This window comes from Patiria miniata, unplaced genomic scaffold, assembly GCF_015706575.1.
Source record: "Patiria miniata isolate m_02_andy unplaced genomic scaffold, ASM1570657v1 HiC_scaffold_1, whole genome shotgun sequence".
Classification (NCBI taxonomy): domain Eukaryota; kingdom Metazoa; phylum Echinodermata; class Asteroidea; order Valvatida; family Asterinidae; genus Patiria; species Patiria miniata.
In genome coordinates this window covers 14,455,967-14,528,055 of record NW_024037047.1, presented here as the reverse complement: position 1 = coordinate 14,528,055, position 72,089 = coordinate 14,455,967, and the positions used below count along the sequence as shown (strand labels likewise).

At 39.3% G+C, this 72,089-nt stretch overlaps 2 protein-coding genes across 2 annotated transcripts; one reads left to right on the top strand and one right to left on the bottom strand.

Moving 5' to 3' along the window:
- The first annotated feature begins 23,127 nt into the window (after window positions 1-23,127).
- On the top strand, window positions 23,128-36,208 carry LOC119730603 (lactadherin-like). Its single transcript, XM_038203594.1, has 5 exons — window positions 23,128-23,158; window positions 26,311-26,469; window positions 34,940-35,078; window positions 35,274-35,439; window positions 36,062-36,208. Exons 1-5 carry the CDS (start codon window positions 23,128-23,130, stop codon window positions 36,206-36,208), a joined length of 642 nt encoding a protein of 213 aa, XP_038059522.1.
- An 11,528-nt stretch (window positions 36,209-47,736) lies between these two features.
- Window positions 47,737-48,913, bottom strand: LOC119722637 (adenosine receptor A2b-like). The gene has a single exon (XM_038192899.1). It carries the CDS (start codon window positions 48,580-48,582, stop codon window positions 47,737-47,739), a length of 846 nt encoding a protein of 281 aa, XP_038048827.1. The 5' UTR covers window positions 48,583-48,913.
- Window positions 48,914-72,089: the final 23,176 nt, after the last annotated feature.

Below are 72,089 nucleotides of genomic sequence, written 5' to 3'. Positions count from 1 at the left end.
CGAAAACGACTGACCGGAAAATTGTTCATGGCGTCATGTTACTGCCTACGTGACTGCACAAAATCCAAAAAAAAATCACACGGCGACCGGACATGATTAACAATAACATTCAAAGCAAAAGTGGGAGTTTTTTTTATAGCGTTTCCCTCAAGTTCTAAAAAGAGTAGGCCTGATATTCTGTATCAACTTTCGTACCAATTGAAGGTAAAAACCCACTATTTAAACCCCATTTTTGGTAAAAAGAAACGTCGTCTGCTAAACTTGTTTACCTTTCCGCCATCTTGAAACATAAGTGAACTGACCGGAAACTTCGGTTCAACTTTGGTGGAAACAATGACGTCATTTCATTGTAACCGAAGCGCCAAAACGGCCGCGAACCAGAAACATGTTTACGGTCACAGCGCCAAAACGTGCCCCAGGTACCACTACCACAGACGCCAGCAGGACCTGAGAAACCTTTTAAAAAGAGAAATTGCTACCAATGTACAACATGTACGATACATTTTACTGAATACTCTCCAGTGTAAATTTGGAATTCATGGTATTGCTCTTACATTGTTTAGTTCGTAATTGTCTGGTAGATCACAACGATTACACCTCTATGTTCCGACACCCCTATATTCCGACTGCACATATTCCTATTCCTAACCCTAACCCTAACCCTAACCCTAACCAGGAGTAACACAATCTAGGTTGTCGGAACATAGGGGTGTCGGAACATAGAGCAGTCACCGATCACAACGAGTTTCTGTAAATGGCAAACTTTCACAGCAATTTAGTCTGGATTACGGTGTTCCACAGGGCTTCCTGCCTTTGGCCCTTGTTTATTTTGTACACTAGTCCAGGGCTCCTGCCTTTGGCCCTTCTTGTTATTTTTTTACACTGGCCCATTGTTTGGCATTGTTAAAACCTACCTTCAACAGGTGCATTGTTATGCAGATGATACTCAGCTGTACATTTCTTTAAGTCCTGACAATGCTCAAAATCATAGGAACGCTATGTTCAGGATTTACGGGTTTGCGTTTGACTGGATATTAACCAGTGGTCTAATGCTGAATGATAGTAAGACTGAATTTATGATTATTGGAATCCACCAACAGTTGTCTAAAAAGAACAATGATCACATCCATGTTGGTGATTGTAGAGTAACACCTGTGCCCATTACTCGTAACTTAGGTTCATGGTTTGACGTACATTATGACTTGACTACTCATGTTTCTAAGGTTTGTGGTAGTGCATTTTATTATTTACATAACATCAGACGCATTAGAAAATACCTGATCACTTAGTATAACGAAACATTGATTCATGCATTCATTTCCAGTCGATTGGATTACTGTAACAGTCTTCTATATGGCTTACCTGACAGTCAGACAAATCAAGTCGTATCAATTCTGTCATGTTACACCATTGCTGTTCGACCTGCACTGGCTTCCGTTGAGGTTCAGGATCAGTTTTAAAATTGTTGACCTACAAATGTTTTAACGGTTTAGCCCCAGTTTATCTCACCCAACTTATCACAAAGAAGCTCCGTTCTCGTTACAGTCTTTGCAAATCTTATGATGACACACTTTTGGACTACCCTCTTCACCGTACCAAAGTTACTCTTGGAGGTCGTGCCTTTGGCACTGCTGCCCCTAAACTCTGGTATGCCCTTCCTATGCAAATTAGAAGAGCCAGCAGTGTGGCCTCTTTTAAGGCACTGTTAAAAACACACCTGTTTGGATTGGCCTTTTATTGATTCTTCAAAGCGATGATGGGTGGGGTGAGGGTTTTGGGTGTTAGTTTTCTTGTGTGTAGCTTTTTATCCGTGTATAGTGAAGTTGGTGTATGTCTTTCTGATTTGATATTTTAATGATTAACCTTTCATTGGTCTTTGTAATGTCTTAATTTTTAATTCCCTTTTCGTGATTGTCCATGTAGTGATTTTGGTATTGTTCAGTGTATTTTTAGAATTTCTTATGGAAAGCGCATTTGATTATATTTTATTATAGAATTTGCGCTATATAAATTAATAAATTATTATTTTTTATTATTATTATACATGTTGTGTGTGTCAAATGAAATGCATACTGCACCAATACGTAAGTAACTTACACGTTTGTCGAAGGCGACCGCACAACAGCTGCATTTTTCGGGACAAATTTGTGACCCAGAAATTCAATCTCGTGTGGTTCTCGCAAAAATAACCCAAAACGCGCTGTTTTTTAAAGAATGCTTGTGTGGATGTTCATATTCTACTTTTAAAACATTTCGTTTTAAACGAGTTTTGTAGCCCAATTGGGCGTATTCCAGGACGTAATATCATTTTTTTTATTACGGTACTATAACAATGGATTTTGCCCTTGGATGTTAATATTGTTCGCATTTTTGAGTAGCGCCGCGGTATAAATATATATATATGAAAAACGCTGTGTTCACAATTCGTGAACATGCCGTGTGTCTTACCAGATGGGCTTCGAAACTCAGTGTTTAGCCCCGTTCGGTCGCAGCTTTAGCCCCCTCGCCTTGTTTAATCTGCTGCCCCAAACTCCCAGTGTAAAACCTATTTGTAAATGACAGCACGGCATATAAATAACATGTGGCCGTTAAAGAGGTTGTGGAATGCTCGAAGACATTTCCGTCATTTTTCGGGTATATGTAGCCTAAGGTGTGATGAAATAAAAACGACTATTGTTTCTGTCATGAAATGAATACAAAAGGTACTTTTGAGAGCTGTTTTCAGGTCCTTTTTAACTTGAACGTGCAGTTTGTGTAAATGTCGTCGTTGGGGGCAGCAAACAAAACATAGTAAATCGTGACGTAATAAACAGGACTCGTTTATACTACGCTGCAAAGGCGTTATTACGAATAAACAAACTCGAATTGATCTAAAGCTGCATTTAATGTACACGCTTAGCCTCAAACTGCATCTGCTGCAGGTCCAAAGCGTTGGGAGTATTATTTCTTCAATTAATCTCTTAGGCCCCGACTCCAAATTTGAAAACAAAGTTCTGACAACAAGAATACCACAAGTCCTTTTTGTGCAGGTTTAACTTGCTTCTGATTAACGAAACTATGTTCCTTATTGAACGACTACCTTGACCGAATGCATACGGTGTGGAACTGCGTGTAATTGCTTGTCCCATCAGACATCAAGGATGTAGCCCCCAGTTGGCCCTTGTTGCCCCAAGGATGTTACCGCCAATACGGCTAAAATAAAGCTTTAAAAATGCAAGCCATTATTTTAACTAACCCTGTAAACATTAAAAATGCAACTGAAAAACGCGATAAGTACTAAGCGACCTTCATTTAATAACCACATAAGCCCTACAGGCAATGAAGCGTGGACGAGATGTGAAAGCTTTTAACACACGACCAGCCATGCGTACAATGTTATGAGCATAAACTTCTTAAGAGCCGTCAGTTTGTATGCCAATAATTTGGTTTTATCTTTGTAAGCATCTAATTCTACTTGTCAAACCTCTGTCTTTATACTGTATTTTCATTGGCCCAGGACGATTACCTGACCGGGCGATAAATATGCATGGCACACTCCCGTTGTATATCACATTGTGATATCACATGCATGTAGACTAGTCCCCGCCCCACAGTCCAAACCATAATGTGCGGACCGCGTTTAAACCAGACTATACTTGTACTCACTGGTACCCCGCAGTACTTTCACGTTCCACAATATAATGTATAGCAGTGAGGGAGCAGTGCATTTGCAGACGATATATACTTTAATTTGGCGGCCAGCGACATGTCAGCTGAGGCACAGATTATCCGCCCCAAAAAAGGTTTTTGAGCCACTCCAAACAACAAATAAAAGATTTGGCTTTTGAACAAGACTCATCGAACACCATACGTTGTATATCATAGTATTTATTGTTATTAAATAGCTGTCAAGTTGTCATTAAAAAAAAATGGCCATCGCGGTTTGATATAAATTTCTTTCTTTTAAGAGTCTGCATCGTTGTCACTACAAACCAGGTTTTTATCCATTGTCCCTACTACTATAAAATATGCCAGGGGATAAGATTTTTTTTTATTAAACTAGTAAAACCTTTACCCCAAATTTCCCGAACTTAAGCTTGTTTTAATGCCCCTACATCTATATATGTTGAAAGAAAATTTTTCAAAGATTCCTTCAGTTTGCCACCCTTAATTTCCCTTAGAAAAACAAGTAAAACACATCATATAGACAGAGGTATGACAAAACAGATGTTGACTGATGTGATGTGGGATATGACGTTTTGAACCACCTCGGGGACGCATAGCACCCTCGGCTTCGCCTCGGGCGCTATGCGTCCCTCGGGTGTTCAAAACGTCATATCCCACATCACATCAGTCAACAACTGTTAATTAGTAAACCTCCCTATAGCAAAGTGACATTTTTTGTTATCGGTCGCTTATAGTGCATGACTTTCATGGCGCTACTAAGCATATTATCCTGCTGACAGAGCTTCCGTTGATTCACAAATACCGTAAGTAGCGAATGAGCCAATATTTCTTATCGTCTCACCAACAATCCGTTTCGTAAGGCCAAACAAAAGTCTCCAGTCTGATATGGAGCTTGCCCCAAACGTGGGGCGGGGACACAGCTTTTTTTTCATACTAATGTCGTCTGATCCCCCTGTCTCAAAAATATCCTTCAGAGTGGAGCATGTAGCGACCTCAGTAAGGCCAAAAAGCTGAGAATTCTGCACCCAATTGCCTTCTCGGAAAATTGGATAGTCAAGACAAAATCAGAGAAAACGGAAACGTCACACCATACAGCGACATCAACATCGTGCATGTGCTGTCAGGCTGGCCGTTAGTCTGCTCCCTTACGTATTGCGCAAAGTAAAACGCGTTTCAGATACACGACCATTGCTTCCTTAGTCTATCTTCCAGACGCACAATTACAGAATTGCAAGACCATCTGCAAATGGTGCCAAACTAAATAGTTGAGAACCAAAGGCCGCATAAAGCTTTTACTGATCGTAAATCCATCTAACAAAATGTCTTTTTAACGGTGCATTTACGGTCCTAATCACAGGAATACTTACAGCGACAATTAATAGACGCCAGAAAGGGCATTTAGGAAGTGCAACATATATGAAGGGGTACTTAGTTTGCACTATGCTATACTGCGATTCCATCAATAAATGAAATGTGTTCAAGGAAGAACGGAAATAAATCGTCCGTCCTGGTACAAATGAGGTACCCACACAGCAGTATCCAAGTCAACAATGCCGTTCCAAAGTTATGTTTTGGAGATCATATTTCCTTCTCTTTTTCTTCAAAATAACATACGATGATGGTTTGAACAGTTACGACTTAGTGACGTGATGACAACATGACATCACTTCACATTTCTTCTGTACCTTGTGTAGGTACATGATATGTGATGACGACAGGCTGATATTACTTGAATTTGTATCTGTGGCGCATATCCTGGTATTGGTACACATCAAGTTGCAACTAAATTGGATGTATGGTTCTTGGATCTCAATCCCCTTTAGTGTGACATCACATGACATGTGACTACGCCATGATGACCTCACTTACATTTTCATCTGTACCACATCCCTGTTTATGTGCATACCAAGTTTCAACCAGATCGGACTGCTACTTTTGAAGTCATAGAAATTCGAGAAAAAAATGCACCTCTAATGTGACGTCACGTTGTCTACGGTTTTGCTAAGTCTAAAGTCAATCAGACATATGAAAGTGTCAAAGCGTATGGTTGGACAAAAAAAAGTGTTCGAAACCTATCGTGAAAGCAATTCACCTTTAATGTCACGTAATTTGGCACCTGATGACCATTGAGGACCATCGGTGGGTAGTGGTCAATGTATGTGCAAAGTCTGAAGTTGAAGTGCCAAAGTGTACTGGTGGAAGAAAAACGTCTACGAACCCTATGCAGAAAAAAACTAGAAATGTGTTTGTGGACAAACACCAGCTATTCGGCTGCTTGTAATGACTCTTTGACGTGATAATTACATGAGACGTCACTTCAAATTTCGTCCATAACACATCCCGATTTACGTACATATCCATTTGCAAACAAATCACACCTGCAATTTGTTAGATAAAGGCATTAGAAAAATGCGCATTTAATATAACATCACATGACGTGTGATGAAGACATAATGACATCAATTAAATATTCACCTTTAACAGATGCATGTGTAGTTGTATATATAGTTACAACCAAGTCGGACCAGTAGTTATGGAGATGCGGGCCATAGGAATATTCCCGTTTAATGTGACTTGTAACATGTAACATGTAACATTTAATGATGTCCAAGTTTCATTATGATATCACCTCAAGTACCACATTCCTATCTATGTGCATACCAAGTTTCAACCCAATCGGATTGGTACTTTCGGAGAAATATCGATTCGAAAAATGCAAATTTAATATGGGGTCACGTGACACACGATGACGTCATCTTGATGAAAAATCATCAGGGATAATCTTCAGGTGGTGGTCTAAGTATCTGCTAAGTCTATAATAAATCAGACATTAAAAGTGCCATGGTGTATGGTCTGCAAAAAAATCATGCAAAACCTATGGAGAAAGAAATGCATATAATGTGACGTAACTTGATACCGTGTGGCGAAAATATTCTAGATCTTCAGGAAGTAGTCCGAGTGTATGACAAGTCTACAATCGGTCGAACTGAGGATAGTGCCAACATGCATGGACAGGAAACACATCGGAGAGGAGTATGTAAACGACACAAAAAGGGGTGGGGCGAAAAACAAAGAAATTGAGGAAAACAAGATCTGTTTCGGCTGAGTTGAGCCGAGTTGCCGAAACAGCTAAACATTCTTAACAAAAACAAGAGCTGTTTGAGTTTTGCCCAACCCCAAATAGATAATAATGAAGTGCAAATAGTGGCCATAGTCTTGATAAGACTATTCCATGTGGTTATATGCACTGGTCGATGCAGTTTTACCACAACAAGTTTACAGACAGAAGACAGGCTTAAACCATTGTCATTCAGATAAGCATGACATCTTTCATAAACGGTCGCTCACTATGAAAAACAAAACAATTTCAAAAATGAAAAGGAGAGCAAATTATTGTTGATGCAAATTTCACTGAAGTCAAAAACGTACCAACAATTAACAATAACGTCATTATTCTTGGGATAAAATGTCGTCACAAGTGGCCTCTATAAATAAACTCCTCTAAATTTTTTTAGAGTTTGGGTGTAGCTGTGGCTGATTGTGTTTCTGCATTCAATATGGGTACTTGAACAATAGAGGACAATAAGGTCCCCAATTTCCGAGAAGTCCCCAAATTTGATTCGTGTACAAAACATATGGAAGGTTTTCCCGAACAATTTAGAGTGCAAACAATATAGGGACAACTGGGGGTCCCCGATTGCAAGCAAATACACACCTGCATTTTTTTTGGTGTAAATTGAGGTCACAAGCGTGCAACATCATCAGTGAATCGAGGACAGGAACCAATCCGAGGACGACCTCGATTAGAAAACGTGTACTAAACCAATGAGAGCTGTTGCGAAAAAGTTAATACAAACAAAAGAAAAGGGTAGAGGAACTAAAGAAAACCCTTGATTTACACAATAAACTGTGTCTGTGCGGAAGTGAACATGTACAGGGTTCCTTATGGGGTAGAAAACACAATGGAACAGTCGGTTATATCCTCACTACAGCAACAATCTTTAGAAATCATTCTTCCCCATAAGGGAAACTCTATCCAAGGCCTTTCCCATAGGTATTGGTGCGCAAGGCTGTTTCGTTATTCACTACCGTAAAGATACGTGTATAAAAGGAATCAATAGATTATATATGTCTATATATTTATATAGTTCAATACGTATCCACAGGGGTATAACTAAATGGATATATGGAATTTACTTCGAAACTAGGAATTTCCCAGGTGTGTTGATCCGTCGCAAATTCTAGTTCAAATAGGAACATTTTGACACTCACATTTTAGTACAAGAGAACTTTCTTTTTTTGGCCTAAGACAATGAGAACATCCTAAGCAAATGTTTTTATTTTTTACCGATTCACTACAAATGCAGTAAACTGTTTCATCTGCGTAAAGTATGGACGATTTAAATAAAGTGAATCAAACTTACCGGTGTTCTATACACATTAAATAGCTGTAAAGTCACATTTTTTTTAAATTTCAGTTACTTTGTTTTGAATCTGTTCAGTATGACGTGTAATTTATTTAAAGCACTCATAAATTTCACGTTCAAATAACTAGCAAGACATGCTTAAATTTGATTCCGTATGTATCAATGCATTTTTTATATACAACAGAGAAAAGCTATCTCAATCTATTTTTTTACATCACAGAATGAAGTTGATGGAAATTAACTTAAATAATTGCAGTTGCACTAACTCTAGATTTTTTTTGTTTGTCTTGGTTAATTTGGGTGGGGGATTCACAAGCCTGTCTGTGTAATCAACTTTTTAATTATCTCTGTACATACCCATATTTAGTGCTTAGCATCACATTTAAGATTAATACTATCTTAGTGCACTTTATAATTAATTGTTAATTGTTGTTTGTAATTTCTACGACTTGAACCATTTCGTTGTATACTTAAAGCATAAACTAGGGAAATAAAGATAAGGCAAGAAAGAGAACAGGAGTAAATAAAATAATTAGAAAATTAAGGCAGATATTCTTTTTCGGCCAGCATTTGTTTAATTACAACCGTTCTTAGACGTTTCCACCAACCAGTAGCTTTGGTTTTTTTTCAGCCTACTTTGTCTGCTTTTGAATAATTAATGTATTTTTAATTCAATAGAAAGGTTCCAACGAATAATAATCGTATTACATAATTATTGGCGAAACCCAAGCAATTCCAATCGCAGAGCCACACCATTGTTGGTACTTCCAGTAGGCTGAATACGCAGTACCGTCGCCACCACATTCTCATCGAACAGGTTAGTGACCGGGGTGCTGCCATCAGTGTTACCGGTGAAATACTGAAACGACAATCGAATACAGTCATCAGTATAAAACTGAACTTCGATACAGATATCTCATCGTCTGTTACCAATAATGGAGGGAAAAGGAGGGAATTTATTTGGCATTTATTTGTTTTACCTTTGAATGAAGTGCGCACATTTTTATTGATATTTTCTATTTAATGAGACTGAAACAAGTCGGATGACAAATCAACATAAGGCCTGACAAATTAGGTGAAATTTCATAACACTTTTCATATTCTTTCTAGATGTAACAGAAATTAAATCTTAACTTACTTTGACATGTTCAAATCCATCTATCACGGTTGTAAAGTCAGATGAGAGCTGCTTCTTGTACTCCACCTTGTACTGCAACACATACATAATGCCGTAGCCTTGCGTGGTGACCGAAGACACCACTGTACTGTTAACAAGGTCTACCTCGATCCAATGATTGTCACCGCCTCTGTACAGAGTTAAAGGCATGAGAAACAATGAAGTGATAATACTTCATCTAAAGAAATACGCTTATTGAAACATGAGTTTTAAATAAAATTAATTACACTGTGCAAATCGGTAGCCTTTGCACCTAGCGTAGCCCACGTTTTTGTCCGTTAGCATATTCAAAAAGATGGGAGTAATACATTACATTTATAAAAAAAGGGTGACAATAACAATAAAACAGGAAAATGTCCCGAAAGATTAATTGAATCACACGGGGGAAAACTTACTGGGATACGAACTGCAAACATACATTCCTGCGGAGACAGTGACTTATGTTGTTCCTGCATGAACCACACGGAAACAAATTGACCGTTGGGGCCGGGCATATTGCTCTTTTTTCACGATAGTAACGTGAAGTGCATCGAGATGCGAATGTGGAGGCTGAGTTGTGTTATTTCTCTGTGTTACCTACACTAAAGGCTTCCACGCAGCAAGATTGTTGAGACGTCCCTCGCTGGCAGAGTAGCAGGACAAGAAAGTGGACGCCATGATGCGTACATCTAAAATTGTCCCTTCCTCTTTACCGAGTGGCTATGGACTCGTCGACGCAGCTGTTGCCAGAAACCGGGGGGAATCACCAACTGTTACAAATAAAAAAAAAGTAAATGACCTTTCAAAAATATCCGTTTTTTGGGAAGGGGAATCAAAAGAAATATTTAGCCTATGAACTATTTTATGAAATAAGACAGTGTTGACAATTTCATTATATTTGTACATGTATTGTTATTTGTTGCGCATCTGGGGGTTGTGTTAAACATATATATTCTCATTTTCGTCTGAAAAAAAAAAAACCCAGTGAAATGAACCATATCGTCAAAATGCAAACGGCATCTCCGCTTCGCCCCATCCCCGCTTCGCCCCATCCCCGCTTCGCCCCATCCCCACTTCGCCCCATCCCTACTTCGCCCCATGTAGTATGAAAAAGGTGAAGGCTGAGGGTGCAGACCAAATAAACTGCCAAAGAGCCCAGATGATAAATGCTCCCAATTCTAGAAACTTAGGAAAAATACAAACTCTCTGATGAGGTGCTCGAGACACAGATGAGAGAAATGATGGCTCTATCCCATTCAGAGACGCCTCTCCTATTGGCTTGTGAATAATATCATCAGCCGCTGGATTCAAAAAAAGGAACTCGCTGCCTTGAGGAAAATGTTCCGTCAAATTTTGTCTGATATGTGACACTTACAACTTCATTTAGATGAGATTGGTTCCTCCAAGAGTGAAATTAGGATGTCAAAGGTATTGTCGTTCTCAGATAAGTGGGAGACGGGTTGGTATAGCCGGGTTGGGAACAAAGTTGGATCTTTTACTTCAAGCTTTTTTTCTCGGTAGGGGAGAGCCTAGCTTGAGAGGTTGGTTATGAATTGTTCATTTGGTGATGGGCTAATTCTTTCCGTTGGTTAGCAATTAGTGAATCTGTTGAAATTGTTTTTTTTTAAGCCAATAAAATAGATGAATTTTTTTTTTTACATGTAACGGCTGGGGCGAAGTGGGGATGGGGCGAAGTGGAAATGGAGCGAAGTGGGAATGGGGCGAGGTGGGGATGGGGCGTTGTGGGAATGGGGCGAAGTGGGGATGGGGCGAAGAGGTTAGGGGCGACGTGACATGGGGCGACGTGGAAATGGGGCGAAGTGTCCGACATTCACTGCATGTACATACTTGGACATATCTTAACCCCATAGGACATATCTTAACCCCATAAGGACCGGTGGTGTAATGTGCCCCTGATGAAACTTATTTTAATAGCTCTGGAACGCTTTAGCTGATCGGCATGAAAATGGGAATTTACCCCGCAGTTATCAAGATCAAAACCTTTTGTAGACTGTCCATGGTAACCGTAGCAAACTATTTAAAAACACTAGTAATAATACAATTTGTTATTGTTTTTGTAAACAAACATGGCAGTATACATTTTGTGAGTCAAAACTGTTGTCTTTGCTTTAACCCATTCAGTATCCACTTTCGACAAATGTTCATAGTCAGTTGCAACACTACAACTTTTTTGAGCTCATTTGTTTGTTTGTTTTTTTTTTTTTTACATTACAGCATAAAAATAAATGCGAATTAATTTAAATTAACCATAATTAGGTAATTGCTTTGGTTGAAAATTTCAAATCATGAAAATAATGTTTTTTTTTCACCCAAATAGATACAGCGCTGCTCAGCTCCTTCCTGAAATGTATTAAGTCTGATGGAAAAATAACCAACACAAAACTCAGATATACTGTTTTACCAAAATTTATAAAATGTCATTAAGCGCTCTCTTGCGGCCACCCGAATTGTAGGACGTCATATTGTTAATGATTATGTACCCAACATTCCTGCCCAAGTTTCCGAAAATCAGCTTTCTCATATGGAAATTAACATATAAGGGACAATTCCGATTAAATGTGTCATTCCCTTTCCCGACCGATCCTTGGAAGACCAAAAACCCGCTCCTGATGACGATAATGAAAAAGAGGGAAAGCGACTCATTTGACATGACAGTTTGGGTCATTTAACATGCATTGCTTCATTACACTCTGAATACAATCGAGTTAAAGATTGCCTAGAAAACAGTCAAACCTCCACCTTGCTGATCCTTCGTGTATAGTCGGGTCGGTATTTCAAGTGCGCATATGCACAACAAGATTTGAGGATTTGCGTTCCGGGGTGACCACTTCACGACATGCGTGCAATATCATAACGGATACCAGCTGAATTGTATAAATCGTCTTGCTGTGACTTAACCTTTGGCGGAGCCATTCCTTTAACCCTAAATGGGCCCTAAAGGAGCTCTTCCTTAACATACCCAAGAAATGTCATGACTATAGGTCAAAGGGTTTTGGAATCATGGCTAATTAACTATTCACATGTACGAATGGCAATTCTGCTCTGTGTACACGACGTATATGCGAAAAATCAGCTTTCACGGCGCGTAGCGCCTGAAAAGTTTTCGCTACGCGGCAACCCGTGATCCGATTTTTATGTTTTTTTGGTATCAAAAGATGCGCAAAGCTCGCAGCTAAAAAGTCATAACAGCTCAGGTCGCGAAAAAAAATATTTAGAGGCTATCGCTGAAAATGTTGAAGGGGGGGGGGGGATCCCCCGGCCCCTTTAGGGTTCATCAACATAAATCTGACCTTGGCTGAGATTGGTTTCCTACCACCATGTAATTTGAGCCACCCTGCCCTCAAACACCAACTTACAACAGTTCATTCATTCGTGGTATCCTTCAGGCACAAAATAGCCATTAAAACCACCTAATTGCCCTGCGTAGATCAGGACTCTTTCATTTTGGCAGCAATCCACAATGAACAGGGTCAATTGTATACAAGCCTATGCAAATGTGCAGAAGCCAAGTAGGTTTTCCGCCAATTTTAAGCCAGCCACTAGGACCTGGAAAGTGACACCCCCTATTGTTGTCAGACCATTGTCCAAACCTGGATGTAGTGATAGATGACCTCGGGCATGCATAGTATGTGGCGGGGACAATATAAAACAGAGAAATGTGAGTTGTCTTTATTCCCTTGTGGATCCAAAAAAGGTTCAGCAGAAAATGTTAATTTATTATTAATTCAAATTATATGACCCAACATTTGTTCCAACGAAATATTTCATTGTCTGTTGGATTTTATTGCATGAACATCTTCAGAATGCATATTCGGTTAGGACGCCCCTCACCCTGTAAATATGTGAGCATTTCGTTCATTTAAAGTAAAAATCGACTTATCGTTTTATGCACATGTGCAAATACAGATTACAGATTTTGGCTTATGTGGTATCTTAAGGGGAGCGGGCACTAGAAAGAGTCAACTAAACGTGGCGGCCATTTTGCACGAGACACTCTCCAGTGTCGTTTATTCAACATCAAGAGAGGGCGCTCTTTATCATTAGCAGTAATACGTTAACACATAACTCCTCCCCCCTTAGTTTTGGACCCCATGAACTTTTAAGTAAAACAAAAATGCAATGAATTACTTTCCTCAGCAAATTATTTCACCTTTCAAAAATGAGATACATGTGAGTGTCCCTAATTTATCATTGGTCCTATAAAAGCTGAAATATTAACATGTGTCCCCTTTATCCTTCCAAAATGTGTTCAAAATCCTAATTTTGCTAAATTCTTGTTTTTTTTTAGAGAATAACCAATGACCTTGGTTAAATTTATAACTTCATGTACATGTATTGACTGTTTAAACACATGTATTTCTGACAAAATTGTGAATAAATTTTAATACAATCACATGTAACCATGAACACTGTTTCTTTTCCTTTTTTGTTTTGCGTACAGTTATGTAGTTTACAATTACAAATCAAATCTATCGGGTGCTTTTCTGTGTCTTTGTGGATAACGCCTCTGAGAATTTTCCGTGCAGTTTGTCCCTGGCCCATTAGTTTCCCGAACTGGACTACTTTGCGAATCCCCAGATAGATTTTGAGGAGTGATATGACATTTATCAGGAGTTTTCACATCGGTCTGATCACATGTGTCGCTCTTTTTCTCTTGTTCTGGTGACTGTGGTAAGTTTACTACTAATTCTGGACTATTTGTGTAACTTGGGACCCCTACCGGTACAACAGACTCTGACTGATTTTCTTCTTGGGAGGGAAAAATGTGGTCAATATGCACATACCTGTTTTTACCATTTTTATACACGTGAACAATGTATGTGCGTGGTTCACAAACTTTGACTACTTTTGCAGGCAACCACTTGAACAGACTGTTTTCATGACTTTTGGCCCTCACTTTTTGATCTACCTGGAGTGTTCGCTCCTTTACTCTGCCTTGGTCATGGTATACCCGTTGTTTTTCTTGTTTACTCTCTACTTTTTGTGTCAAGTTGGGTTTCAAGAGAGAAAATCTTGTTCTAGGTTGCCTCTTGAGGAATAACTCTGCTGGAGTTCTACCTGTAGTAGTCTGTGGTGTGTTTCTATACATTATGAGAAAATTGGCTAGTTTGTGATGCACTGATAGATGCTGCTTTTTCGGCTTTGGATCCAACATTTGTTTGATCAGTGCTCGTTTGACAATTTGAACAGTCCGCACTGCTGCTCCATTTGAAGCAGGGTGGTATGGTGCCACTCGGGTATGTTTGATACCGTTTCTGTCCATACACTTGTTGAATTCAGCTGAAGTGAATTGTGGCCCATTGTCTGAGACAATTTCTTCTGGTAGTCCATACGAGGAGACAACCTCCTCAAAACATCCAAAGTTTTTGCCGTAGTTATCGTTTTCATGGGGTACACTTCGACCCACTTTGAGTGACTATCAATCAAAATCAACAATTGCTGACCTTTTAGGTCGGCGAAATCAATATGTACCCGTTGCCAAATTCGGGTAGGCCACACCCATGACTTGAGTGGAGTGGTAGGAGGAGCATTTCGGACTGACAGGCACGTGGTGCAGGCGTTTACAAGGTTTTTGATGTCCTTATCTAACCCTGGCCACCACAAGTAGCTACGTGCTAGGCTTTTCATACTACACATGCCCATGTGTTGGTTGTGGAGATCACTTAACAATATGTCGCTATGCTTACTTGGAATAACTACCCTTATCCCCCACAATATACAGCCCTTTTCAATTGACAATTCAGCTCTACGCCTGAAGTATGGTTTCATCTGTTCATCTGGAACAAAACCTGGCCAACCATTTGCTACAAAGTCATACACTTTGGCTAACTCTGGGTCAGTTCTAGTGGCTCTAATGATATCATCTGATGTAATCGGCAACTCATCTATGTATAAGAAATATTTGACCTTCTGTACATTAGAATGGTCAACCTGTCTTGGTAATCTGGATAATGCGTCTGCATTTCCATGGTCTACAGAACGCCTATACTCAATATCATAAGTGTATGCAGACAATATGATAGCCCATCTTTGCATTCGCGCTGCGGCCAATGTCGGAATGGATGCCTGCGGATTGAAAATGGCTGTGAGTGGCTTGTGGTCTGTGACCAGAATGAATTTCCGTCCAATCAAGTATTTGTGGAACTTCTTGACTTCAAATATCAACGCCAATGCTTCTCGCTCTATTTGCGCATAGTTTCTCTCACTTGGTGACAGAGTACGCGAGGCGAATGCAATGGGTCTTTCTTCCCCATCTGGCATTACATGCGAAATCACAGCACCTACTCCATATGGAGAGGCGTCGTATGCAAGACGTAATTCTCTACTTACGTCATAGTGTACCAACAAAGTACTTTCCATGAGCTGGATTTTACTTTGCTGGAAAGCTGTCTCACAGGCAACAGTCCATTTCCACTTCACATCTTTTCGCAAGAGCTCATTCAAGGGGTGAAACAGTGTTGAAACATTTGGAATGAATTTTCCATAGTACTTCAGTAGTCCCAAATAGGACCGGAGCTCAGTGATGTTTGTGGGGCTGGGTGCCTGCTTGATCGCTTCCAACTTCTCCACAGTTGGGTGGATACCCTCAGCATCAACTATATGCCCTAGGTACTCTACTGACGGTGTATGTCATTCACACTTTTGGCTTTTTACCCGCACATTATACCTCTCCAAACGCTTCAGGACCTCATCGAGTATTTCACTATGCTTTTGTTCAGAGGGTGCAGAGATGAGGATATCATCTAGATAACAGACAACTCTCTCAATCCCCTGCAAAATCTGATCCATTACACCCTGAAATATCCCGGGTGCTGATGATACCCCAAACGGTAACCTATTGAAATGAAACAGCCCAAGGTGAGTATTTATGGCCAGGAACTTGTTGGACTCTGCATCCAACTCGAGCTGTAGGTATGCTTGTGCAAGGTCGATTTTTGTGAAAATCTTTCCCCCTTCTAGTGTCGCAAATAGGTCCTCTGCGTTTGGCAAGGAATATTGTGTGTCATCTAACAACTTATTGATTGACACCTTATAATCACAACAAAATCGCAAACTACCATCAGGCTTAGGTACTGGTACAATAGGCGAGGCCCATTCACTGCGTTCTACCTTACTGATGATGCCTTCATCTTGCATCCTTTTCAACTCTTTTTCTAGTTTTTCTTTCAGAGCATACGGTACGGGACGCGCCTTGCAAAACACAGGTTTAGCATTATCAATCATATGTATGTGCGCCTTGAACTCAGTGATTGGGCCCCCCTTCTCACTAAATACCGTTTGATACTGTTCTTTCAGTCCTGCCATGTCCTTGGCTGGTTGACTGACATGTGGAGAGTCCTTGGCTGCTTCGCTTGTGTCTTGTACTCTGAATATCTGAGGCCAGTTCACTTTGATTTTTTCCAACCAGTTCCGACCGAATAAGGCTGGCTTCTCTCCCGCCACTACGTACAGTGGCAGTGTCTGTGTCTGACGCTCGTACGTTACTGGCAGAGTGGGGTTTTCCCGCACTTCTATGGACTCTCCTCCATAGGTTTATAGTTTCACGGACGACGGTTTTAATGTCCAGCTTGAAAACTGCTGCTGGTAGGTCTTATCCGATATGATGGATACAGCTGCCCCGGTATCCAGCTCCATCTCTACTGAAGATCCCGCTAGGTCAACAGTCACAGCGATGCCATTTTCTGGTGAGCTCACCGAACTTATCGTGTAAACCAGAAAGTCGCCTGATTCATCACTGTCCGCGTCTGCGGCCACGTGTTTCACCGACTTCGAAGAATTGCCATCCTTGGGTGTCTGATTCTGGTACCGTTTCTTTCTGCCTGCCTTGGAGATGTGCCCAACTTTATTACGACAATAGCATGTTGCTCTTTGAAGGGACATTCCCTTGGCGAATGTTGACCCGTGCATCGGTAGCAGTTCCCATTACCTGGTTGGTTCTGTGCCGATTTAGGCCCACCACTTATTGCAGTGGGTGCTGGTTTCCTCTTTGGAGTGAAGACTTGCTTAGCAGTCATCTTTTTCACCTCCAGAATGGCTCTTGGTTGTATATGTAGCTCCTGAGCTTGCTTATTTGCCATCTCAAATGCTACCGCCAGCTGCAGTGCCTTGTCAAAAAACAGCTCTTTCTCGGTTAACAGCTTCTTCTGACATGTGGTGTTGATCAGCCCATACACTAGTCGATCTCTTAGGGCATCTTTCAGGAAGTTTCCAAACTTGCAGGTGGTTGCCAGACGCTTCAGTTCGACCACATATTCATTCACAGATTCCCCTGGTTTCTGGTCTCTTTTGTGGAATTTGAAGCGCTCTGCGATTGTCAAAGGTTGTGGTGAGTAGTGATTCTTTAGCAAAGTTTTCAGTTCTTCCAGTGATTTATCACTCACTTTTTTCTGGTGATACCATTGACTTCAACAGCGAGTACGATTTCGGCCCTATTACCGTAAGAAAAACACTCACTGCTTTTGCATCCTTGATGTCGTTGGCAATGAAGAACTGGTCCAACCTTTCCAAATAGCACGTGAAGGTTTCCTTTCCTTCGTCAAACTCATCCACTTTTCCGATGATCGCCGCCATCGTATAACGATCGTAATCTATAACTTTATCTCATCTATTTAAGACTTTGGTACCTCAATATCCCATCCTCGTCGCCAATTTAGTGGTATCTTTAGGGGAGCGGGCACTAGAAAGAGTCAACTAAACGTGGCGGCCATTTTGCACGAGACACTCTCCGGTGTCGTTTATTCAACATCAAGAGAGGGCGCTATTTAACATTAACAGTAATACGTTAACACATTACAGCTTATTAGAAATGTCATCTTCCTAAGAAACGTAAAACTTATCGCATTAAAGGCCTGATCTATCACCTTTTTTTCCCCTGCTTACAGTCGTGTATGTCTTTCTTAATAATTTGAAGATAGAAGACAATCAAGCCAATTCAATTCCATTTATTTTTATGATACGACGAGATGTCCCCATGCCTTTTAATGAACAAAGATGGTAGATCGTAAGATGACTTACCAACTGAGGTAGATTTCCTCCTTCCGGGGCAACGCTTCCGTATCTCTCTCATGACTGGTTTTACCCAGTCATCCGGATAATCAGGATCAGGTTCCGGTAGGGGGCCGAAGTAACACACCCTCACCTGGCTCTCCACTCCAATGACGATCACTTTGGTTTAATAAAAAAAAAAATAATGATCACTAAAAAATTATCGTGATGATTGCTTTGTTAAATATTGAAACTGAACTTTGCAGTGATTCACGCTGTCACACGTCATCCTGCACATGCGGTGGGAGGTGCTGAAGTGGATTATCCAGACTTTTCCGATGGGAAACGGTCAGAGTTTGGAAGAAATATTTCTTAAGGGTTCATGACGCACTGACGAATCAAGACTTTCAGTAAAACAATGAACTGTATTCGAATTAACTTTGGGAAAGTTTGATTTTGTTTTTCGAAAACACAATAAAGCGTTGGTAAGTCGCATTTGGAGGAGGAATGGTGGGCCACATCTACCAACGCCCCTTCTAGATCCGCATTTGGTGTTGTAGCATTTACCACTAAAAGTGACGTCCCCTTAAATAAACACTTCCGTGTAAAATAACTATCACATGTGTTCGTCAACTACCCATGCTTACAATTAAATACGAACATGTAAATGATTATAGCGTGCACGTTTGTTCAGCGGCCTGCCAGATTCAGATATATATTTGTTTACTGTACCGAATGGTTGTTATTGATTGAAAGATATTTTCTGTGGTGACTTGTCAATTTGTGTTTAGTCCGGTCTATAGCCAGTTTACCGTACAAATTAAAGAGATGCAGAAAGATTTGGAATTTAAGCCTACCTGCCAATGCTGACAGCATCAAAACCAAAGTTGCTGCTCCGTCCATTTTGCCGCATGACGTGACCGATGAGCAAGAAACTCTCTGGCCGGTTGTTTCTTTAGAGACTCGCATACCACGCCGATCCGCATTAAGCAGCTACGCACCTGTATCAGCCTGATGTCAACAAGTTCAAGATCAAAACTCTCTGATTGAAGAAAGATCAAGAAAACGTTAGGTTGATTCCATATCGCCGTGTTTACAAACAACATTAGGCCTCCTCAGAAACAACCCAACCGCAGACTATCGCACGCACGAGGGTCTTACATCTTCAGATTACTTCAAGCTCACATCAAGGGCGGAGCTCATCCCTGGAAACAATCACTTACATGACAGCCAATGAGGACTTCCCTGCAATAATGGTGGTCTGTTTTGGAACATTTCAATTCACTGACACTGTAAGTAGTCACGATTTGATATGAAACAGAGCAGCACCGTGTGCGAACGGAAGCTGCACCTGTGATAAGCCCGTAGAATTCCTAGCAGCAACCAAGGTTTGGTCACGATCAAGAAACGTCCAACGCATCCTTAGAAAACGATCTTTAGCTAGTTACCTTTATTGCAAACATACAAATAATTAATTGGAGATATTAAAACGTCGCCCCTGTAATGTCGGTGTATATGCAAAGAATTAAATATGAAATGGCAATATAATAATTAAAGAAACACGAATTGATCTGTAATTGCAATTAATATCTACACACGCTTATCCCCAAGTACATTTTCTTAAACTCTTAAGCCATGATTTTTTGCAGGTTAAACTGGCTTTGTAATACGATGCGGCACTGCCTGTAATCGCTTGTTCCTTGTGGCCTGGAGAATGAAAATGCTACTACCAAAATGACGCTTCTAAAAATTCAAGCGATATTCTTAATTGATGCTGCAAATATTAAAAATTCGACCGAAATATGGGCTAAGTGCCAAGCGACATTCCTTTCATAACCACAGAAACTCTACAAGCAATGAAGCGCGGCAGATATATGAAAGCTTTAAAAGCACGGCCATCAATGCGTACAGCATTATGAACATACTTCAATTCAATTGTTCACGTTACATTCAATCAGGGTGATTTGGTGAGTTTGTTGCGCAACTTGGTGTATACATTTATAACATAAGCTAGAACCAAGTTTTATGAGAACTCGTCAACAATCTCAAGAGCTCATAATCAGCAAAATAGCACAACCATGTCAAAGCAATATGTTTTACCTCAAACCAAAGCCGCCTACTATTCGTGGAGTGTAGATAGTTCAAATTAATGGAAAAGTTGTGGAGAATAAATAATGAGCACTTTGCAGGGATCTGTGTTCAATTGCCGGCCTTGCACATACAAAGCCTGCCTGCATAATTTTCGACCAGCAGATGCACCTCTTCCAATAATTTATCGTAGACAGGTCCTGAAAGTTCCTACGAGTCGTCAGAAATACAAAGATGGTCATCATTCGGATTTGCCGATTGGACTGATTGCCTCTAGAATTAGCAGTCAATTAAGGAATTCGTTTAATGCATGTGGGCACGTGTGTTCTAGCGGCAGGGGCACATGATTCATGATCGTGAAATTGTGGGTTCGAGCCCCGCCGTGGCCATGTGTGTTGTGCCCTTGAGTAAGGCGCTTTACCTCTATTACTCCTCTCAACCCAAGTGTTAAATGGGTACCGGCAGTATTCAGTGCAGGGAAGGTAACAGGCTCGCTGTGGAAGAGGTGTGGCGATCCCCCACAGCAGCATTTCATGAACTCAAGTCTGACCCAATCGCTTCGAAAGAGAGATAGGCACTCCGTTCGTGTGAACACAGGTTCGTCCCCATTTACCTTACATTTACCTTATTAGCCCGATAAATGTGGCCAATTTACTGGACTACCTCCGTAAATAAGGGCCACACTTCCACCATGTACACAAGCATTTTGAACTTTGTCAAATTTTGATATCCACATTTAGGCTTAGTTTGCAGTTTATTTTTACTCTAGAAATTAAGCATACACACAGACGCCCCCCACCCCTGTTCACCAGCCGCTGCTATGAAAAGAGCATACCAGGCCCACCATATATGTCACACCAGACCATGATAATTAGTGCACGACAAACATGGCAGAGCCAGTTGCACTATCAATGTGACACCATAAACAGCCATAGGACACACCAGACCAAGTTGCACTATCAATGTGACACCATGAATAGCCATAACATGTTAGACATTTAGACATTTATTCAAAACGGAAATGGCAACACCACGCCGCACAACATGTACAGAAATGGCAACATGTACAGAAATGGCAACACCACGCCGCACAACATTAAAGGCGAAAAAGGCATTTCAATACAGATTAAGGAAATATTGAAATGAAAGTATAAAAAAAATGACTATTAATCCATTCAGGCACAGAATATTCCCCCCTTAACGCAAGGAGCTACGATGTCGTTAAAAAACAAAACCACTCACATGCTGTACATGTGGCTCCGTTTTGATTAAACATTGGAAGTGCACTAAATACATTTTGCTGGACAACTTCGAATATTATAATCAAATAATTTGATTGATAAACATTTCAAAATTGCCGGGAAAACATAAGTTAGTCGTCCAAACTGTAAAGTGCACTAACCGGAGTAACCATTGGTAACTAGTCTACCGGTACGCACATCGCAAACCCGTTGGTTGCAATTGTGGCAATAGTGTGTGCATTTACCCATACGATAAGCTGTGAAGACTAGTTCTGTTGCTCGCGGTTTCCATCAGAGGTACTATTGTTGTTAGAAGTTAACGCTCAGCTCACCTGCTTATGACGATACCATCAAACCACAAGTATTGCGGTGTCCTTCCTCCAGGTTGCACTGAACAGAAATTGGTTAGGTTGATCGCACGTTCTATCAACGAGTATACAGTCCAACACGTACGTAAACCAGCTTCTCTAGTAGGTACTGTGCGAAAGCGTCTCTGTCGCCTGAGCGCACAACAGCGTCCTCTTGTGATTTACTATTATGATCATCCAATCCTTATCGAATCACGTTGTTTACCGTTAATTCTTGCTCCGTAAAATTCCTGTTTCTGACTCCTGATCATCATTAACCTTAATTATCCAATTAACAGGTTCACTATAAATACCCCCGTGCGTGAATTACAGAAAGTGAGTACCATTTGGGTTGAATAAGATAATATATTTGGGGGGATTTACTTCATGTTTATTGTCTATTTTGGTTTGCATTTTACGCTGTACTAACACGTATGGGATTTACATGTCATGCCATACGCGTGTTTATACACATGTTTGTGGGCACTTTACTGTGAATATTGAGGGTTTCATAGTATTTAGGGTCTTTCCATGAAATTGTGTGCTATTATACCAATGTTTGGGGTTCTTAATAAGTATTTTGGGTCATTTTCCTCCATATTTGTGGTCATGTTAGACATGTTATGTACATATACATGTTATTGCCAGCCTAATTATGGGCACACATGTGTTTACATGTATATTGTAGATGTTTATTATATGATTCGGGTTTTCCAGGCCTGTGCACATAGTAATACAGTTCCCCTTTGTATTTATTCTTCCCTTTAGAACCACACACATACATACTCCTAGCACACCGCACAGCACACACATCTATTCCTACAAGTGCCACAATACCCATTACCGGAGTCAATAACAAAACCTGTTACCAGCCCATCACCAGTTTTGGTCGCCTACTTCTTTTCAGTACGTGTTGATACATTTTAGATTGTACTTATGAACTGTCTAAAGATTTAAAATAAAATAAATAAAATAAATTAAATATTTACTGTAAAGGGCACTCTCTACAAATCACCCTGACATCTAGCTCTACGAATTTTTTCGAGATCAATGGAAGGACAAATAAAGATTACAAAGCGATCGGGCCTTCCAGTTTTCGAATTTGAACTTTAAAATTACAGGCGATATAAATATATAAGCAATTATTACCGCATCGTTTTTTTTCCCAATCTCCTCGATGCATCGCTTCATTAAGGATGCATTCTGCGTATGGAGAGGTGGACATCAGTAAGATATTGCTTCCTTTGATAATGAAGTGCAAAAATGTGCACATAACCTTTATTATACCGTTTCTTATTGATTGCGTGCACCGGTCTGAACAGTTTTGCCATAGAGCAGAGTTAATCGGCAATTGTGTCTGAAGGCAGGCTCATACCACTGTCATCTCGGTAACCATTCATTCTGTTCTAATCCACACCTCACACTACATGAACGAGGCAATTTCACAATACTGATAGCAAATATTTGATGCAAAATTGCTGCATGCTTCGTTCCGATCATTGAGGAGTAGATAATAATAATAAGCTGCTACCTTGCAAATGATATCATGACAACATATAAACTACAGATAAAACATTTCAAAAGAGCATCTAGATTGTGCTACATCGGGTGGTACCAGTGGGTGAATTTTGGGGTCCAGTCCCATTGACTATAGTCTGGAGTGAAGTGTCATGTTGCGAATGAGCAGCGAAATTAGCAAAATTATCTACCTAAAAAAAGCATCAACAGCAATGTACAAATAAGCAGCATAATGGGTGACACACGCACTGAGACCAAACCCAGGAGCATGTAGAGCATGAAAATGAGCAGTGAATGTACAATTGAGCACAAAGACTAAAGGTAAGCGTAAAATGAGTAGTTACATATTAAAAGATTCAGCATGAATGTTTTTCCTGTAGTCAAACTCCATGCTTGCCACCAGTGTAACCAAAGCTTTGGACGGAGATATAACAAACAGCAGCATTCACAAAGTGTACATGCTGAAGAGGAATCTAAAATGAATGAAGTTGACGATGATCTTGAAATTGAAACTATTCAATCTGAAAATGTTGACGTGGATAATTCTGAAACACACTTAAAAGAGGTAGGTTTGTAGATTAGGAAACCGTGGAACTGAATCTACGCAACACATCTTGTTTGGTACTGTATTACATGAATACTTTGGACATGCTCCAAATCAATCTCTAGCTATAAATAGCATATTCTGCGCGTGCGCAAGTCTTGCCCATTTCACTCACTTCATGACGCCACCACGCGACGTCCTACCTCTTTACTTCACTGCCCCATTCCGCTGCCCTCCCCCTGCAACATTTTGAACCCGCCCGCTCCACACACTCCACAAAATACTTCGAATCACAAGATCCACAACTTAATCCTCAACGGGGCCTTAGTTACTCCTCACTTACTACTGGTGTATTACAACTCTCAACCGAATTAGGTCGTCCTTACATGGTTTACATTTTAAACTTTGTAGGGTCTCAAAAAGTGCAGTAAGATATTCGTTATCACTGATCAAATGCCATTTTGTTTGTAAAAGGGCCCGTTTGAGAGCTGGTGGTTTATTTTATTTGTGGGTAGAAAGTTAGAAAGAAAACAATTAATTGGATGTTCTGATCGGTTTTGATACGTTGAGAGGTATTTTTATTTGCCTCTGATTAATTCAACCTTCACCTCAAAATCAGTTGAGTGTGTGGTTATAATTATATACAGTCAGGTCTAGCTACTCCTCCCTTAGTCAAACTGCCAGTTGCTGATAGGGGAGCGGCTGAATCTTGAGCAATATACTGAAACGTGCATTTGTTAGTTGTTTTAGCGGCGACATGAGTATCAACTTAGTTGCCCATTTCTTAGAAACGTTGGCCTTTGTAGATGACGAGGTCAAAAAGGGTGTCGTGGTGGTTCGAGATCTCCGATATGAACTATAGTGTATACATTATTACAGCAATTATTTATTTTGTAACCAACAGTCCTTGTATTTTATGCTGTCCTTTATGTCATTACAGTAAAGGTATTATCCAATTAGTTTAACTTAGCCTGTAATTGAAAACCCTTTAACCGAATTTTTAAAAATTACGGCAGCTTCCCGTCAAAATTAATTTCCATACGAGGAGTGTTTTGCACATGGATGGCCGTGTGTGAAACGCGTTCATATCTCGCCCACGCTTCTTTGCTTGAATAGTTGTGTGGTTATTACAGGAAGAACCATCCACTGTGAGTACGGTGTAGCCCCGTATCATATCGATTTCTGACGACTGTGTCGTGTCGAAGGTGATTGTTCAAAATTACGAAGCAGTAACATCTTATCCACACCACCTTGTGCCCTTATCGCGTGCTTATAAGCACCTAACTTTAATTAATTTTCAATATCTGCATTCATTAGAAACAGGAAATTGCGTGAATTTGTCAAAGGCTTACTATTGACCTCATTTTTAACGGTTTCATCCTTGAGAACACGGCGAACAAGTGATTGCACGCATTGCCGCACCGTATGGATTCGGTAAAGGTTATCGTTTAATTTAGAAACACCGTTTCGTAAGATCACAGCCCAGTAATAGCCAGAAGAGACCTTTGGTATTGACTACCATTTACACGCTATCGCAAAAGGTCCCTCCCAGTGAGTCACTAAAAACCAATCCGAAAAGCCTTTGATCCTCGCCAAAAGCTTGCTCTCTTATCTGACGTTAGCCCTTAGAATGGTTTGGTACAGCAGGCAGCTGGAGCGAACGTGTGGTTCCTGCACTCGTTGATATACAACTAACCTTACGGATTATTGATCATTGCATCTGGGAGAATGGACAAAACAATAACTTGTATTCTGATGGTGTCAGCAATGATAGGTGAGCTTGAGTTTACAAATCTTACTGAATCCTGTTACGTGAGATCGTGAATTTTTTTAAAGAATCTGCAGGCTTTAGGCAAGTCGCAAAGCATCAAACAGAGCATTTTCAACCTGACTCCATTTTCCTAATTAGAGCGTTGAAGATTTGTGTTTGCCTTTCTTCGGCTTCCTGGCAATTATTTTGTATGACCACTAATGTTTGTGTAGTGTATACCATATTTAAATGTAACTGGTGTTCTTAATAGGAATAACAATTCGCTTTAAAACTTGCAAACATATGGAAACAATTTAAGTTTTTTTAAAGTTTCCCTCATGTATTCAGTCACTTTTGAAAACGACACGCAGTTCAAGAAGATCAGCTCGAACGGTGTTTCAAACATTTGTTTGAATGAACGGTCGTTGAAATGTCACAATTAAACTGCGTGGTATTTGTCGAATGGCTTTACTGAAGAAAATTATAAAAGTTAAACTTTGAAGGAATTAGATGAAAACAAAAGTGATAATTGTTGAAATCAATGAATCACATTTTTTTTATCCTAAGTTCTCTTGAGTGGTGTGGAAAGCGGCTGTGTTAAGGCCAGGGTGTGTTACTTCGGTCCCCCACCGGAACCTGATCCTGAAAATCCGGACCAGTGGATGAAACAAGTCATGCAAGAGATACGGGACCGATGCCCAGGATTGAGGGAACCCACACCAACTGGTAAGTCATCTTAAGATCTCCAATACCATCGGTTCGAACATAGGAACATGCATGTGCTTACACAAGGTGAATGCCTTATGCAATATTGATACATTCTTTGTCAATTTTAGGGATTATTAACGAATCAATATTAAATCCAAATCTACCTGATGTCATTTTTTTCAACCCCCAAAAAATGTTTCCGAGTTATTTTTTGAGTCAAAATGTTGAAACACGATATTGCACAAACTTTATCTTTAAGGATTGGGAAACATAGGGTAGACCCCCCTTTTTGTGACCGGTGGACATTGGTTGTGTATTCCGTAACTTGAAAATTACATGATTGATTTGAATGATTCTGTTTCTAGGGCCAAATACAAATTAAAAAAAAGGTTTAGTGTAACTGCCCGCTTCCTTTTTGGAAGCCCCCCTCTTTTATTTTTTTCTTTAATCCCAAAAATGATTAATTTTAAACCGTGACATGATGTTGGCTTCTTTGTCTGTTGCATGCGGCCCATATCAAGCTGGTATGTCATTTCGGGACTCCAAGTGGTGGTCATTAAAAAAACAAATGGTGGCCATCGTAAAAAAAAGCCTAGTCGGGCAGCCATTTTTTTTATCCTTGAATCTTCCTAGTCTTCCCGAGTGTTTTTGAAATCTTGAAAGTTTCCAAGCTTCCTTGGTATTTCAGTCTTCCCAAAACTTTAATTTGATATTACAGTTTTAAAATGTTCACATTTTGAAATGCTAAAATGATGATTTCTTGTCAATTTGATAACTTTGATTTACCTGCTCTATTTTTGTTTTATATTGTCTAAGTACTTAGGAGTCCTATTGCACTTATTTATCTTCCTCATCCGCTCGGGAATCCTGGAACTTCCTGAATATTCCTTACATCTTGAAATCTTGAATTATATATAGCGTGAAATCCTGAAATCTTGTCAATTGTATCTTTAATATCTACCTGAATCATATTCATTTTCCTTGAGTCTTTCAAAGTCCTTTTGAAATCTTGATATTTCTCGAGTCCATTTGAAATCTTGACTTCTCCAAGGCTTCTTGGGTCCAATTGAAATCTTGGAACTCCTAAGTTTTCCGGATTATATATTGGAATCTTCAAATCTGCAAGTCTTGAATTTTTGTGAAATCATGAAATATACCTAACATTTCTCGACTCTCCCTCCCTCTCAGTCCTCTTGAAAATTCACGAGTTTTCCTCAGGTCCAGGAAATTTTGTGAGTCTTCCCGAGTTCAATTGAAATTGTGAACTATTCCAGAGTATTTAAGTCTGCTGGAAATCTTGAAACTTGCTGAGTATTACTACTAATAATTTACAACTTCCATGTATCTTGAAATCTAAACGACTTGAAATATGCTTGTCTTAAATCTGCTTATCTTAAAATCTGCTTATCTTGAAATCTTGAGTTCTTATCAATTTTATATTCTGGAATCTTCGGGAACTATCTTTAGGTTTCCTGAAGTAATCTTAGCTTTATTGTAATCTTGCAATTTTCTGGGGTCTTTTTAAATCCCCTTCAATCTTCAAATATTCTGGGTCTTCTTGGATCTTAAATTTATAAGTCCTCATAAAATATTGAAGAAATCCTGTGTAGTCCTGTTGATTTCTTGAAATTTTGAAATCTTTCAAATTTGATATCTTATATGTATTAACTTGAATTTCCTGAATATCTTAGAATATACCCGATTTTTCTTGAAGTCTTGAAACTTTCAGATTATTCTTCGCTCCTCTGAAATTCACAAATCTACTGTGTCTTCCCAAGTCCTCTTGAAATCTTGAGCTCCTTCAAGTCTGCCTCAGTCCTCTTGAAATCGTGAAATCTCCTAAGTATTTCTGATAATTTCTTGATATCTTGAAAGCTGAAAATTTTGAAGCTTGACATTTTAATGTCCTGATATCTACCTGAATCATCATGGGTTTCCCTAACTATGAGTCCTCATGAAATGTCTTGATTCTTGTTGGGTTCTCTTGACATTTGAGCTTTCTAGAGTCTGCTTTATTCCTCTTGATTTTTTTTTTTTTCAAATCTACTGGGTCTTCCTGAGTGCTCGTGAAAACTTTAGCATTCCTAATTTGACATTAACTTGGTCTGTTTGAGACCTCTTGAAATCGTAGAACATCTCGTAAAGTTCTGATGATTTCTTCAAATCTTATAAATTTCATATCTTATGGGTATCCACGTGCATTTCCTGATCAGCTCAGAATATACCTTAGTCCTCTGGGTCCTAAATTCCGTGATTCTTTTATATTCAGCTCAGATTTTGAAATCTAAATGATCTGCCTGATTCTCATTAAAATCGTGAGCTCTCACAAGTCTGCTTTGTTCTTCTTGCAATTGAAACCCTCTTGAAATCTTGAAAGTTGCAAACATTTAAAGCTTGAATTTTTGATATTCTAATATCTACTAGAAAAATCTTGTTTTTTTTTTACTCTCAGTCTTCTTGAAATCTTGAAAAATCTTGAAATTTTTTGAGTCCCCCCCCCCCAGTCCTCCTAAAATTTCTTGAGTCTTGCTGAGTCGTCTTGAAATCTTGAAAGCTGCACAATATATAATCTTGAAATAGGGTCCTGATATCCACTTGAATCATCTTGGGTTTTCCTAAAAATGAGTTCCTCTTGAAATTGACTGAGTCCACTTGATATCTTGAGCTTTCCCGAGTCTACTTTGGTCCTCTTGAAATCTTGAAACCTCGCGAGTATTCCTGTCGATTTCTTGATATCTTGAAAGCTGAACATGTTGAAAGCTTGAAATTCTAATTTCCCAATATCCACCTAAATCATCCTGGGTTTCCCTAACTAGGAGTCCTCTTGAATTGCCTTGAGTCTTGCTGAGTCCTCTTGAAGTCTTGAGCTCTCCCGAGTCTTTTGGTCATCTTATTAAGTAATCCTGTAGTGAGTCTGTTAAAATCAAATATGTGATACAATTGTGCACTTTGTGACTAAAGCAAGAAACTTCGCATGTTGGTTCTTCATGCCATGAAGAAAACAATTCAGATGTGGAGACATTTTATATTTGACCTCTGGTGACCTTTGACAGGTCAATGACCTTTACATACACTATTTATAATAATTACTCTTGAAAACACCAGTGTCCAATTACCTCAGTCTATCTTATAGGTCTTCGGGCACTGGAAATAATGATCAGATTAAAAAAAAAATCCGCTAACATTTCAGAGGTCATTGACCTATATATACAGTATTTATTGTTATTTATAATATTAAAACTTTGAATCCCAACTCTAAATGTTAGGTGTTCATGCTATGAAAGCATTTTCATATGGGGGACACTTCATATCTGACCTCTGGTGACCTTCAAGAGGTCAATGAACTTCTTATGCCCTATTTATAGATATTTAAAATATTCACTATTTAAAACCCAGCTGTTTTACCACCCAGGTCAAAACGTTAGCTCTTCGTGACATCACAGAATTTTCAGTTGTGTGAACATTCATATTTGACCCCTGGCGACCTTAACCCTAAAGGGGCCGGGGGGGGGGGCGGAATCCGCCCGCCCCCCCCCTCAACATTTTTCCGTGATAGCCTCTTAAAAATTTTTTTTTCGCAACCCGAGCTGTTATGACTTTTTAGCCTCGAGCTTTGCGCATCTTTTGATATCAAAAACATAAAAATCGGACCACGGGTCCATCCATCTAGATACCATATAGAGTGAAATAAGTACACAAGAGTGACTATTGATAGACATTTGTATATATTACATTGTAAAGAAAATGCAACAGTTTTCTATCTCAGTGGCAACATGTTAGGGAAATGGAGATCAGATGTCACCCCAATTTTGGGGTGATATGAATTCATTCCATGATTGTATAATAAAAGGTGCAATTCCTATTTCATTTGCAATATTTAGGCTTGGGTCACAAAACAATTGTGTTGACGAATAAATATGAAAAATAGCGACAAATAATGTATATAAAGTTCATTGACATATTAAAGGGTACCAAAGTCAGATACGATGTCCCCATGTCTGAAAATTCTTTTTATGTCACAAAGAGCCAACTTTTAGACCTAGGTCATGAAATAGTTGAGTTTTGAATAATAAATCTCATAAATATTCATAAATAGGGCATACAAAGTTTATTGACATCTTGAAGGTCACCAGAAGTCAGATATGAAATGCCCTACATATGGAAAAAAAAACAGCATGAACATCGAACATTAAGACTCGTTCTTGAAAAAGTTGGGGTTTAAAGAGTAGATCATGATGACAATAACTTTGTATACAAAGGTCATTGACCTCTGGAAGGTCACTAAAGGTCAAGTAATTGTTTTTACTTTTACATCTGATCTTTATTTTCATGGCCTCAAGCCTATGACATAGACTTGAGTCATAGGAAAGTGGAGTTTTCAAGAACAATTGTCATAAATAGTGTATGTAAAGGTCATTGACCTCGCAAAGGTCACCAGAGGTCAAATATGAAATGTCTCTACATCTTACAGTTTTCTTTATGGCATGAAGAACCAACGTGCAAAGTTTCATGCTTTAGTCACAAAGTGCACAATCGCAGTACTCAACAGCCTTACTACTGATGATTTCTTATAAGCTGAAAGTCTTGAAAGCTTGACCTTTTAATGTCCTGATATCTACCTGAACCATCTTGGGTTTCCCTGACTATGAGTAATCTTGTAATCTAGCAATATCTTGATTATTTCATGAAATTTTCAAAGCTGCATAAAATGAAAGCTTGAAATTTTCATTTTCTGATATGTACCTCAATCATCTTGTCGCTGAGACCTTTCTTAACATCTTAAAACGTCCCGAGTGTTTTTGATGATTTTTGATATCTTGAAAGCTGCAGATCTTAAAAGCTTGACATTTTAATTTTCTGATATCTACCTGAAACATCTTGGTTTTTTCCCAACTCTCAGTCTTCTTGAAATCTTGAAAGAAAATTTTGATATTTCTTGAGTTTATTGCTGATGATTTCTTGAACTTTTGAAAACTCAAAAGTTTCAAAGCTTGACATGTTAATTTTCTGATATCTACCTGAATCATCTTGGGTTTCCCTGACTTTGAGTCCTCTTGAAATCTTGAAATATCTTGAGTTTTTCTGATTGCTTTTCCAATCTTGTTTCGCTTCAATACAATGAGCGGATAGTGTCCAATGCTGCTATGAAATCAAGAAGTGAAACATGATGCTGTAAATTTAATCTCATCTCCATTAGCATTCAGGCAAGAACTCGTAGTCTAAAGGTCAATTTTGATTTGATAACAATTAGGTCAAGGTCATGTCATCTTTAAGTTGTATGGGAAACTTCATTATATTGAAAACATGTCTTTATCATGCTTGGTTCAGCTTTACCATGACATAAACAAACTACCCAAAATTCCCCTTTCTGACGAGTATTGGTGATGTTTTGTGGTCCCTTGTTCATATAAGGTATTGCAATGAAATAAATTATGATATGATTTGTACAATTGTAAAGTCCGCAAAATACATCACCCGCGTATTGTTGTGCGACAGGAGACGGTAGTGGGCATTTTCGTTGTGATTGACACTTTGCATCGTGTGGCATAACTCATCCCTGCAGTATTTCAAAGACATGTAGTTATGGCCCGTTTATCAATAAAATGAAACTAAGTTTTCCGTATAACTGCGTTTTCAAATAAAAATTGACCTTAAAATATACGATTTTCGATGAATTTGAGTTCTTGCCTAATGCAAGAGTTTTTTTGGCGGGGTGGATGCTGCGTGCTGTGCGTATTGCATAAGTGTCTTGATTATGTATCTATCGAGCCAAAGTACCAGTGTAAGATATCAAAACTGTCATTGGTAAATACGCATTTTATTATTTGTAGATTTTTGAAAGGTATATTCCAAAGTGTTTATATGTTTAATGGTGCATTTTACTTTACAAGCTTGTTTTTGGTTGATTTATGTTTTACATATATATCACAATATCTTCGTAGAAGGTTAATCAATACCTGAACGAAATGCAGCACTGTTCAAATACCGTAAACAAACAGGTGCAAACGAAACTATCATTGTTTAAACCCTGTAGGATATTTCTATTTATTCCGGGCGGAGTTGTTGGTTCCTTCCTTCCATTGTCTATGTTGTGACAAAAAAACTATACACAGTTAATACTTTGCCCCGGCCAATGAATAGGAAAAGCCGTGATTGCAGACACAAGATGTGTTGTATTGATTTCGACAAGAAATATTTTTTTCTTCTTGTTCGTTCAAGGTACTTGAACTGCGGGCCTCCTATTCATAACCGTAAAAGTGACTTTATAGTGTCACGTGACAGGGAATCGGGCAATCACCTATAAGATGACAAACGTGCATGGACGCAAATATAACGTCATTAGGGGCAATTAATTTAACCTTCGGACTATCGGACCTTCGGACTAATCAACCTTCGGACTATTGACTCAAATGTTCAGAATAACAAACCTTATTTCATTTTCGGACTAATATCACCCATCATATGTAAAATGTGTGAATTTGGAGTATCGGAGCTTTAAAATAAAGAATCCTCGGGCTAACGAAACTTCGGTTTATCGGGCGGACCCTGTTTATTTTTGTTTATGATCCATTCCGAAAACATCGGTTTGTGAAAATATTAATAATTCACAATTTCCTCTTTCAAACATAGCCAAATGAAGTAGTGAGAGCCCTTTAACAAGGCCTAATATATTGACGGGAGAACTCTTCGCCAAACCCCAACCCCTCTAAGTTACACAACCAAATGTGGGTAATAACATCCTTGTAGTGAGTCAAGCCAGCCTCACGACGCCGACGTAGTTGGTTTCTTTGACAATACAACCAAAGATATTTTTGGACAGAGCTATTCATAAAAAAATAAACTGTTTTAAGTTTGATTAAGATCGGGCAAGGTCTGCTCAAGGTCTGCCCTTCCAGCACTAGTGCTAAGAAAATGCATCTAAGCTCAATTAGAGGCCCATCCAAAAAAGAGAAAGCAACCCTAAATGTTCAATGTTAACATCTTCTTTTTTTTCTATTGGGGACATGCCAAGGATCCAAAAAATATCAGTGGCGGTTGGTTCTGGAGGGGATTGCACTGGGATTCCCTCCCCCTGCCTAGCACACGGACTATTCTTGATGTTCATGCAAACGAGTTTATCGATTAGAGCACTGCATCATAGGCTATGCAACAGTGACATCCCGATGACTGTTTTGTTTGGTTTGTAAACGGTGTGATCTTGTTTTCTAATACATCTGAGGGCGGTGGACGATGGGTTTCCGGTGACAAAGGTTTTCCTGGCTACAGTGGCGTAGCCAGAAATTTTTCGGGGGGGGGGCGCCGCTGGGGGGCTGGAACATTTCATGGGGGGGGGCGTCATGTGGATCAATGATTTGTTTTTAGAAACTCCAAATCTCAGTGGGGGGGGGGGACTGGGGCCGACAAGGTGTCATGGGGAGGGAGGGGTTGTCACCCCCAGCCCCCCCCCCCCCCCCCCCTTGATTCAATGGTTACGGTGTTCATCAACTCATGTGCTGTGGTACATGGGCTCCAATCCTGGCGGGGAACGTTGCGCTTTGGCCAGACACTTAACTACAATTTCCTCTCCTCACTCAGGTGTAGCTAAAGCTGGAGCGTTATACAAAAACCTACTGTAGCGGTACGCAATTAAGGAGGTCCACTCAAATGATTAGATTTCAGGACGCCAAAGGACGAATCAATACTAACAGACAAAATCAAAAACACTCGGAGTCAAATTATGCTTGGTCTTATGAACTTGTTACAGATGACTTTGCAAAAACAATTACAATAGTTCTGGATCTGAATCTCAATCTAACTCACAAAACAAGAATCATAGAACTTAGATTCAACTTCCAGCTCCCTAAACAGTAATAACGTTGCCAATGCTTAATTATAATAACGAAGTTTTCTCTTTCTAAAGTTGCCCCGTTTCCTAAGATTCCCAGGTTCCTTGAAGTTCTAATATTTTAATCAGGTTCCCCGAGGTTCCCCGAACGCCTGGCAAGTGTACGGCTGTGTTGTGAACTAGGCCTCCATATTGCACCTGACATTAAACAGTCGCATTGCAATAAATCAACATGTGACACACGGTGATTAAAACTTTGAGATAACGTAGACTAATTCACCCCAAAATCACTCCTTTCGTCAACATGAAATAAACTAACACCTAGCCCAGAGGTAGCAGAGTAATTGCATTGTGACATTAGAATGTAAAGAAACTACAAATTTCGCTCATTTGAAACTAAAATGTTGTTTTTTAAGCACAAATCTTTGCACACGATTACTCACTTTTCGGTGTGCAGGAAAAAAAGGCTGATATTCCCGCGTTCATGGCACTGAATGCAAGTACACATTTTTCTGGGATGTGTGCCAATTGTACGGTGCCTAGTAAAAGACGTCTCACTACACAACACTACATTATTTTATTATAGTAAAACACGACTGCGTGTGTGAACGTTTTGTTTAATATTGACCTTGTGTCTATTTTTGTAATTTTTCCTCTCTTCAGCAAAGGTCTTGTGTCGACAGCCCCTTGGAATGGAAGATGGTACAATTAATAATGATCGTGTCAGTGCGTCCAGCAGTGGAACTTGTTGCCCGGCCAGTGGGGCGCGACTCAACGCTGAATCTAGATGGATACCCGAAATGTAGGTACTAAATTGAAATATGACACGAACAATGCTCTCGTATATCACAGGAACTGTGACGTTAAAAAAGTGGAACGAAATATTCAGGGGTACAGATGTAAATGTTGCACTTGCTAGGTATTGGGTGCTCCACTCCAAAAGCAGTTTGTTTAATTATTTACTGGTTTCCCATCGCTTTTCACTCTGTGTTTACAGCCCTGAGGGGTCCTGGATCAAGGTGGACCTCGTGCAGAGCACTGTGGTGTCCGGTGTTGTCACACAAGGCTACTATGTTGGGTTTGTGACTCATTTCATGGTGGCTTATCAGAACCAGCCACCATCTGCATATGAATACCTGACTGATGGAAACGGAAACAAAAAGGTAAAGGAAAGCGTCCGCAGAGGGCAGCTATATTTAACAGTATTCTGCTTCTCAAACGTCCCGGAGCAATATATGGTATCCACTTATTCGAGCCATTGGTTTCTATCAATTCGACATGAACGTATTTTGTTTCGCATATCGACATGCCAGTAGATGTTATATATTTAACACTGTCCTAGGAACAGTCGTGTTCAGCACTGTAGCAGCACTCACACATGTCAAAATATAAGTGTATTTCCCACATTTGTTCGAACAAGACTATTATACGGGGACAGAGAATATTTCGTTTGTTGATTGATGGTCAGCACTTCCCATTCAGACATTTTGGTTCCAGGTCTGATTTTTAACAAGGAGACACACTCTGTTTTTGTTTTTTTTTGTCGGAAAGAAGTTGTTGCTGAACTGTGCAGTTTCGATGCTCAAAAACGATATACTGTACTCCGCCGAAATAATCGGCCTCAGTCCGATCTAGCCTAAAGAAAACTTCAAGAACCCGTTTAAATCGTTGTGTTTTGGGGGGGGGGGGGGGTTTGGGCGTTTTCATTTCATATACGGTCTTCGGCCAAATTTTTACCTTGCAGTATATGTTCACTCCATCTATTGCATTTGATTGTCGTTTCAGGTGTTCACCGGAAGCACTGTTCCCGGCACTCCAGTCACCAACCTGTTCAATGAAAGTGTGTTGGCGACGGAAGTGCGCATTGAGCCTACTGCATGGGATTCAAACGTTGCTCTACGATTGGAGTTGCTGGGATGTCCTCTTGATTAAATCGGTAATAGCAATTAATAGCAATTACTGCGATCTGAACAGAGCAGTCAGTTGTAGGTTTTTGAAACGTTTTGATTCCAAAGCATCAATTCTTATATTCAAACTAGTCCCAGAATAATTTCAGACGCTTTCCGTAAAATCAATTTAGTCATTTATTACTACTTTCAAAGTTTGGTCAACCCTTTTAAGGACTACGTAATGATATTTTCGTTAAATCAAGATTTGAATTCGTTTGCCAAATGTCTGCATTCACATATCGAATTCGTCTTATAACAAAAAATGCAGAACCTATGTTAAGTAATATAGTCCGGCGTGTGCTAAAGCATATTCCTTGTAACCAACAAAGAGTGGCGTTTGTTTTTGTATATATTGGGACGATGTTGTTGTAGATAGTTAAAACACTTGCAAGTTTTATTCTCTCTATCTAGTGCCCGTTAAAAAAATGTGACGATATCATCATTTGCTCCATTCATTTTGTAATTAAAAACTATTTTGCTTTAACATGCACAATAATGTCCGAAATGTGTTTTTCTAACTTCAATTAATCCTTTTTAAGAGAGAAATAACCGGCTTTTTCATTGAATGCAGTTTCGAATAACTCTCTGAAATTGATGATATCAAGCTGACCAAAAAAAAATCTTTTCAAAGCGTGGTTTCCACCTCCAACCTCTGGATTGCCAGTGCTGTACTGACTGAACTGATAGGCCCTATGTTGGGGGTTTTCGAATTTGTCAGTGTTTTTTTTTTCAAGGACCGCTAGTCAAAAGACATAAACCATTGTATTCCATGAAGCCAATAATCACCCCAGAGTCACAATGCTAGCAACATTAGCAAAGCTTCAAAGCTGACACTTTCACAAATGTTCAAATAAAGTACCGAGGGAAACTGATCTATGAAACTAGTCAGTTCCTGTTTGTTGCTTATTAAAATAGCAAAATATCTCATACCTGACAGAATGGAAGTGAATTTTATAGTAAAATTACATTTTTGTGATTATTATTTTAGAGATAAAATGTGTGCGTATTTGTAGCCTTACTTTTTCAAAGCTGTGCTTTCGAGCTAAATATAAAATAATTGTTTATTAAAAAAATTTAATTGTTTTTTTGGTAAAACGGATAAGTTCAGTGGAACTGATAACGTAGTGGAATTAGTTTGTCCTTATATGTTGAAATAAAACATGATCACAGTCAGGAAGAATTAACCTAAACCGCAACAAAGGAACAACTTGTGATTACAATGTGACCTGTCATAGCATAATGAGGAATAACCCCCACCTTTGACTTTCACGTTATGCGCATCATGTGAAGGCAAAAGTCGTAGGCTTTCCAATGAAACCAAATGTATTTCTGCAGCTTAATTAATTCCAAAGGTATGATGCAGTAACTTCAACACTGTCCTGCCAAATTTCGCTACCCTCATTTCGAGAAAAATGGCTTTGAAAAACAAAGACACGCATGGAGCCGCCTACGTTCTTATTTTTACCCACCTAAAAAATGCATAGTGTAAATCTTCGATGCCTTAGCTACTCAAATATATAAAACACTCAATATCGATTTTGTGATGATTTTTGTAGCATATCCGACTTCAGGCGTCGATTACTCGAAACAAGATTTTGGGGGACATTCCTCATTTTGCCTTAGTAGGTCACTTATGTAAAACTCAATGGTATGCACTTTCACACGTGACGAAATAATTTGTTAATGGTGAGGAAATATTTGGTAAAAAAATGATATCTAATGTTTAATTGTTATGTACCATTGACATATATCACTATGTATACTTGACCAAAAGCCTCAGTTAGTCAAGAACAAATATGATTGGAAATCATGACCGACTGAAACCGTATTTCTATCGAAACAATTTGAGTGGTTCACTTTTCCGTGAACAAATTCCGCCCTTCCTTATCTTGCCTCGGTAACAGCATTGACACTATCTTTTTGAATTTCAGTAGGTGCGGTGTGCTTTTTTGCTATAAAATGTGTAAACATAACTAATCTTTACTGTGGTTGATATTTGACATCATTATATTAGCCCCAAAATAATTTTGCTTCCGAAAAAAAATGCCGTTTCAAAAAACTAAGGTCGGTAAATCGGACATTTTTTTGCAATTTTGTTGATGGTCATTCAAGAGTCAAGGTGTTAGCCTTCTCCCTTTAAAACTACATGCCTTTTTTAGCTTGAATTGTTTCCATTCAAATTTACAAAGCTATTGATACATGCCCCCTTATTGATACAGACTTGCCTTGATTAATGGAAAATGTATTTAGCTGATAAAACACAAGCTCGAAACATAATGGGGAATTTAAGTTCTACACATCACTACGCACAATGTAAGTCACGAAGTGAAAGTGGCAAACACGGTCCGTGTCACGCAGTATCGGCGTGCGTAGACTGCCAAGTGCATCATCTATCAACCACGAGTACGCAATTGTTAAGAAGTATGTAAGTTTAGACAAAAGCAACCAAGATAAATGCGTTATTTTACACATGTATTCTTCTTGCAGGTTATAAAAGTTCGGATTGGGCCGTAAAAAATGAATCGGGTAAATCGGACCGGGTATTGAGTGGAAGCAGAATTATTTTGGGAGCTGCTTTATTTGTAATTAAGCAGATGTTATGTAGAGTATTTGTAACCCATGAAATTAATTATGGCATGGCGTTTCGACAGAAATACCAGCGATTCATCTTGTTACAGCATATGGTAGCAAACAGTGTGAGGGATCTGCTTGGCTGTGTGTGTCGTAACCACGGGGTGGTTGTTGGGAGTTATTTACCCCTTCACTCCATTTTGCAACGAGTGCCTTTTTTACAAGGACTTGGCATTTGTGCTGCCATGAAAAGTGCCATCTATTGGCCGAGAGTGGCCATGATCGTCCACATTTAAACAACACCCTTATCGAAAAATTATGTCCGTCAAATGTTTATTAACATCATTTAAATAAAAGGCGTGAACGTAAATTTGATATGTGACCTTGTTTGGTCTATTTGTCAAAACTGCCAAAACGTAGCAGGTTCATGTAGTACGTGAGTAATAAAGTAACTCCACCATTAAAAAGAAAAGTCCCTTCTTAGCGTTTACACCCCACTCTGAATGTTAATGTTCCACAGTCGTACATTCAGTCTTTACCATTACTGTGCGGATGATCGCCTGTAACCCTCCAGTAGCATACGCAGTAGGGCTGAAGAAGACAATAAGTCCGATATTTATGAGACGTAAATTCAGTCTCATAATTCCGACGCCTCGTAAGACCGACAATGGACAAACGCTGTTTCGGACTTATGAGGCTTCGGAGCTAAGGGGCTTTGGACCTATGAGGCGGAATGTATTCCTCACAAGTCCGACGCCTCATAAGTCCGACGCCTCATAAGTCAGACGCCTCATAAGTCAGACGCCTCATAAGTCAGACGCCTCATAAGTCAGACGCCTCATAGGTCCGTAATGTCGAACTTATGAGGCGTCGGACCTATGAGGAATTGGAATTATGAGCGGTCCCCAATTCGCCTCCCCCATTCGCTTTCAATCTAGTTGTATTTCATAACTTCATTATGGACACAAAAACAGTACGTAAATCAAACGTAGATAAACAAAACAAACAAGATTGACAAAGACAAATAACAAAGATAAATGGAAAGCAAAGAAGTTATGAGGAAGTTGTAAGAAGTCCAGGGACTTATAAAACACTCCCTTTTACCCACTCCCCCGGGAGAGAATCCTAAGTGTTGCTGTTACCACCAACCACGAAAGCCCAACCTAAGATGTTCCATTAACTTAATAAAAACAAGAATGTATGTATATCAAACAATGTGAAATGTAAACACTGTGAGAGTAGTAAAGTAGTAATAAACAAAATAAACAAAATCAATTTCCTTGCAAATAGTTTCTTTTCATTGATTTGAAAACAGTTAAAGACTTCCCTTCCGAAATGAAAGATTGCAACCCGTTCCAGAGTTTGCAGCCTTAATAGCGAATGCTGTGTTGGAGAGCTGTGGTTTTACATTTAACTGGAGTGTATTTATGTTTCGAGGACCTATAATAATGTGTGGTTGTTAATTGAAAAGAAATTGTTTAAAATAACAGGAAGGTTGCCTTTGTGGTATTTATACCTAAATACCGCAATTTGCATGTGGTTGATGTTGGATACTTCGAGCACATTATACTTCCTAAAGCAATCCTGCACTGAGTCACTATATTTCAACCCTGTTGTATATCTTAGTGCACGTTTTTGAATACGAAGTATCTTGTTTAGTTTTGTGATCACGTTTTTCTGTCTTGGACAAAACAAAATAAAATTGGTATTTTTTAATGTTCAGAGAAAGTCTATTTGAAGCAAACCAGGCTGACAAATTACTAAGAACTTTGTTTGTTGTTGAGACGGTCGTCTCAAGATCAGAATTTGTAATAAATACACTTGTATCATCTGCTAAAAGTGAAATATTTAAGTCATTCACTTCCAGATTATTCAAATAATTAATATCAATAAAGAATAAAAGCGGTCCAAGGATTGAGCCTAGTGGAACACCGGTTTTGATTGTCCAAAAGGGGGAATCCGTATCACAGAAGCGAACATATTGTTGTCTATTACTAAGATAACTTTTGAATAGGCTCAGTGGAGTACCACGTATACCATACAAATTAAGTTTGTTAAGGAGAATTGAATGATCCAAAGTGTCAAACGCCTTAGACAAGTCTAGGAAAACTCCTGCAATAAATCTACCTTTATCAAATGCATCAGAGGTGTCTTGAGCGAGATTGACAATAGGCATAAATGTGGAAGGTTTGGCCCGGAAACCAAATTGATGTTGACAAAGTAAGTCATGCTTACTGACAAAGGCAATGTAGTTATTATAAACTCACTACACTAAACATGAACGGAAGTGTTATGTCTCCCGTAAGTAAGAAAACTCCAATTAGAGAAACGGTGACACAGGAGTTCCTTCTGTCAGACGAAAAACGGTTTTGTCTACCAACCACACCAAGAAAACAAAACCCAGATTCACAGCTCACATTAGACTGGCCTGATATCTGTATATACAAAGTGTAACACTACCCGCCCCAGGCGTCTGGCCAAACCATTCCCGGGAAATTGAACAAAAGAAATCCTCTAAAGCAGTATATTTATAACACCTATAATTCGTCACCGTTTTCACGAAGAGCCACATATTTCAACAATAACCATTGTTTCGATTTTGATTTTTTTTTCTTCAATATTTTGATTTAAAACAATGTACTTAACCATTTTGACATGTTTCTGTAAGCAAAACATCATTAATTTCCAAGTTACATTAATGTTGCAAGGGGCCAAAATCTCGATAAATGAATTTTGCGTTTGCACAAAGAGCCACATACATTTTGGCCCTTTGAACGCGTACAAAACCCATTGCACGGAAATACGTAAAAGTAGGTCAAATGAGATTTCCGTTTTCACGAAGAGCCACATATCTTTGTTACATTTTCATCTGCGCGCGCGTGCTCATGGAAATACACATTGAACACAAAGGGCCAATTTGTCGGAAACCTGAATTTGCGTTTTCACGAAAAGCCACATATCTTTACTAATTAATTTTCACTAATTAACTGCTGAATTAAGTCTTATTACTGGGTTCATGTAAAAATTCAGCTCACATATAATAGTGTGATGGTTTCCTTGCTGCAAAAAGTTGTTGCAAAGTGGTATTTTTCGCAGTTTTAAAATATGAGACACTTCTTTTGCGATTATCTCGAAAACGCCTTTTCTTCAAAATCGACATATGTGGCTCTTCGTGAAAAGGGTGACGAATTATGTCAGGAGCACGTGCTCCTTTTAGCCAGACATAGGACAATACTAGCTCAGCGCATTCGCCTACGATACCGCTGGTATAGCTACGCCACTTTTATATGATCTTTTTTTTTCAAAAAAAAAATCAGTGAGCTGTTTGTGAGTGCATTTGGTTTGTTAATTCCAATAATATTTGTCAATGAATGTTTCATGAAAACACTAAATGTTTGGAGTGAACTGGAACGCTAGTAAGGAAAGAAGCCATATTTGTTTGATTTTTAATAACATCACATTAACATTGCCTTGAGCTTCGAGACAATACTTCCCCTATTTACCAAACAATATACATTTATATGGTCTAAAATTCAATTTCACAAAATTCAACCAGCATAGATATTCATACAATACAAGCTAATTTCTAAAGCATCGAATCCTGGATTACTACACATCGTATGTAAGACTACTGGACTACCAAAAAAAAAAAAAAAATAATAATTTCAAAGGACCCAAATTGTTCTTACTGCTAACATACTTAATGCATCAAACGTTTGTCTTTCTTAGAATTTTCAATTTTACAAACAAATCATGATAAATAAGTTAACAATGTTATGAACATTAGCCAATTTTAAACCCCTTCACCCAAATATTAAATGATCGATTAAAAAAAAATACTTTTGTACGTCGCTTTCGATGGTCTTAAATATCCTTTCCAAGTGACTTTAACTCTTGTATTGTTCCAATTCCGTGATAAGCGACTTGAATTTCATTTAGGAATGTCATTATTATAGCAGTATAATTTACGAATGTAACATTATAATAATAGTTCTTCTTTCCCAAAATGTAATGCACAAAGTCAAAAATGGAAAAGTTCGTTTAATCAAATTATTGTCGAATATTTTTTTCCCTCAAAATGCAATCGTTTTGTGCGTCGTTCTATTTAGGTGAATGGTTGATTTTGTTGAGAACACTACCACAAGATGTTAAAATGGATTGTATCAGAACATATCTATGACAACTCCCGAATGTACATTAAACGTGAACGTAAATAAACTCACTCTTAACATTTAGACACAATCAGGTAACACTTTATGATATTAATGGCGCAGGACAACCATTGGCGACGCAAAGGGAGGGGGGGGGGGGTAGTTGTGGAGGGCAAGGGGGCGCCGCCTCCCGCCTCCTCCCCCCCCCCCAACTCCCCCCCCCCCCAAAAAAAAAAGCGAAGTCACATGGCTGTAAATAAAATGGGTTGGGGGGGGAAATGTCTCTGCCCCCCCCTCTAAAAATGATAAGTCGATATGTTCCAACAATAAACGCGTTGAAATTAAAAGAACAAATGATACATTGCAGAAGCTGATACGCCAAGAAGTGCAAGGAGTAGCGCAATACATCATTAATAGTTGTACCTGCAACACGACAAAAACCCTTTGTGCTTGGCAGCAACAAATTGTCGCCGCCGCCACACAAAACAATTGTTGCTTGGAGCATTACCCAAGGTTTAGGCGTCCTTGAAGTTAAACAGTAGAAAGGCTAGTACCACATACTGGTGGATTTATAACCAATACAAAAGCATAGAGTTGAAAGGTACAACAGATTAGAGTGAATAGTTGAAGTTAGATTAAATAGGTTATATGGATCAAGGTGAAGTAAAATATAATAAAGCAATTTAAGACAATAATTTCTTGATTTCAACTACTTAGTATGTTAAAAAAGCATAACATGCACAGGTTGCTAACAATTTCACATTCGGAACTGGTATTTTCAGTCAATCAACCATCGAGGTGATGGCAGAAAGAAATCTGTGAACCGACAAAGTGTACAATAATATTTACTAAATTTAATGATGTGACTGTAATTATAAATATAATAAAGCTAAGTCTAAAACGTAAAAATTTAATGTACGTATAAAGTGGAATTGTATATTCAATACTTTAAAACTTTTCAACTAATAAAAACGACTCCGTAACCGCAAAAGCCATGTTTGAACTTTTATTTTTAAATATAAGACACTTTGAGCTAGCTTTTTAGTTTTCCACTTGTGTTAGGTGATTGCCTTGAGCACGAGCCAAAAGTTAGTTTTCACTGAAGCAGAATTTATGTCATATGATATACTGTCAATTTAAATGTCAATGTCCAACAACTTGGAGAGCACCTCTTTACTCAGAAATATATCCACACATCCCAGGGTTGTTTTAATGTTTCCATCCCACATGTCCACATCGAGTGCAAAATCAAACTGAATGCCAAAATTAGCTTGTTCACACTCTGAACAACCCAAAATATTCCTTACTTTTAATTCTTTTAATACGCCCAACTTGCCCTTCCCACAATAATTTTATCACCAAAAAAGAAAACTGAAATACTAATTTTATGAAAACTAATGACAAACTTCTTATACTTCACCTCAATATTTGAAAAGATCGACCTTCAATTGGTTACTCCTTCGTTTTGGGAGTTGTCAAAATAAATATATATCTTCCCAATGACTTAAAAGGAAAAATACAACATTTGCAAACATCGAACATTAAAACTAACAAATTATGTTGAAATACCTTGCTAGACTGTTAGTGAATGACATTCTTAAGCATCCTGTACTGGTTCCCTGACCTTACACTTCCTTGCTGCCTATAAATTGCTCCGTTTCATCTTAAATGGAGCCAGGGAATCAGACTACAGGGACATGATGTTTTTTTTCTTTGTTTGTATAGCATCTAGAAATTGTCAACTAGTCAGTGTAGCAAAATTTGCTATATATTTCCAAGCCCTTAATCCATCCATTTTTTTTTAAATTACAGCAAAAGCAAATGACATATATTTCCTTGAACACTTGTATCATTCAATTAGTATGGTAAGATACTCAAATTGCGTCCAGGAGGGTTCGGATTCATTTTTTATTTTTTTTATTTTATTCCGAATTTACATAATTAGATTTCAGATTTGGTGCAGTATGTGTTAAAGCAAGGACGAAATAAAAAGCAACTTTCGCGAATTGACCTGGACCAAAGAAGAAATGCATGGTGTATTTACGGAACAGGAATTTAAGCCAAATTTGAGCGAAATTTAAGTGTCTATTATTATGGAATTTTAATGATGTTATTATGTAAATTGGGGAGAACACTTACAGAATAAACACATAAGCCTTTAAAAGCGATGTTCAGCAGGAACATTTCTCTTATCTTCCAACACAAATACCAAAGCAGATTTTGTGGCGTGTGCACGGTTCTGCTTTGGGGGGATACTATTGAAATTATCACTTAACTAGTCTATAAACCCTAACTAAATATAACGTGTCCCATTGTTTTGGATAGTTTAGGTCCCCCTCTGATCAGGCCTAGGCCGAATTCTGATTTGAGATATAACACAAATCGCAACAAGAAGGAGCAGGGTGTGCTACGTAAGGAGCCTACAGAGGTTAAGCTGTTAGCGGGAAGGGCTTTCTTATGAGGAACCGCTCCTGTATTGCATACACATTGGTGATGGGGTGCACTCAAAAGTCCGACGCCTCTTAGGTCCGTTGTTTCATAAGTCCGAAACAGCATTTGTCCATTGTCGGACATAGGAAGCGTCTGACTTATGAGACGGAATTTATGCCTCATAAGTCCGACGTACGCCCCAGAAGTCCAACTTTTTGGACTTACGTGGCGTCGGACCTATGTGGCGTCGTACTTATGATACGGCCCCTCGATGACAGCAACGAGAGAATAAGTTTTTCTTTGTTAGGCTAAACAAAAAATATTCGGTCTCTGGTCAGACCGAAATTCCGGAATTGACGCGGGGACGCGGCTTTTTTTTTCTTCAAGCTTGGATTGTACAGACAAGGTGGGGTACTATTTTTCTTTGTTGGTGTCCTCATGTCAGTGATGCAGTGCCTTGATGCTGGGCCTTGGCCTTAAGGCTGCCTTAAGGCTGGATTTTAGGGCCTTGGTCTTGGCCTCGAGGCTTGAGGGCAAAAGCCTTGGCATTGGCCTTGATGGTTCAGGGCCTTGCTATTTTGAGTCAAGACTTTTCAAGGGCCATAGATTTTTTATTTTTTTTCAGATAAATATGTACGAAATTTTGCTGTTACCATTTTAATCGTATCACCATGGAGGAGGGAAGCACCCTATAGATTTGTGTGTTGGGCACACTTCCATTTTTGTAGCATCACATTTTGTTACCATTGTAGTAGATTTGCTGCAAAAATATTTCGTAAACTTGTGGGGCTAATGAGATGATCACTTTAATTGCATATAACTATGGAATAGATCTGGTTGGTTGTATATGTCTCCCTAATAAGTGCTAAAGATTTGCATGTATCTGTTTTAGATAATGCTGATATTTCTGACCATGTTGGGCCAGCAAATTAAAAATTCCCCAAATCAGTTTCTTGGATCCCCCTTTTGTTACACTTGGGAGAACTGTGTGTCAATAAAGAAGTATATCATTATTTTGTTTAGTTAAACCATATTGAAGACCTGAACTTATACTTTAATAGATACAGTGCAGTCATAAAACGGTGTAGGCCTATGCGAGCATGTTGATTGCAATTAAAGAAATGTTAACGTTCTTCGAAGCGAGCAATTCGTGATGATAAGGGCGGATCCAGGGGGGCCAAAAGGGGCCTTGCCCCCCCCCCCCCCAAAAAAAAAAAAAAAAAAAAAAAAAAACCAACGAAACCATTTTTTTTTAATTTGACGTCATAATAAAGGCAGGCAATGAGTACACCACCATCTTTTCCTCAAAAAAACATTGGTTAAAGTGGTCAGAAATTGCCTCAAATCGCACCACAGAGCATCTAGAATCCAAAAATTGTTCGGGGCCCCGAAGCCCAAGCCGTAATTGTTTGACCCACTTTTTTGGGGGGGACCAAATTTCTTTGCCCCCCCCCAAAAAAAAAAAAATTGTTTTCTGGATCCGCCCTTGCGTGATGATGTGTCACTCATGTGACTATAATTAGTTCTATATCAGTGGTCATTTCATAAAACAGGGCCTTGGCCTTGGCCTTGGCCTTGAGGGTTAAGCCTTGGCCTTGGCCTCGAGGTTTGAGGGTCAAAGCCTTGGTCTTGCCTTGGCCTTGAGGGTCAAAACCTTGGCCTTGGCCTTGGCCTTGAGGGTCAAAGCCTTTGCTCCAACACTGCCTCATGTACATTGGTGTCCTCCATAATTTGCCTTGGTGCTCTCGACCATTTGCCTTGGTGCAATTTCCCATTCCTGGTGCTCGTTGATAAACAAAAAAATGAGGAGCTGCGGCAATAGAGGGCGATGTTGGAATCGACGCGCGCGCTGACCAGAGACCGACTTATTATTTTGTTTGGCCTTACCCTCGGAATGTTTTGTCTCCGTGCGTACTCTATTGGGGAGTGTTACAGTATAAGAACAAAAGGGAACATTATGCCCTGTCCTCAGACAGAATGGTAAAAGCACACTTCCATGTACAATGCGTACTTACCATTGTGTAGGCCTACCGTACAACAAGGTCGACCCGGAACACAGCGCCACAAAGTGAACTGAACTGACAGGATTTCAGCAAGAACAGGCATAACTACGCTTCCTCATGTCTTCATAATCAGTGGAAGGATCACTAAAAGTGATTTGAATTACATAATTGTTGTCATGTATACATTCCGTCTAACGTTCAAGTTACAGTATTAAAAAAAATGATTGTTTTCCAGAGCAAATATATCCATAGCTTGAGTGAAGATCGGGTATGGTTGTCCGGCTTGAAACACTGTCTATATGTAGTACGCTGTCGTGCAGGGGAATGCCGTCAATATTCTGGTTTCAATAATGGACCTACATCGGCGCCTGTGTGTTAACCGTTGCCAGCTCCGTCTCATCTGCGTTCTTCTTCTTACAGAACCTTGACCGGAAGTCAACCAGACGCCACCAGTAAATGAACGGGTTAGCGAGAGAGCTCAGAAGCACAAATGCAACGCTCCACTTATGAAAGACCAAGACACTGTAGTCCTGACCCCACAGATCTTTTCCACTGAAAAATATCATGATGTTGATGCTGCAGAATGGGATCTGACACACGCAAGATGTCACCAGGATGACGGTGAAAGTGATCATCAATCGTCGAGTGCGACGCAGCCGGTCAGCCGTCAGATCATTGCCCGTAGTTGAAGCCTGCGACTCCCTGTACTTCTTGATAGTCAGGAATACCACGCAGTAAAGAATTCCAGTCAGAATTATCACGGTGAGGGATAACAGTGGTCGAACGATCCAGAATGCGTACTCTTGAATATACGTCAAGACAAGGAAGGTAGAGAGAGACAGGACCCAAATGAACAAGCAGTATACCACCATGCGACAGCGCGTCACAATCACGTCATAACGAGATGGGATAACGATTGCAAGGAAATTATTCAATGCAACCGATAAGATACTCAACTCAGCTGCGAAGGCAGCGCCTCGCACCAGGGCAACTGGGGCTTTACCTGGGCGAACCTGCTGCACGATTGCTAAGGTAGGGGAAGCAATATCCGCGAGAACGAGGTTGAGAATGAACCAATAATACTTGCGGTGAAGTGACTTGGTTGTTGCAAAGACGGCCACCGCCATCAAATTACAAGCAATCGCTAAGCCACCGATGACCTCTACTGCAATCGTGGCCACGTCCAATGCTCCCAGCTCCATTGTAGTATACAGACCTGGATGATAAAGATTGATGACACGTTTTCTTAAAACAAATTCAAAAACAAAAGACAGATAACGAGTAAAGAGTGGAATATTGAGCTGCAGGCAATACTGTTAATAATGACCCTTTTAAGTGTATAATAACGTTTGTTGTGATACATTTATTACAGTACGAAGGCCTCTTCATACAATTGTTCTATTTAAAAGTGAAAGGGTTACGTCTTAGAACACACTTTCGGATCTTTTCAAAATACCTTCACATTATAGTTGTTTATAAAACCCAATAAAGTATGTAAGTCATATCTTTGTGCAGGACTTACTTGTTTCACAACTGTCGAAGTATGTCGTGCTGGGCGAGCGGTTCGATTGTTCTGTACTCTACCAGCACAATGTCAAGTTCATTTATACAAAAATCAATGAATGTGCAAATCAGTATCGAATCTTAATAAATATGTTAATGACTTCTGCAATAACCGATTTGATGTATTTTACGTCAGTTTACATAATATGGCGACCCTATTTAAAAGCAGGCTGAGTCTCATGAAAAATGTATGTTAACCAATAAAACAGCACAACGTGAGACACGGCTACCGATGCTAACGTTAAAGCAGTACATATTCTACAGTATTCTACTGTACTGACTGTAAATGTGTTCAAATTTTTCCTCAGTCTTAATTGTTTATTAAGAACAAAACTAATTTGACGGGACGATTTAGTTTGTTCACAATTACTCCGGGCGGTCGATCAACAAGTTTTTTTCCATGGAAACAGTTTACTTTAAATCTGTTACTTTAAATTTAACTATGCTCACTGCAGATGCAAATCTCAAATATTAATATTTAATGAACAAGCGTTCCAAAATTACGACTGTAAACATATTGTCGATTTGATATTCAAAGATTAAATATAAATTGTGTATGCGAACGTACCAGAGTCCCGACTTTTTTTTACGTCCATTGTGTTGAAATAGGTCCAAGTGAGAGCATTTTCACACTTTTCAAGTCTCACTTTTTGTTTAACCCAACTTAAGGAGACACAAGTAAAAATATTAATAATGTCAATGGAAATTGTTGAATACGTTATGCTATAAAAAAATTTGCTTTAAATAATTATGCTTATTTAATTTTTATTATTTTAAAGTTTCACACAAAAAAAGTTCAATTAACTGGTGTTTGAACCTGCAACCTCGGGATTGTCAATTCACTGCTCTAACAGTTGAGCAATCCAGCCCTATGTTGGCGGCTCACCATTTAGTCTGTTTTTCGTTAGGCGTCAGTCAGAAGTCATACACCCGTGTGCGATGAAGCCAAGGAACACGTCCAAAGTCACAATAACTTTTATGTTTACTTTAGATGCAAACTTAAATATTAATATTTAATGAACAAGCCTTGTTCTCGTACGATTTTAAGCATATGGTCGACTTTGTAAGCTGTGCTTTAGTCGGTTGTGTATTTAACATATTGAATCCTTATGCATCAATGATTAATGAGCGAGCATATACATTATGGTAAATCATTGTAGTTATCCTTACGCATCAGCAATTAATGAACGAGCGTATACAATATGGTAAATCATAAATCATATGGATAACTTGTAGTTATGTGCAGAATAATGAATTCCCAGAGCATTAAATCAAATGAGACAGGGGACTCCATGGTACCATGGCAGACATGCTGTCGACTGCATGATCTCCAGGGATAATATTACCAGCGCTCGCTCTCGATTTGAATATATTCGTCAAGGTGGGGTTTGAAGACAATGATTTTCAATTTCCCGTTAAAAATGAGTAAAACCTTGTAGATATATTGTAACATAACTGAAATTAACAAAAACACTCTGTTTGCAACCTGCAACAAATGAGGTCTGACTGACGAGAGGGAGGAGTGACAGATGGGAAAGGACAGCATGTGATACTTTAGAGTGTTATTCATAGCAGTATTCACAATACAGCTATCGGCCAAAGAGAAGTTCCTGCGAGCGCGTATGCGTATTCGCCCATTGTAATATAAACCAACGTGAGTTGAACAAAACCCGCCCCATCTTTTTCACATACACACACTTACGTATACTGAAATGTGTATTCTTTTGGAGACATTTCTTTGTTCTCGTGCAGTAAAGTTTTCGAGTTCGAAAGTGAGGTTTCAAAATGCTCTTATTTTAACCAGAAATAATTTCCTTGGCTGAAATTCGGACTTAATATCCTTTTTTTTTAAACTCTTCCATTTGCGACGTATCAACCCACTTTGGAATTTTTTTCATAGTTTTTGAGTAAAATACATATTTCTATTTCGTGAAAATCTTGTGGAAACTTATTCATCTATAGAAATTGCCCTTTGGAGACATATACAATTTTTGTGTTCCCTATTGTGTGCACATCTCCAGAAGGCACGGTGTATGTATCACTTCGCATAAACACATATTTACCTGCAATCGAGGGCCCCTATTTTCCCCCTTTTGTGTGTACTTACTTTTTAGGAAGACCTCTCGTATGTTTTGAACACGATTCCAAATTGGTGACTTTCGATTGGGGACCCTTTTGTCTTCCATTGTTCAACGTCACCTATTAACTGCAGAAACAAACTCACTAGCACACCAATGTTTTACTAAACCCATGAGGACCTGGTCCTTTCCTTCGTATCTTTCTATTTGTTTGTACTTTCTCCACAGCTCCCATGAGGTTTGTACACGAAATTTTCCCGAGGACTATTGCTCAGGTCCTCGGGCCCATTGAAACCGCACACATCTCGTTGTCGAAAGTCCTCAATTTGAATAGATAATAGATTGGAACTTTTTTGGTTGTATCGCACACACCTCATTGTCCAAAAGCCTCAGTGTGAATGGATAATAGATTGGAACTATGTTGGTGGAACTGGTACTAGTTCTGGTACTGGTACTGTATTTGTATTCATGTTTGTATACATACATGTTTTAGTGATTTTTGTAGGGGCCCTAATTTAAACGAGTTTTTAACTGTTTGGCCAGACCCAAGGTAATAATAATAACAATAGTAATAATATCGAGGAGGAGGCTGACGACGACGCCCCCACAAAGACAAACTATCTGAATTGCAATATGTGATATTTCGGCCCTCTCGATGCGTACCGTTTTCTATGGGTTTATTGTATACATGGTTTTGTAATTGTCTAGACGATGACGACGACGACGATGATGTCCTAGCAATATTGCCTTGAAAAAGGTACATACCTATGTTCCCAATACCTTTATTCCTCAATACCGATGTTCCCCGAAATCCTTACCCTAACCCTATAACACCAATCCTAAGGGTTTCGGGAACATTGGTGTTGGGGAACATAAGTATTGGGAAACTTCGGTTAGACCTTGCTTAAAAACCAAAGACAAAAGTTCTGAATTGCAATATGTGATACTTCGGCCCTCTCGATGCGTATCGTTTTTTTATGGGTTCATATACATGGTTTTGTAATTGTCTTGACCAACCTTGAATGCTGCTGCGGATTCTGTGCTTATTACAGAAACCGCCTCCGCTCGAACACGGTGCAGCACAATTTCATATCGATTCGTGACTGTTTGTGACCGCGATGGTCCTTATTGCTCAATTTCAAGGCGATATGTTGTCTAGTGGCGTTTTGTACTCGGTATATACCAGCGATGTTCTGTATTGTTCGATACACGGGTTTACAGTTTGGCGGCCATCTTAACCTCGTTCTGAAGTTGCGATCAAAACAGTGTCGCCACTCGACAGCGTACATGTCAAGGAACATATTGCAATTGTCGAAATTACTGCATTCAGTATTTTTACAACTAGAAAGATTACATTAAACATGTTTAGCAATGTGGAATTTTAATGGCACTTTCTGATTTTTTGGACATAGATTGACAATAACAACGCCATTTCCCAGAATCGGCAAAAAACTCTGAATGGACCCAGCCATAATACACACATTATTTTTTACTCTGTGAATGTCTACGTGCTTGTAAATTAAGAAAAATTCTAATCAAGAAAACATGCACTTGTTTAGTTTGTATTGGATCAGCTGATGTGCTTTGCGTTATCATGCAGAAATTCTAAAATACGTCCAAAGTAAAAAAAAAAAAAAAAAACATCTTTAAAAAATCTTTAATTTTTCGGCCCTCTCAATGCGTATATTTTTTTTTCTCCGGGTTCTTTGTATTCAAGGTCTGTCATTATCTGCACCAACCAAGATTGCCGGTGCGGATTCTGTTATTATTACAGGAAACCGCTAGCATTCGAACGCAGCACCGTTTCATATCGATTCGTGACTGTTTATGACCAGGATGGTTATTATTGCTCAATTTCAAGGCGATATGTTGTCTAGTGGCGTTTTGTACTCGGTATATACCAGCGAGTAACACTAACGAAGTCTTGATCCTTACGTCAGTCGGGTATATTCTCAGTAAGACAGGGTCTTCATGCAGATCGTCGTTCAGTACTCTACGTGCGTAACTACCTGTCTATACGGTCGCGTTGGTTTGGTCACGGATCATCTGCACAATGATAAACGACTCTTCAGTAGCTTGTGTACACATTTTGTACGGAACAGTTTGTCTAGAGGCGTGATAACGGCCTGAGGGCGTATAGCACATACAATGCGGGCGCGTAGGCGATACTGGACGCGCGCCCTACATGAAACCCAATCATGGAAGACTTGACGGAAACACAACTGCAGTCGCGTGCCGACTCTACAACATCGTGCCCCGTGGGTACGATCTTGCAACGCCATGTTATTTCCCATCATGCCTTGCTCGATCGTAACCCCCTGGAATTTTTGTAATTTAAATGTGCTGAAATCCGGTACATTATAATTAGGGCTGCCGTTTTACGTGCCGACGACATCTGTAAAATGTTAAAAGTTGTGATTCAAGAATCAATGCTTTCAAACACAACGTTTGGACGTTGTGTTAATTAGCAAATATTTGTATTAAATGTACGTACGCCTTTCTTGCCTTTATAACCACAGATGCAGGGTTTTTTTAGCGAAAAACGCGGCTGACATAATCCATATCGTACAGGCATCGCGACTTTTGAATCATAATTGTGTGGTTTTTTTTTCGTACGTGAAGATACGTGCAAAGCACGCGAGCGCATTATGGGTGCGCCCGGCGTGCAATCTTCATAATGCGCACGCAGTACGCTGTGAATAGTCATTCAGCGTCATTTACGTCATCATCACAGTCAGGGATTAGTGTAAGGGACGAGCACGCGCTCCTGGAGTCGAGGCTGCCGACTCTAGTCTAGCACTAGCGCATTTTATGTTCTATACGCGCACAGGCCGTTATCACGCCTCTACCAGGCATTTAGGAGGTTGTTGATCCTTGTGTAGAAGATCCGTGTTTTCGTGTGTAAGTAGTTCATTGCATCGATCAGAGAACTAGGCTATCAGCTTCAGTCTCAAAAATTGGGCCACCGGTATCAAATGATCAAAAGGAGCAATGCTCATAGCGAAGTTTGGCAAGGTATGCACATCTATAGCGGTGGCATTTTGGGAGATGCTATCATCTTTAAGTTGTTTTTTTTTAATGGCCGCCAATATGCTTATTACCGGATTAATCATATGTGGTAACAAACATATTTTGTCTGCCATTTTTTTTAAAGTGATAACATTCGAAAAGTTATCATCCTGCAATGCTTTCACAAATTTTCCAACTACAGGGGTGCATCCTTGCATTATTCCCCTTATTTGATACCGACCAAACCCTCAGGCTGATGGCCCAAACAGTTTCAGTACGTTTTTAAGTTGAGGCTCTCTCCCGATGTTTGCTCAGTGATTTACGTGCGTAGTTGCCTTTTAATTCGCGTTGGTGTGTGAGTCGTTGATAAAGTCCTACAACCTAGCGGATTGACGCTCAGAATTCACCTGCGATTTCTACAATGGACGGAGCAGCATTTTTCGTTCTGATGCTGTCAGCAATGGCAGGTAAGATTTAATTGTATCAACAGTGGTACACCTTCAAATTCCTGACTGATTTTTTGACAAAATTTACAAGCTTAGCTATACCACACTATCAAGGGCTCATTGTGCATCCCTTCCATTTATTTAAACCTGAACATAAAACCCCAAATGGCAGTAGTGGATAGCATGTGAATTTGTTATTCCTATCTTGCAAGTCATTTGTGCCATTTGACAAGAAAATGATTATGGTGGGGTGTTGTGATCACCCTTTATGATGAAAAAAAAAACCCGAATATCACATTTTAAATGTTTGGTTGCTACGTGTACAGGGTGTCCCAACAAATGTTCCACTCTCTTTTTTTCCAAAATTCAATAAAACCAGAATGCATAAATGTTCGTATCATGCATGGTAAGAATGCTATGTGTCTTGGTTGTTATCTACCAACAAATCACATCATACTATCAATCCACTGGGGACAGTAATGCTGAAATATGATCTCGCCTCCATTTGCCAACTGCGCTGGGGACTCAAATCACCAATTTTAAAATGTCGATTTTTGTCAAGTGTGCTTTTCAAAAATTCTACTTGGTATCTATTATGAAAGACCAGTCATCAGTTGTTGTCAAGCAAACAAGAGAAAACCAACCAACCATGGCATTGTTCATTTATTGGACTTTGACTAAAAATATCTATTTTTAAATCAACCACAGGTAATAATTGTTTACCTGTGGCTGGGTGTTACAATTCATTGTGGGGTTCCCTCCAATCAGGTGACAAAAGGTTCTGGTCTGAAAAGAACCAGTCAAGCAAATCGGCACTGCCCACACAAAGGTAAACAATTGTTACGTGTATTTGATTTACAAAAAGGTATTTTCAGTCAAAGTCCAATAAATTGACTATGCCATGGTTAGTTGGTTTTCTCTTGTTTGCTTGACGACAACTGATGACTGGTCTTTCATAATAGATACCAAGTAGAATTTTTGAAAAGCACACTTGACAAAATCGACATTTTAAAATTGGTGATTTGAGTCCCCAGCGCATTTGGCAAATGGAGGCGAGTTCATATTCAAGCATTTCTGTGCCTAGTGGATTGACAGTATGATCCGATTTGTTGGTAGATAACAACCCAGACACATAGCATTCTTACCATGCATAATAAGAAAATGTATGCCTTCTGGGTTTCTTGAATTTTGGGGAAAAAGAGAATGGAACATGTTTTTTGGGACACCCTGTATTACCAGTTTGTAATCACCTAAATGAAAACGGTAACATACATGTAAGTGTGAGTAATAACATGATTAACTCTATCAAGAACCGGTTTTAATGTATACAATTGCTTTAACGAATTATCCTGAAGTTCAGCAGCATTGTTGGCTGGCTGATAATAAGGGAATACAAGTTTGGGAGGGTTGTTTTAGCCGATTGGATTCACACCGGGTATAGGGGCCAGTTTGCCGGTAATGACCCTCGCTTTCGGCTCGAGCGCCTGCCCACCGAAATTGACCCGAGCCGAAGGCGAGAGCCATTATCAGTGACCTGGACTCCGCCCAAATTTTAAAACAGATGTTGACAACTAAACAACCACACAATATCTTTGCCATTTATATATGCATTATGAGGTGAAAAACGTTAAAAAAAAATGGGGAAGACCTCCCATATGTATTGAACACCAAATTGAAGACCTTTCAGGAGTTGGGGACCACTTGTCCTCTGTTGACCAACTTCCCCTGTTGAATGCAGAAACAAACTTACCCACTCACGTGTGTGAATTCCCATAATTACGGGCGTTGTAGTAGTCGATGAATTGTGTTTGGTATTAACTGGTACTTGGTAGCCGCATCACGTTCACGTGTATGAATTAGCGGCCGGGGCGCGATCAAGCTGTCGAAATTTCCCTGCAACGGTTTTATTATCCTTTTTAGCCATGTTTTATTTTCTATAAGACGAATTTATTTGAAAATTATCAAAACTACTTTTTCGAACCCCTAAATCAACAAATTCTGAAGAATACATTTTGGAACACGAATTTATTGTCCCTGTTAAGGGACCACCTTTGTTGCTGGTCGGTCTTATACACTTTTTGCTGCTACTTCATCATCCATTTAAGACCGGCCACGTGACAGGCTGTCGACCAATAGGATTGTGTAAACTGCCTTAGGTATTTATAAATACAATATAAGACGAATAAACATAGACAATACATTGTCGCTATTTGGTAACCTTTCGACTTTATAAAAAGAAAGTTGTTACTAAAACAATTTAAGAACGGCAACAATTGTGGTTAAGCAAATTTAAACATCTGGTCTGAAACTGGTTAAGGACCTACGGAATCCCTTGTTTATTTAAATAACATTTAAATAAGTATCCCTGTAAGTATTCATTAAGTGGTCGGGCACAACCCGACAATTGATTAAGCTTGATCTGATAAATCTTTGGATTTTTTTCCCTTTTTTTCTAGACAGAAAATCTCCGGAGTTTTTCTCCTAAAAGTTTGTAGTTTGAACTTGAAACTTGCAACATATATTGACCCTCATCCCGTGTGGTGCATATTACACTGACGTCATGATGACGTTCTCGGCTGTCACATTACAAACAATTTACGTTGAAAAAAATGACCATCTTCTTTCACCTTTTACTCTTGAACAAAATGATCAATTACGTACCAACCTTATGATCAGATATATCATTAATTGATAAAGTTTTGTTGTCGTGTACGTGAACTGGCTTGACCGTTTCCTGCGGGTCCACCGGAAGGTCAAAGTTAGGTGAGTTAAAAATGAAGACACTAGCCTGAAATCAAAACAAAGCAAGACTTCTTCCGAACGATTGATGGGATGATCATAAAACATAGTGTAATCTTGTACCATACTACGAAGATATGTTAAGATGGAATTTTTCGTCTCGGTGATATAAATATATATGTATTAGGTTTTGCCCTTTACCGACGTTTAAACACTGTATAATCAGCGATTTCCTTCCCTACCTCCCGAGTGAAAGACACACAAATACTGCCCGACCACTTTGCGCTTGTAACTAAACAAATGCGAACCTCTAGTTGTTTCTTTCTTTCTTTTGCTACACAACAATTCTCCGCGTGTTTTCTCCTAAACGGTTTATGGTATTAACTTGTAACTTTCATCATAATCGACCCCTAACCCCAATGGTGCATATTACTCTGACGTCATGATGACGTCATCAGTTTTCGAATGACAAGCGTTTGTTGTAGGAAAAAAATGACGTTCATATGTTGCAATCAAATTGCAATTAATAAACTTTTTTTTAATGTCATGTACGTAAACTCGTTTGACCTTTAGTTCTTGGTCTGCAGGAAGGTAAATTTAAAATACAGACAGAAACCTCCAAAGTAATATGAAACAAATTCATCCAAAACTTTTAGGTATTATTATAAAACCTGGTTTGAACTTGAACCATGACGTCCTTAGGTATCGAATTCAAGCCATTTGGTGGCAAAATTGGACAAAATAGTTAGAGCTATATCTTTTGAAATAAAAAGGGTATGGTGTTCATTTTTTTGTGAGGGTGTAAAAAGTGCCTTGAGCAACATTTCTGGTTCCGCTTGTCTTTTACTTCCGGTGTTACCGGAATTCCAATAAAACTTTAATACAACTCAAAAGCGGAAACATTTTACTATGGACAAATACATTAAGCAAGTGTTAAGGGAGAAATGCCGGATAAAAAAACCCAGCATGATGACGCCATCATCTGAAATTGCGCCCTCTAGCGGCATATCAAATAGACTGCTTTTTATTTTAATTTGAACATCATCCGTCCAAATTAACTATATTGCCCCATGATATTATTTGATGAACCACAAATAACTTTGCAAGGTTTGAAAGTCATGAAGATATCAGACTGGAAGTTACTCTGGGAGAAGTGGAAGACGATATATTTTTTTTATTTCAACATGTACTTTCCAAAACTTGTTCTTTCCCTAAGACTTTACAATATTTTCTTGCTTTTGACATAAACTTCAATTTAATCTCACAAAACTAGTGTTACAATATGATGAATAAGATTCAATGTCTACAAGTCCGAAGTCTAAGTACTTAGTTTATAAAGTAAAAAGCTGCCACAAGCTTCCATGTAGTATAAGTTCCTATAATAGGTTGTAACTGCTATAAAGTGTATAAAGTAAAGTTACGTTCCTATAGTTTCAAATACTGAAAGTTTCAAGTATTTTAATAGTCAACGTTAAAGTTTCTATAAAGTTTTAATCGCTATACAAGTCTGGTCTTCCTAAGTAAAAAACTTTGTTTTAAAGTTCGAATCGATCTTTACGATACTCATTCTTTGGTGTGCAGACTGAAAAGGACGATTTCAAGCGTACACCCCACTGACCGCAGGCGATTGTAATACATGTATGTCTTTACTGGCCATTTATTCACCAAATAAGTAATTTCGAATTACAGCATGACTTGTGGGGTTATATCCTTGACCAAGGCTATCAGCTTGTTCCCATACGAGCTTGTTCCCGCTACCGCACACAGCGCGCGCCGCGACACTATTACTATACCGTTAGCTTCAACGACCCTTGCGTGTGCTTTGTGTGCATGTACGCATACCCCACACACGCTTCCGCAAACAGCCGTACAGTAAGTCGAGGCAGAGGATAGCCTTGACGCAACCGTGGCGAATTCCTGATGTGTTTCTTTATATTTTCGGCCAAACTCGGCCGAGAATTTCTGATGCGCATAAATTACACGATATCCAATCAAAGCCCGTAAACTTTGACCCGCGACATAAATATTCATAAAGCCCGCAAATTAACGTAAAAACACGTATAGTCACTCAAAAATAAATGTCCAGGTATATCAAATCCATTTTAAACCATTTCTCCATTATTATTCCAAAACAAATGAAATATGCAGCAATATGAATGAACACTTTATCAAAATGATGATACTATTTCCAATGTAATGCGAATTGGACAGTTCAAGACGTATATACTGCCGACGTTTATTGTCGGTGCAACAGCGTACACTATCACGCCGCTACCCGTACCTGCCCGTGACATTCTGACAGCAAATGTGGGGAACAGGTCAGCTCAGACCCAGGTCGAATCGTACACATTTTATCGAATGCATGTTTACTCGTATCTATTTATGTTGCAACCGTATGAATTAACTGCAAGAAACGAGCTATTGACTTGGGGATGGAAATATACGAAACTGTCATATAGGGACTTGGTGAATAAAATCGCTCCCTGAATTCGTACCATGTGCAACATATATCTCAAACATACGACACATGTATTTTAACGCGTACGTACGAATTGTATGTCACCTATGACATACGTACGACACGTAAGTCGTAGGTATAACATATAAATCGTACCTAATATATGTCGTATGACATACAAGTCATGCGTACGAGTTACAACACATAAGTCGTACATACAAGATACAAGTCGTACTCACAAGATATGTCGTATTCGACAAACAAGTCGAACGTACGAGTAAAAATTCATATGTTGTACACACGAGATATTAAGTCGTACTTATATACGACAAAGTCGTATGCGACATATCGTACCCTGTCGACTCGACATATAAGATCGTACGCACGACATATATGTCATACCGGCACCTGTCGACATTATGTCATATGTTTGATATGTCATACCCTGTCGACATATTATGTCGTACCCTGTCGGTATATTAGTCGTACTCTGTCAACATATATATGTCGTACCCTGTCGATATATTAGTTGTACTGTTCTTATTCCTCCATGATACGACATATAACTTATAAGTCGTTCAAACAAGTTAAAATCAGTCTTAAGTTAGCTGAAAGAGAGATATTTTTTTTCCCATCTCCCCTACACAGCCTAGTAGAAATACCCACCCCCCTCCCCCCCAAAAAAGTCAGTGGTAGATACTTAATTGTGTGAGCGCTTTTTTTCCCGCTGACCGAAAAAGCGCAGTGCGCCATTTTTTTCACCAAAGCATCTCAATGGTATACCTTTTCGAAAAAAAAACGGACCCAATACATTGAATGATGGGAAGGGCATGTCATTGTGACGAAGTCAGCTAATTTTAACATGAAAAACATATAAATTGATAATAATCTTCAGAACTACAAGCATCACAACAGCAAATGTGGTATCAAATTAAAGGGGACAAGAAGATCTATCATATGAGTGGTATGTCAGTGGGATAGAATATAGTTAAGGGTTTTTTTGTGGGTCAAAACACTTTTTTGGACAAAAGACCTGTTTTGGGGGGCTAAAATCATGGATTTTGGGTAGTCACTTTGACTTTGGGGTATGTCAGTTGGATAGAATATAGTTAAGGGTTTTTTTGTGGGTCAAAACACTTTTTTGGACAGAAGATCTGTTTTTTACCTAAAATCATGGATTTGGAGTAGTCACTATGACACCTTGTTTTAACATGCAAACAGCATGTGGTATTGTGAGATGCTAGAAGTCTGAAGGAAAGGTTCAAACCCTTTGCCAAAAGAGTTTTTGTAATTGTTTATTAGTATCATAATGTTTAAACTTGTTCCAAAGAACAAGTACCTCACTTTTAACAGAATTCATGACACGTGTAAACAAAAAAAAACACCCATCTCCATGGTTTACCTTTTCGAAAAAAAAGGTTTGAGGCAAAAGAATTGGATTAATCAATATGACGTCATCGGCTAACTATTACACACTTAAAATTGAGAATTTAGTTAAGGATAAGCCATGGACCGTTTTTTTTTACCTTTAATATACATTCCTGAGATCAAGGAAATCAATGCAGTTGTAAATTTTGTTCTTAGACTATCTGTTAAAGATTTAAATACAAATAGTTTGATAAAATAAGGGATGTTTCCTAATTTAACGTATTAAATTAAACATGTCGTCACCGACACCACGAAGTCACACCCATCTACATACCAGTAAAAACTAGCAATCGGAGAAAACGGCAACTAAAGTTGAACGCCTTCTAAAACAACCCCTTGCGTCAAAACGACACAGAGTATTTTCAGTTGGGTTTCTGGTTGTGGACATTTTGTGAATTGAATTTATTAAATCTGCTGTTTTTCACCCGTTTGTGTATTAAATAAACATGAAATAAGGGAAAAAGATGAGTGTTTAATAGTTCGTGCAACCGAAAAGGCTGCGAAACTGTAAATTTTCGTTTTCACGAAGTAACACTCTTCAATGAATTGAACACGAGGAAAGTGCAACTTGGGTCAGCGCGCGCGCGCTCATACAACTTACAAAAAGAGTGTTACTTCGTAAAAACGTTTTTGCTCACTAATGAGCTTACGAAAATTGTAACTTTTGCGCAAAAGTTGCCATGGATACTTAGCGTAATTATTAAAGTAAAGCTCTTGAAGTTTTGAAACTTCGTGCAATGGTAGGCCTTGATGAATAATGTTAAAAAATCCAAACAACTGAAAATCGAAAAGAATATGGTTTAACACGGTAGAGTGTTACTTTGTTGTGTCGGTGACGATGTATGTACATGTACATTACACCCTCGCTACTATCCCCTGTTGTGGTCAATGGTTCGTTAAAATGCAATGTGTTATGTCATGATTACCTCATAAATGATTACCTCAAGAATGATACCACGAGGCATTTTTTTCCACAAAACGTTCTACTGTCCCTTCGGCTCCGTATTCTACATCAACTTGCAATGCATTTATTGCCCTGAACCCTTCAACATTTGCCCGGAATTGAGCATATACTTCTCTGATGTTTCAATATAAACGTTTATGTGGATAACGTAGTTTTTCTGTAGTTTTATGCAGATCATGCAAGCAGTCACATAAGCAATAACATATTCAAACCAATTATACGTTGCAATGTTGCAAAATATTACGTTGTGTGGAACTTTGTAAACTTGCAAAGGTATATTTAAATCGAGATGAATTACATCTACAATTTCTACAAAGACTTCTGTTCATTTTTACCAAAATCTCTAATTATTAATAAGCAAGACTACGGATGAAGATTTTTAAAGATTATTTACTTGCACAATCTCATCAGTCGCGATCCAGCTATTTGGAAGATAACAAGAAAGGATAAACTACTCACACAGTGGACCTTCAGAGATGATCTGATAGTCCGACAGTCCGAAAGTTCTTTAGTCCGAAAGTTCCATGGTCCGAATGCACAACATTTCCATAGGAGGGGGTTCGTTAGTCCGAAAATGAAATAAGGTTCGTTAATCCGAACATCTGATGCAATAGTCCGAAGGTTCATTAATCTGAAGGTTAATTATTTTGAAGGTTCATTATCCGACAGTTTGATATTCCAAATTTAGAATAAGGTTAATTAGTCCGAAGTTTAATAGTCTGAAACGAAAATAAGATTCAAAAGTCCGAAGGTTCATTATTCCGAATTGACAATAAGGTTCGATAGTCAGGAAAAAAACTATAAGGTCCGAGTTCGAATCAACAGTAAGTTCCGATAGTCCGACGTGTCATACTGACGGACCGTATTGCCCATTCGGACTCTCGAACCTTATTCTCAATTCGGACTATCGAACCCTACCGTATATTTGGACTATTAGGACTATCGGACCTTATTGTCGATTCGGACTATCGAACCATATCGTCTATTCGGACTATCAAACCTTCGCATTAATCAGCCTTTTTCTATTTTCGGACTAATGGGCCCTTCGGACTATGGAACCTTCGGATTATCGAAACTTCGGACTATTGAACCTTCGGACTAACGACCTTTCGGACTAACGACCCTTCGGACTATAAAGAACCTCCGTACTATCGGAGTGTAACCGTACAATATAGGGTCTATACACTGAAGCATACGGCACCGTACAGTATGTATTTTATACACACCGTGAATGTTCTGCAATTGTCCATAATCAGCGACAGGATCTAGTTTGCCACTTTGCACCTATTTTATGTTTTGTTTGTCAACATCCCTAATAAGATTCCAGTCAAGGGGAACCACAATGGTCCGTATAATTTCGAATACCAAATGTGTTATTACTTACGAGGCTGGAGAAGTCTAATAGTCCTGAGCACCGAGTGATTTTTTGAAATCGTCAGATCGTTTTGCAGGGAGGTTGAACACAAAACACAATACAGACAATTGTGTATGCGTTGCATACAGGACAAGGATAGTTGTGACCTTATGAAAAAAATATGAGTAGACTTGTGTTCCAACAACCCGCACATGAGATCATAAGAGCAAAGCCAGCGGGAGCTATGAAACCTCCAGCATGTCTAATTCTCTCTAAAACCGCACCCCAAAATGTACAGCGACCAATGTAATGTGTTCAGTTAGCCAATATTTTCATGCTGATTAGGCCAAAAAAAAATATTCGGTCTCTGGTCAGGCCAAAGTTCCGGAATTGACGCGGCGACGCGGCATTTTTTTTTTTTTTTTTTTTTTTTTTGGGGGGGGGGTTTCTTCAAGCTTGGATTGTACAGACAAGATGGGATACTATTTTGGTCATTTGCCCTGGTGCAATTTCCCATTCCTTGGTGCTCTTTGTTGAAACAAATTGAGGAGGTGCGAAAATAGAGGGCGCTGTTGGAGCTACCGCGGAACATTTTGGAAAAAAAAGATCGACGCGCATGATTAAAATCGACGCGCGCGCTGACCAGAGACCGAACTTTTTTTTTTTTTTTTGGCCTTACGTACACAGCCTTAGAATTGCCTCTGCGAACAATGCATGACAACACCTTGCTTTGCACGCAATGTACACACATGTATCATGTAATTTGGTCAAATTTGGTCAATGACTTGAAACTTAATTGAACGTACACTCGATGTTAATACTTCTAAGAGATAATTATTTATAGATCAAACCCCAGAATACCAACCACTTGCATTATACCCGAGCCAGGTTTTCGTTGTATTTTAATTATTACATTTAGCCATAACTATATTTAATTTCAAGTGTTCTTGGTTGGTGTGGAGAGCCAGGCTAGGACGTGTTACTTCGGTCCCCCACCGGAACCGGATCCTGATAATCCGGATCACTGGATGAAGCAAGTCATGCGAGAGATACGGGAACGTTGCCCAGGAAGAAGGACACCAACCCCAACTCGTAAGTCCTCTTACAATTTCAATTGATGCACGTGAATGCATGTAAATGATCTTGATCGTTTTGCTTTTTTAAACACCAAAGCCTCCAAATTAAGGTCAACGGAATAAAAAGGGGGAGGTTAGTGTGCATGTATTATTAAAGCCTGCCTTTCTTAGACAGATGACGTAAGTTTGCTTGTTGTAGCAACATTGCCGTTTATTCAATTGAATAAAACAAACTATAGTCTCTGACTCGAAAATAAAACCACGAAACTAATGTTTCTTCTACTGGAGCAACACAAAATTAATTTTTCCAATTTCTTCCAGCCTTGTCCAAAACAGTTACAGCCCGATATAGTCCGAAGGTTCGATAGTCCGAAGGTTCGATAGTCCGAAGGTTCAGTAGTCCGAAGGTTCAATAATCCGAAGGTTCGATAGTCCGAAGGGCCCATTAGTCCGAAAATAGAATAAGGTCAATTAATCCGAAGTCTCGATAGTCCGAATAAACTATAGGTTCGATAGTCCGAATCGACAATAAGGTTCGATAGTCCGAAAAGATGATAAGGTTCGATAGTCCGAATATACGGTAGGGTTCGATAGTCCGAATTGAGAATAAGGCTCGATAGTCTGAATGGGAAATACGGTTCGTCAGTATGACACTTCGGTCTATCGGACCTTACTATTGATTCGGACTATCGAACCTTATTTTCGATTCGGACTATCTGACCTTTTAGTCTTTTCGAACTATCGAACCTAATTGTCAATTCGGAATAATAAACCTTCGGACTATTGAACCTTATTTTCGTTTTGGACTATAGAGCCTTCGGACTATTGGACCTTCGGATCGATGAACCTCCGGACTATTGCATCAGATATTCGGACTAACGAACCCCCTCTTATGAAAATGTTGTGCCTTCGGACTATCAAACCTTCAGACTAAAGAACCTTCGGACTATCGGACGTTCGGGCGACCCCCGTCTAAAACACGTTCTCAACTCCCAGGCCTACTCCCCAAATATATACAATTGTAACTTTCTCGAAAAATGCCGGCCAGATGTGGCCTCACCCCGTGATCTCTGCTTAAATACAAAGTGGATGTTCAGATTACACTCAGTAACGAGTGCTTATTTCGCTTCCTCTTCTGATTATTATCGCTTCGTAAAAACAGAGGCACCTCAAAAAAATATTTCCGCATCAACAAAATTCCTGTGATTTACAACTTTTGTATTATTCTTTATTTCATTGTCAGTTAATTGAATTATGCTTACTTGTCTTTAATGACAACGAAGCTTGATTTGCGGTGCCTTTCAAATACAATTTTGGATACAGCAAACTTAATAACTAAATTATTTACCCCTTTGTTTTTCAGTAGTAGTTTTTCAAACATAAATGTTGTTCAACTCCTCCGCTTTAAAACAAATCATTCCCGAAGATTTCTGTATATTTGAAGGAGAAACACCAGCAATAAAACAAAAGGTGATTTCCCCCCCCCCCCAAAAAAAAAAAATGTAGGCGAAAGATTATATTCAATCGGTAACACTTGGGGTTTTTTTTCACCTGCTACCAACAGCTGGATGCTCGAGTGAAGAGCCACTTGGTATTGCAGTGATTAGAAATAATTTATTTGCTTTGCCCATAAGGTCAAATGAGGGCGCTGTTTATTGGTCAACTTCCGCGAATTTGTTGAGGGGTTATGAGGATATGGAAATAGAACGTTCATCAGCTAAGTAAGGGGATATTTTGACGATAATAGATAACTAAGGGGTTTTATCTCTCATGAAGTGCTGTATTCTCAAAAGTAAATTTCTGTTATTGTACAATATGTGAATATAGAGCGTATGATGTTTTTATCGTGTGCGCCTTAATACTAAACAACTGTTTACGTAAGCGGGTTTGACGGGCACTGTCTCCGAGGTCTGCGTTTCTGACAGCTGCAGAAAGCTTGCTTTAGCAATATCAGATCAATTTAACCCTAAAGGGGCCGCCCCCCCCCCTCAACATTTTCCGTGATAGCCTCTAAAAAAAAAAGAATTCGCGACCCGAGCTGTTATGACTTTTTAGCCTCAAGCTTTGCGCATCTTTTAATACCAAAACATAAAAATCGGACCACGGGTTGCCGCGTAGCGAAAAATGAAAACTGAATTTTCGCATATACGTCGTGTACACAGAGCAGAATTGCCATTCGTACATATGAATAACTAATTAGCCATAATTCCAAAAAAAATTCGTCACTCGATGGCCGAGATCTTGGGGGGGGGGGGGGCGGAATCCCCCCCCCCCCCCCGGCTGAGAGATGGTCAAAATAACCCGGCCCCTTTAGGGTTAGCCTGACAGCCGATGGCTGGATGAAGGAGAGACAGCCCTGGAGCCCGTGCACTGGCTGGTATAGGACAAATTGAATTATTTTTTTTTATGTTATTCGGGGGATTTACTATCGGGGGATTTACTATCACATGTCATACATGTACGTTAATGTGGGAAGGCTGTTGTATTTGCAATGGAGTTCTTTGTATCTGGGTTGGACTATGTAATGTTCTTGGGTTAATGTATTACTTGTACACACATGTATTGTGATTAATGGGGTACGTGCACATGTATGTGAAGTTATGTGAGTTTATATTGATTTATTTTTAATGTATTTGATTATTAGGTTTTTTTGTGATGAATGGGAGATATACGACTAATACATTTGATGTGATTGAATCATCACCCCTGAACCTCGACTCCACCCCGAGTTTCACTACAGTATGTCTGGTCCTTGGTATAAGCTGTTTGTGACACAAAAACAAACTGAATTTCCTGTAACTCCCGGTATTTGAGTCTTGTGTATTATAGCAGCGGAGGTCCATGCCCCCCCCCTTTCTATTTGGAATCCTGAATTGCACACGAACAAAATAAAAAATTCCCTCAGTTCCCCCTTCCTTTGGAAAAATTGGTTTTACCCCAGGTGCCCCCTAGCAGCTATACCCTAGTTACGCCGCTGTACTACTGAAGATGACATTGTGTGCAACTCATTTCCTGTAAACGAAATTGAGAAAAAAAACTGGGGCTTGATTAGCCCTGTCATGTTACCTGGCCGTAATTGGATGACGGATCGACGTTTTGCAAATAAATGACGCACATTTGCATGTCTGAAAACGAGTTTTGAGTGACTGAATCTGGCACGAAGAGATTGAGTTACAACGCCAATGTGATGAATTCGGCAGGGACAAATTTATCTGTATTTGAAGAATGACATTGACTGATCAGTGAATTTATTACACAGTGTGCAACAACACCTACCAACTCGAGCCCAATACGTACAAGTTCCCGTTCCCTGCCTTCGATGGTGATGAGTTCATCTTGGACTTCTCTGTGCAGGCGCTGTCAGCAGCAACGGTCACGTTATCGACAGATGGCACAAGGGCAGGAATCGATTATGAAATAGGTATAGTCAGTGATGTTAGGGCGTTATAGGGGCCGTTTGGTTCAGTTTCTTCCAAAAGCACCAAATTTGGCACAGATGTCAGTCATACCATACTATTTCGATTTTTGACGGGCGCCAAGACGGGCGCCCGACGGGGCCGCCATATTGGCAAAATCCAATATGGCCGCCAACCGGGTCAAAGGTCAATCGAACTAAATTTTTCAGGTATTTTCGGCGTCGAGCAATCTGAATCTGATGTTATTTTAATGATTTGAGGCAAGACAGATGCCCCAAGGGACCGCCATATTGGCAAAATCCAAAATGGCCGCCACATACCGCAGTTAAAAAACTTAACTAGCTAGAATCATAAGTAATACAACTTTGGAGGGATTTTTCGGTGTCAACGAATCTGAATCTGAGGTTATTTTAATGATTTAATGCCAGACAGATGCCCCAGGGGCCATATTAGAAAAATCCAAAATGGCCGCCAGCCAAGTTAGAGGTCAGTCACAGTTAAAAACTAAACGAGCTAGAATTATTAATAATACCATTTTATATGGATTTTCAGGGTTGGAGAATCTGAATCTATTGTTTTATAAAAGATTGTATGTCACATTTTGCCCTAAAGGTCATTAAGGATTGGACTTATCAATAAAGATTATTGTGTGAACTATTTTCATTTAAATATTTAGAGGTGATGTCTGCAGTGACAAAATGCTATATGCCGCTGTGTGCCTTTAAATGGAGCTGTTCATTTGTAGAGGACCTTGCATAAAGAAACCTAGTGTGATTGCAATTCAACCTTCCTTTGCATGAGGCAGCCGCAGCGCACGAGAATGGAACATGTTACTGAAGCATCATTGAGAGTTGGTCCATAGTGATTGCCATGTACTGGTACCATCTTTGTGCCAGCCCCACACGATGAAGTCAGGAATTTCCTGCTGGACCGAGGTTGCCTGTAGTAGCGGTTGCTTTACATGTTCAAACAGCACGGCAGGTAGCTGGGATGCTTCCGACAAGCTGCTTCCAGTAGTGAAGAAGCGATGTCTGGCCCCTTTGATACCTACAGTTGCACCACACCCCTTGTGCTCTGCATGAAATGACAAAGCAAGTTGTGTCGCACCATGTTAGGCTTTGGAAGAAGGGTGGTGCCAAGGACTTTGTCAGACCGAGATCGGAGTAGATGCTTTGGACTAGTATGTTACTGTACTTTTCACCACTTCTGAAGCCCACCCAGATCTCCAATAGGCCAAGGATCTCCAAAACAAGCTTGAAATGATCTCGAAAGTGATCGCAGTGACTCGACTCTCAATACTTCACTGGCTCAGTGGGTCGCATATCAAGTTACTCCGGTGCACCCATAAGATGTGGATGCAGCCTTGTCTACGTATAGGGCGTAGATCCCGATTTTGGCATGGGGCTTTGCCGACTCGTTTGCTAGCACTGAGTTAATTGTATCCCAACCAGGTGAGGATGTCACCATCTGCAAACTTGTTATGATGTGTCGAAGAAGTCAAGCTTGTTGAGCCCGCCTCACTGCAGGGTTCTAATGCGAGAAATGGATATTTACGGTTTGGGCATATTACTGGAACTCACCAAGTTAGAGGTTGCCCTGAGCCTTGGTTATCTGTGATCATCATCTTGGGTGGTGAAAACAATGAAACGACCGTTGGTTGATAGCTCCACCCATCCTCAGCATGGCGGGCACACACCACACACGCCTATACATCCTTACAATAACTTAGGACAATTTTCTCGCTCCAATCTAAGATTGTTTCTGTGGTATGCGTAAAAATGTCAAACTGTCCGACATGTGCAGCTAATGGGAAAAGTTTTTTTATGGAATGACGCACCAGAAACACCAGGTTTGACCGGAATGATCTCGAGTGGTAAACTTGACATCAAATAATTAAAATAACATCAGAATCAGACATGTGGACCCCCCCCCCAAAAAAAAACAGTGTATTGTTTTAACTGTGAGTACCTCCAACCTAAGTGGCGGCCATTTTTTTTCAAAAATGGCGGCTCCTAGAGCATCTGCCTTGCCTCGAATCATTAAAATGACATCATATTTAGACTCTGTGACCCCGAAAACCCATAAAAGGTGGTGTTATTTAAGATTTTAGCTCGTTATATTCTTAACTGTGATATATGTGGCGGCCATTTTGGATTTTGCCAATATGGCGGTCCCTTGGGGCATCTGTTTTGCCTCAAATCGTTAAAATAACATCAGATTCAGATCGCTCGACCCCGAAAATACCTGAAAAGTGGTATTATTTATGATTCTAGCTCATTTAGTTCAATTGACCTCTGACCCGATTGGCGGCCATATTGGATTTTGCCAATATGGCGGCCCCATGGGGCGCCCGTCTTGGCGCCGGTCAAAAATCGAAATAGTATGGTATGACTGACATCTGTGCCAAATTTGGTGCTTTTGGAAGAATGTGAACCAAAATATCCCTAAGACCCCCGACTAGTAAGACAAAAGATGTTGCCGCACTCCTTTTGTTTAAGTTATATGGCGAGTTCGGCAACCAGCCCACTCGTAACTATAATCCTTAGGAAGAATACCTATGTCGTTTTCTGTACATACTTAAATAGTTAAGTTCTTAAATTGCGGATGAGAAGAACACGTGGACCAGAGAAAGTTCCCTCTCATTGAGTGTGTTTGGGGAGCTTTACGCGTTAACTCGAGAAGAGATAGGCAGGCTTCAACAGCGGTCTGGGAAAGGCTGGATAGGAGTAATTTACATCATAGTCGAACTTTTCCCCCTTAAAAATATTCCATGTCTCTAACACCAAAAAAGTGAAAACATAGAAACAGAAGTCTAAGCGAAAGGAGCTGGTCATTCTGAAGTGGTAACATTAAGGACAAAATAAATAGAATTTATGGAAACAGCAATCTCATGAGGGCTATTCGGGAAGCTTTTAGAACACGGAACAATGTAGGGATGATCTTTAACGACGCTACAATTTTGAACATAATTTTTCATATTTAAGACTGAGAAATCATATTGTTAAAAACACAAAGTTCATTTTCAGACATAGTTGTATCTCAAACAGAAACTGTGGATTATGTAATATGAATTTTATAACTACTTTCGATGACACGCAAAGGCCATAGAAAGTTTCCCTTCTGTGGCCATATTGGATACCTAAATGTCCCCAAGATGCCGAGGTGACATCACGCAGTTGTAGGAACTGCAGGTCAACTGCCAACAAACCTTCAGAAAATGTTGCATTAACTGTTAAAATCCAATTATCATCTCCGCCCACCGGAGAAAAAAAAACATGCCCATATGTCATTCATGTACGGCCAACTTGGCAACCATTTGGAAGCCATGCTGGGTTGCAAAAGAAGAGTGAAATGAAAGGAAAAGGGTACAAAATAACTGACCAATAAAATTCACATTTGAGCACTATATTACTCGATATCAATTATGAGCACACTTCAGGTAATCTATCATCCAAACAGCCATATTGGTGGCGATCTCGGATCTCAGTTTTTACAGAATGCCGAGCTTAAATCTTGTAGATTTGAAATAAGCAGACCTTTAAGGCCTGAAAAAAAATCAAGAACCGTGCACGAATTCCCCGTTCACGCAGGTAAAAAGGTAAAAAGAATGCCCAACAGAACAAATAGTAATTGTTTGTATAATAAGAGTTTAATCATTTATTTATTATTATGAGTATTACTGACTTACTGGAGAGTGTCATTCCGAGGGCGTAAATCAATCCCGTGTGGATGTATGGTATGTACCCCTCCACACTTTTTATTTTTTGATGGGGGGGGGGGGGGGCATTTGACCATCCCCCCCCCCCTTTCGTTGTACGGATCTTGAGTTATTTTTTGAAATTCCTAACAACCTAAATATATTCAATAGCACTGACAATCGGAGAAAAAATGGTAAAACAGTTTTAATACGCCGTGTTGATGTAAGGTTAATGCACATAGCCGCTGACGTATACGTACAATGTTTCTTTTTATAATGACCGTATAATCTGCGTGTACATCACCTCGACGCAAATTCCAATTCCTGAATGGGTACCCAAACATGTGTATCACGAACAGCGCCCTCTAGTGAAATGTGGTGTACATCCCCCCTTGATCAATCCTTCCCTACCACTCGTTTGTAGAGATGTGCACCACTGTATTTTTCAATTAATCTTTTCTGATCTCCTTTACAGTAATGG

What these genes read in the sequence shown, in the direction of transcription:
- LOC119722637 (XM_038192899.1), bottom strand. Translation starts at nt 48,582, where the DNA reads ATGGAGCTGGGAGCATTGGACGTGGCCACGATTGCAGTAGAGGTCATC.
- LOC119730603 (XM_038203594.1), top strand. Translation starts at nt 23,128, where the DNA reads ATGCATTCTGCGTATGGAGAGGTGGACATCA. An exon ending in GTATGGAGAGGTGGACATCA is followed by an intron (nt 23,159 to 26,310) that starts GTAAGATATTGC and finishes TTTTATCCTAAG; the next exon opens with TTCTCTTGAGTGGTGTGGAA. An exon ending in TCTAGATGGATACCCGAAAT is followed by an intron (nt 35,079 to 35,273) that starts GTAGGTACTAAA and finishes CTGTGTTTACAG; the next exon opens with CCCTGAGGGGTCCTGGATCA.